Consider the following 71,263-nt stretch of genomic DNA (forward strand, 5'->3'; position numbering starts at 1 on the left):
GGCGTCCGCACGGGGTGCGCAGAACCCGCGAGACGGGGGCGGGCCGGGGGCGGCGCCGCACATCCTCACCGGGCCTCCAGCCCCGGGGGCCGCACCAGGCGCCAGCAGAAGGGTGCGCAGGCTCGAGGGGTATGTCACCGAAAACGAGCGCCTCGGACCCCGTCTCAACCCGCAAGCCTCCACATCTGTCCCACCGCTGTTAGTGCAGAATCAATGTTTTGTTTGGGTTTTACAACTGAACCACCCCACATTTTGTGCTTTCCTGGTGGCTCAGCGGTTAAAGCATCTGCCCGCAATGCGGGAGACCTGGGTTCGATCCCCGGATCAGGAAGATCCCCTGGAGAAGGAAATGGCAACCCACTCCAGTATTCTTGCCATGGACAGAGGAGCCTGGTGGGCTACAGTGAACGGGGTCACAAAGAGTCGGACACAACTGAGCGACTTCACTTTCACGTAGAGTTTGCAATCTACATTTTTTGTTTACCAAAATACTTGTTCATCTTTCTTATTAGCACGGATTGGTCTACTACATTCTTTTAACAATATGAACAGAAGTTTTTGTGTGGGATGTTGTTTTAATTTTTATTGGAAAATCAGAGAAAATTGTATTTATATTTTGTTCATCTTGTCTATTATCACCTGTCTGTAACTCATCTGTCATCGTAAAAATTCACTGATTTGTGTTTCTGGTAGGTATGCCTTAGGATTTTCCTGGAAGTGGGGGAAGAAAAAATTATTAGTGAAAAGAGTTGAATTCTTAGTGGGAAATCTCACATTTGGCTTCAAACTCTACAGAGAACACACTGGCATTAATTACAGACTTTTTATCTGCTTCCCATTTGCACAGTCCTTTTTGCATCATTCTGTTCACATCATGCTTGGTTCTGCCAACAAAATTGAGAGACTGTAATTATATAACAATTACATATTATATAATTATATAACAATTATATATATTATATAGTTATATAACATATATAGTTATATAACAATTATATATATAATTATATAGCAATTATATATATTTGGCTGCACAGCACAGCATGTGAGATCTTAATTCCCCCACCAGGGATTAAACCTGTGCCCCCAGCAGTAGAAGCACAGAGTCCTAATCACTGGATTGCCAAGGAAGTCCCTGTATAATAATTTTTAGGTCAAGAAACTGAGCTCTGATACTAGAAGGTGGACACATAGTGTCTTTCCCAGGTGCTCAGAAATGATAGACACACACACAGATACACTCAAGGACAAGGCAGGACTCTTCCAGAGGTCCATAAACCACGAGGGAGCCTGGAAGGGTATGCAGTGGCGTCTCTGTGGTTTTCATCTGTGTTTCCTTAGATGCTAAGCATCTTTTCCTGTGTTTGCAATTGATATATCTTCTTTGGTGAAATCTCTAACCTAGTTTTTTGTCCTATTTTTTGGTTGTTTTCCATGTTACTTTTGACTTCTCAGGGTAGAATTCCTTTATCTGACATATAATTTGTAAAGATTTTCTCCCAATCTGTAAGAGAAAGAAGTCTGCCTTATTTCTGATTTCAGAGTGAGAAACACTGTCTTCACCATTAAGTACCATGTCTGTGGGCTTTAGCTGCTCTTTATCCAGCTGAAGAAGTTTGCTTCTATTCCTAGTTTGCTGCGCGTTCTTAACATGAATGGATATTGAATTATGTCAGATATTGTTTCTGAATCTATTGAGATGAACTTGTGTTTTCTCTTTTTGCATTTGCTAAGATGGCGAATCACATCAACTGGTCTTGAATACTAAGCCAACTTTGCATTCCTGTGCTGAATTTCCTTGACCATAAGGTAATGTCCTCTTTATGTACCGCTAGATTTGACTTTCTAAACTTTTTAAAAAGATTTTAATGTTTATGAGGGAAATTGGTATTTTTTTTCTTTGTAATATCTGTTATTTTGTAGCCAGGTAATATTAGTCTTATTAATGCGATAGGAAGCATTCAACTCTTCTATTTTCATGAAAAGAATGAGCAAATTTGTATTATTTATTCCTTTGTCATTTTTTTCCTGTCGTTTTTTTAAATTATGGATTAAATTTCTTTACTGTAAATAAGTCTATTCAGGTATCTATTTCTTCTTAGTCATGGTTGTTTATATCTCTTACATAAATTTTCCATTCCATCTAAGTTTGATGCCAAATTTACTGGCATCAAATTCAAAATATTCCCTAATTCTTTAACATCTGTAGAATCCGTAGTGATTTTCTTGTTTTTTTAAAGTGGGTGAATTTACACAGTGACACGAACAGGTCCAATGTTCTATGAACGTTCTGATATAGGCCTACTCCTAATACTCAATCTGCATGAAATGGTTTCTTCAGATAATTCTCTCGATGCCTTCCAGCTTACCCCTGATCCCCACTGATATGAATTCAGTTATCATGATTGTTTTTGTCTGGTTTGAACTTCATATAAACGAAAACAGCAGCCTTTGTGTCAGCTTCGCCCAGCATGTTTTAGAGAATCAAACACATTGCTGTTCCTTTTCTTTTTTTTTTAACTGCTGTATAGAATTCCATTCTGCAGCTATATTATATCCATTCTCCAGCTGACGGGTGTTTCCAGCACAGGGCTATTACAGATAAAGATGCTACGGAGCTTCTCACGAGTCTCTGCGTAGACATATGTCTTGCTTTATCTTGGGGAAAAAGCTCAGTGTGGCATTGCGGAGTTGTAGGGTGGGTATGTGTCTAAAAGAACCTGACAGCTTGCCCAGTGGTTCTGCTGTTTTTATCCAGTTATGGACACTCCATCTGCTCCACATCCTCTTATTTGTTGTTGTGAATCTTTAACATTAGCCATTTTCAAGTGTACAAGTGTTATTTCACTGTGGTTTGACACTGCTGGTGACTCACGATTTTAAGCCTCTTTTCAAACTGGCCATTGATATACCTTCTTTAGTGAAGAATCTTTTGCCCATTTAAAAAATTTTCTTTTTATTGATCTGTAGGAGCACTTTATATATTTTGGATGCAAGTCTTTGTCAGACATAGTACTGTCAATATTTTCACCTCATCTGTGGTTTCTCTTTTCATTTAATGGCATATTTTGATGAAGTCTAATACATTAATTTCTTCTTTTGTATTTAGCACTTTTTGTATTGTTTCTAAAGAAATAATCTTTGTCTATACCAAGGTTGCAGATATTTTAATATTTTAAAAATTGAAGTACAGTTGGTTTATAATGTGTTAATTCCTGCTGTACAGCAAAGTGATTGAGTTACACGCATATATACTTTTTTAAAATATTTTCTATTATGGTTTATCATAGGATATGGACTATAGTTCTCTGTGCTATACAGCAGGACCTTGTATGTCCATTCTGTCCATGAAAGCTTACACCTGCTAACCCCAGCCTCCTACCCCATTCCTCCCAACCCCCTTACCTACCACCAGTCTGTTCTCTGTGTCCTTGAGTATGTTTGTCTCACGGATAGGTTCATTTGCCATATTTTAGAGTCCACAGATAAGGCTTAGCACATGGTGTTTATCTTTCTCTTTCTGACTTACTTCGCTCAGTACGATCCTGTGTAGCGGCACCCATGTTGCTGTAAACGGCGTCCTCTTGTTCTTTTTATGGCGGGGTAGCATTCCACCGTGCGTACCTGCCCCATCTTCATCCGCTCTGTTGATGGACATCCAGGTTGCCTCCGTGCTCGGCTTTTGTGTCTAGTGCCACTATGAGCAGGGGTGCATGTATCTTTTTTTTTTGAATATTTGGCTGTGTCGGGTCTCAGCTGTGGCATGTGGGATCTTAGTTCCCCGACCAGGGAATCAAACCCATATCCCCTGCATTGCAAAGTGGATTCTTAACCAGCAGACCACCAGGGAAGTCCTGCATGTATCTTTCTGAATTATAGTTTTCTCTGGACATATGCCCAGGAGAGGGATGGCTGGATCATATGGCGATTCTATGTTTAGCTGTTTAAGGAACCTTCATGCTGTTTTCCGTAGTGGCGGCACCAACTTATCCACCCACCAGCAGTGTGGGAGGGCTCCCCTTCCTCCTCACCCTCTCCAGCATTTGTTATTTGTAGACTTTTGCATGATGTCCATCCTGACTGCTGTAAGGTGCTACCTCATTGCCACTCTGATTTGAATTTCTCTGATAATTAATGATGTCGAGCAGTCCTGTACTATTTTAAAGAAGCCCCCCACAAGTTAACGTTGGCTAAAGTACAGAAACTGGAAGCAGTGTTAGTACATGAGAATTTATTCCTGAAGAGGTGAAAATACCTGGGTGCACGTGGATGGGAATTCAATAATTTATGTGGATTTCTGACGGGCTTTTACCCTAGTTTTTCATGTGTGTACAAAGCCAGAATTCCACCTTCTGCCCTCTGCTGCTGGTCTTGTCTTCCCTCTAGAAGTCAGGGGAACACACCTTCCCCAGAAGGACGGACTGGGAGGATTCAGCCGCCTGGCTCTTCTCTGCACCACAGTCTCAGAACATGATCAGACCTTCCAGAATGTTTGGGTTCTATAGACCCAGCCAGAGGCTGGGCCACAGCTCTCAACCGACAGTCACTGCAGATGCCTCGGAAGCCTGGCTGTGTCCTGGGGGCCTGACAGAGACCTCGCTCACAAGGTCTGGCAGGATGTCTAACCAGGTTCCCCAAACCCAGGGCAGAGGGTGTGGCAGCCAGCCTCCTGTGGCGGAGCGCACCGTGGGTCCACGGGGGACAGCCTGGGGCCCGGACGCAGCGCTCCCTCCGTGCCCAGCAGCCAAGCCGAAACAGGGACGAAAGCTCAATGTCACAGTAAAATTGTACAAAACGTCTTTTGCTAGGATGACTCTCTTCAGGCAAATAATAAGGCACTGTCTGCACATGCGTTGCACGCTGTGCGCCCAGGGCCCGGATGCAGCAGAAACGGGCGCGTGTGTCTGGTAAGGATCTGTTTGTACTGTTTTAGGTAGAATGCTGGTCTTTGGTGTAAAAGGGTCTCTTCATTATAAAGACACTGCATTTGTTAGAAGGAAAGAACACAGGGCCTGTCTCAGCCCCATGCAGACAGCCTCACCCCAGTGCTGTCCCTCCCTGGGCGGGCTCTGCCACCTGCTCTGACGGGCAACAGCAAGGGCAGGTGCAAACCTACTCAACCACAGTGCGGTCATTTAAATGCAGCCCTTCTCGTGAGCTTTGCTGGGAACAGGAGGTCAGCGTGCGGCCGCCGGGCTCCTGTAAGCCTGGCGCCTGGTGTCTGGTGAGTGAGTGCGGGAAGCGGGCGGGAAGGCACGGCCAGAGACCAGCGGTGCTTTGGCCCAACGGCTCCCTGCTGGCCTGGCGCTGGCCCAGGGCGTAGATTCTGGGACCATCCAGACATCACAGGAGGGCTTCTCGGCAGAGGCTGCCTGAGAAACCTCACCCCCAGCCAAAATGGTCCAGTTTCATCAGGCAGCATCCAGGAGGGAAAGTGTGCCAACAGCGGTCAGAGAGCCCAGCAGGCCCTGCAGTGGGCACCCCCCAACGCCGGGCGGACGGCCCCAGCCGGCTCAGACTGCCTCCCTTGGGGAAGCACCAGCAGCTGGCTGAAGGCACGTCCCTGGCTCACAGGGCACACACCCCCTCGTCACTCGACCTTCCAGATGGCGATCTTCCCCTCCTCACGGCCGGCACCACTCAGCACGTATCTGTCCTCCGCGGAGCATAGTGTCTTCACCGTGTCCGCGTGGGCCAACAGCTCCTTCTCCACCGTCCTCCTCTCCGCATCCATCACGTAGATCTTCCCCTTCAGTCGCCCCTGCGACAGCCCCGTGGCGCCTACCCAGATCTGCCAGGAGAAGCGGGCATCACATGTGTAGCCCAGCTGGGAGGCGTGTGGGGCCGCTGGGCAGGCAGCAAGGGGTACCCCCAGGCCCACACCCTCTCACCTGCTTCTTCACCTTGATCATGCAGTTGATCTCAGAGCAGTCCTCGAGGTGGATCCTCTGTGGGGGCTGGGCTAGGTCCTGCAGGCTCCAGACGTAGACGTCGGGGTACCCAGCACAGGCCGCCCAGAGCTGCTCCTGCTAAAGTGAAACGGGTCAGGGCGAGCACAGTGGCAGTCCCGCGGCTCGGGGGCACCAGCCCAGCCCAACGTGCCAGGGTACCTCAGGCATGAGCTGGAATCCCCGGAAGGAGGAGCCTGTCTCTTTAAATCTCCCGTTGATCTTCAGCTCTTGACAAGGATATCCATTCATGTTCACCACCAGGATGCTGTCTCCAGTGCCTGCAGGACCGAAGAGGAGGATGAGGGACGGGCACAGTGAACGTGAAGCGCAGGGACGAAAGGGCCATGAGGGCTTGGGGTGACTGGCAGGCCACGGCCCCTTCCCCACATCTGAGTGCGGCATGAGACACTCTTAACTGTAGCCTCCGTGTTACAGGCCTAGACAGCATATTAGAAAGCAGAGACATTACTTTGCTGACAAAGGTCCATCTAGTCAAAGCTATGGTTTTCCAGTAGTCATGTATGGATGTGAGAGTTGGACTATAAAGAAAGCTGAGCGCAGAAAAATTGATGCTTTTGAACTCTGGTGTTGGAGAAGACTCTTGAAAGTCCCTTGGACTGCAAGGAGAGCCAACCAGTCCATCCTAAAGGAAATCAGTCCTGAATATTCATTGGAAGGACTGATGCTGAAGCTGAAACTCCAATACTTAGGGCACCTGATGAGAAGAACTGACTCATTGGAAAAGATCCTGATGCTGGAAAAGATCAAAGGTGGGAGGAGAAGGGGACGGCAGAGGATGAGATGGTTGGATGGCATCACTGACTCAATGGACATGACTCTGAGTAAACTCCAGGAGTTGGTGATGGACAGGGAGGCCTGGTGGGCTGCAGTCCATGGGGTTGCAAAGAGTTGGACATGACTGAGTGACTGAACTGAACCTCCACGTGGTGCTTTCACTCTTCTCTCAGAGACCTTTGGGCGGTTAGCACTATTTTTACCGACGAGGAAGCGAGTGGAATTCTTCCTGCTATGGTTATTTGCAGCCACGCCATGTGCTATCCACGTGGGTAAAGATCAGAGCTCTAGGTGATGGTTCCCAGCCTTGTGGGACACATCTCTCTGTTGAAGCTCCTCTCTGCTTCTGTTAATCACTCAAGCAAACCAAGTCTCCACATCATGAGAGCTACAGGTCATCAAAATTATCCAGCAGCGAGGTCATCAGATCAAGACTCCAGGGGAGATGGAGTCAGGTTCAAGATAAGCTGAGGAGCTGCAGGGCTGTCCTCTCGGGGTTTTCACTGCCTGCTCCCTCTGCCTCCCACTCTCCATGAAGCCACAGGGACAGGAGGATGCAGCCCCGCCCGCGGGCAGCACCGCCTGGCTGCAGAAGGAGGAGGTGCAAGCCCCCATAAGGGCTCCAGCTTCCTGTCACAGTGGGTGGACTCCAAGCCCACCGAGAAGTGACCCTTGGCAGAGCTCAGGCCTCGGGAGCTCAGCTGGGCTCTCAGTCACAGGAGGCGAGAGCCTCTCCTTCCTGCCCGAGGCCTAATAGGAACCCCAGCATCCCTCCAGGAAGGCTTTCATCCCGAGATGCCATCATCCGCTTGGCCTAGTTAAGAAGGTCCTTTCAGATGCTTCTACTTGTTAGGAATACCGGGGCAGCAGGACATCCTGCCAAGAGGCGCTAATGCCCCCAGGGACCCCCCTCTTTAGTGCCGACCAGCACGCTCACTGCCCACCAACACTGCAGAGGGCGGCAGGCAGACTTCACAGCCACCCAGCCTGTGTGAGCACGCAAGGGCCTGCTGCACATGGAGCAGGGGGTGGGGCCACAGATGTGGGTGAACTGATCACTGGCCTCGAGGTGCCCAACCCACCAGGGCCGCCTTCTGGCGCAACTGTCAGTGACCTTCACAGTCACTGACACTCCGAGGCCCACGTTCTGCCTCTAGCATCTCCCAGCGGCCAGCCTGCTCTCCAGGGGAAAGATGATAGCACTTCCACCTCACTTTTGAGAGGAGCAGAGAGACTGAGGTGCCAGGGACCAGCCCAAAGTGACCAGTCGTCTGTGACGACCCCAGATCTGACACAATGCACACAGAGGCTGCAGCCTGGACCACACCTGCACCTCCCGGTGCCCACCTCCGACCACAGGGAGCAGGACCGGGTCGTTCCCTCCCAGTGACCGGAGCCGCGTCCTGTGAGGGGTGCTCAGGCCTGGGGGGCGGGGTGGTGCTGCAGCAGACGCAGACTTAGGAGAGGGCACAGAGGGTCCGGGACACTGGCCAGACTGGAGAGGGAAGGCAGGACCCCCAGGCTCGCCTCACCCGGGCCTGTGGGGGAGTCGGAGGCGTCACCCAGCCCCTCCACACTCACACCCTTTCGGGCTGTACCTCGGCGCCCACAGACCTCATCAGCTGAGTGGCCGAGGTTTTAGCTTGTTATCCTTGCTTATAGACTTGGAACAGCACTTCACAGGAAACGCCGTTCTTCACCCAAAGAAACGCTGCTTCCCCTTGTGCTTTTCTCGTTGTTAAGTAGGAAACTACCTACTGCGCTCATTACCTTGAAAACGATGGGGAATCCCACCCTGAAAACGAGGCTATCTGCCCTTATTCTCATCTGTTGTATCCCTCCCCGCATTTAACAGGGACCTTTCAGTCCCAAATGCATCCGTGAATGGACACACACACATCTGACAGTCACCGGAGACCAACCAAAGCTGAAGGATATAGTCTTGGGAAGCACAAAACTCGGTGAGCGGCACAGTTCCTGGGGTTCCCCTCTATTCCAGAAAGTAAACCACAAGCAAGATCAACACAAAGCCCTTCACACCCAAGCACACTATTCCAACTCCTGCAAACCAGAGGCAGGACCTTAAAAGCAGACACTTTCTGTTCAGCAGAACAGTGGGAATGACGGCCAACTGCTCATCAGGAACAAGAAGAGCTGCGAGACGATGGAACGACATTTCTAGTGCAGGGAAACTACACCTGTCAGCCTGGACTCCGTTTACAGCAGACACAGGTCATTGGAAATCCTAAGGCTAAGAGGCAGCGTGATCCAAGGCAGAAACCTGAATTTTCAGAAGGGATGAAGCGCACCAGAAATGATAAATATATGGAACAAAATAAAGTTTTTTCTTAATTTCTTTGCAAGACCATTGAGTACTTGGGCAAAATTTTCTAAAATATGAAGTTTATCACAATCATAGCAATAAAATAGGGCATTTAACAACAATGGGAAGGGGAAAGAAAGGTAAGTGGGATTGATTCTACTGCTGTGCCCTGTGTCCATTATACATGAAGTGGTGTAATAGTCACTGAAGGTATGTAGTGAGAAGTAAAGGCTGCATATTGAAATCCTTAGAGCTGTTGCTAAAAAGCAGAACAAAGCCCAAAGAACTAAAGAGACAACAAAGAAGATTAAATTGAATATTTAAAATAAAATTTTAAAAAAGCCCAAATGGAGGCAGGAAAGAAGTAACAAAAGAAGTACAGATGGGAAAACGGAGGTAAAAAAAAAGGTTTACACCCAGCCATGACACAACTGAGCGACTTCACTTTCACTTTTCACTTTCATGCATTGGAGAAGGAAATGGCAGCCCACTCCAGCATTCTTGCCTGGAGAATCCCAGGGATGGGGGAGCCTGGTGGGCTGCCGTCTATGGGGTCGCACAGAGTCGGACACGACTGAAGCGACTTAGCAGCAGCAGCAGCATGTCATTAATTGCCTTGAAAGTGAGAAGGCCTATGACCACAGGATCTGAATAGCCATGTCTCTGAAGAAAACACAGACATGGCAAACAGTCCGTGAGTCATCAGGGGAAATGCAACCAAAGTCTCAGTGAGATACCACTTCACGCCCACTGGGACGTTATAATAAAAATAGATGACAGGCTGGGTTAGCACGGGGAGGGACTGGAAGCCTCATATACCACTGGTGGGGGTATAAAACGATATGGCAGCTTCAGAAAAGATGACAGTTTCTCAGATGGTGAAACATTGCTAGCCCAGGTCCACCCCAGGGGAACCAGTAACATGTTGCCTGTCCTGAGCTGGATGAAAAGAGTGCACGCTGTAGAGCCCATCTACAGCAAGTTCGGGAACCAGGAAAACAAACCCAGAGAGAACTCAGAACAGGCGTTTCCCTGGAGAGGGGCACGGCCGGACCAGCTGCCCGGATGGAAACGTTCTGTGTCTCCCGCGTCAGCTGTTGTGTGGTGTGCACTTTCAACACACAGCGAACTACACACACATTGTGCGTCTCATCACAGGTAAAACAACCTTCGATTTAAAAAGGTATCCATGACCATCATGCGTGGGATCTGGCACACGCTAGCGAAGCCTTCAAAGCGCAGGCCACCTTTGTGGTGTGGTGTTCATAAATACAGAAGCCACGCCTCAGGCGTGTGCACCTCCCCATCACCACCTGGCCCCCTCGGCGAAGTGCCTGCTTAGGACCACACACGTCAGCACACAGAGGATGGGGCCAGGAGGGCTGCGGAGGAGCAGCCACAGCCCCAGGGGCGCAGCGAGAGCAGGAGGGGAGGGGCAGTGGGAGGGGGAGGGGCAGTGGGGGGAGGGGCAGTGAGAGGGGGAGGAGCACGGGGGAGGGGCACAGGGAGGGGAGGGGCAGCAAGAGAGGGAGGGGCACTGGGAGGGGAAGGAGGAATGGGAAGGGGGCACGGGAAGGGGTGGGGCAGAGGGCAGCCGCACACTCCGAAGGGATGTGGGGAGCAGGGGCGCAAAGAAGGAACCTGCATTCTGAAGCCCCATTCGAAGCGGAAGAAAAGGCGTGACCTCTTCCTGGCCTGGCGGGGCAGGGGCCTGGGCCGGGGCACTTACAGCACCAGAGGCGGCCGCCGTGCAGTCTGATAGCCGAGAGCCCTCCACCGTGCACCTGGAACCTGCCGGTCACCTGCAGGGAGCTTGCGTTCCACGCCAGGACCGTTCCGTCCGCGCTGCACGAGTACACGGTGCTGGGGGGGTGAACACACGCACACTTAACTGCGGCCCCGAGAAGACCACACGGTGGTGACGATGACGCTGATGATGGGAAGATGGCCCTTCCATCCAGAAAGAACTAGCTGCCACCCGGCACAGCACGTACGGCCCCGCCCGCGGGGACGCCAGGGTGGTGGGGGTAAGCTCAGCGCCCACGCCTGCCCCCAGCACCTCCCACCACGGTTCGCTGTCCCTCCATCAGGGACTGTGAGCAGAACCTCACTAAAATCTACCTCCCCCAACAAGGGGCCAGAAACCCAGTGCTCCCTGCACCCCTGCACAGGCGAGGTCAAGGGTCAGCAGGGCTCAGGCACTGGCAGCTGTAGGGGGCGGGCTCAGCTAGTGCTGTGTGTGCCCTTCACCTTCTGATGGTGTGTCACCTTCGACTGGGGACACACGGCACCCCCTGAAACTCGGGGGACAGGAGGGTGGGGGTGGCTCCAAGAGAGCCCCCAAAAGGAGCCATGCCATGGTCACTTGTGCCCACTTGCTCCCAGGCCACAGCGGGAAGCGGGCTCCGCCTGGTGCTCAGTGCCCCCCACCCCTCACCTGCTGCGTGCCAGGCCCTGATCCAGGCCCAGGCCACAGCGAGAGGACAGACAGGGGCTGCCCTCGGGGCCTGCCAATCTCAATGAAGTAAGGACAGTGAGGAATGAGGTGAGGTTCAGCAGCTGGCGGGCTGAACTGCAGTCCCGAAGAGAGATATGTTGATGCCCTTACTCTCCGGCACTTCAAATGCCACCTCAGTTCACAGCAGCGTCTTCACAGAAGTAGTTAAATGACGCTAACAGGGTGGACCCTCATCCAGCTACTGACCAGCGTCCTGATAAGAAGGGTACAGCTGGACACAGGCACACAGGGGTCCCATGCGAAGACGGAGGACTCCAGTGATGCGTCCACAGGCCAAGGACAGCAGGCCAACCCCAGAGCCAGGGAACGGGCGGGGAGGCGAGGGGCCCACTGCGTGCCCACCATGCTCACCCAGAGGGGGTCTCTAACCATGTCTTCGGACCACTTCTCTGTACCCACAACCAGAGCCACACAGGGATGCCCCCTGGCTCGCAAAGACCCGCTTTGCTCCCCCTGCCCGGCCCGGGCCCTGCCAGCCGTCACCCACGGCCACCAAGATCCTGCCCTCTGGGACCCCGACCCCCCCATGAGCCAGGCAGCGCCCCACCCAGTACAGCCCACCGCACCTGGGTGCCTGCAGCCCGTCCTGCACGGCCAGGCCCGTGACGCTGGCGCTGTGGTCGGTGAGCTGCTTGTTGCAGGACATGCTGTGGACGTTGATGATGTAAATGACTGAGTCCTCCGAGCCGACCCACACCTGGCTCTGCTCCGCCATCACCATGCAGTTCTGTCGGCCCAAGGAGACAGCAGCGTGGTCAGCGGCTCGTGTGTCCCGCGCCGAGCCGCCGCTCCTGGGGACCCACAGGCTCAGGTTCCTGCTGGCCTCAGGTCACACCACTGTCACGCGATCAACACGGCATCACTGACGTGCGCTTCTGTTTAAGGACACCTTTGATCCTTGAACAACACAGGTCCGAGCTGCGTCCATACCTTCTCCATAAGCCTCTTCAGCTCTACACTAGGGCACCATTTAAACAGCAAAATCACACACACACACACACACGCACACACAAAGCACAAAAATGTGAAAGACGTGGCGCTAAATAGGCCGTGAAAAGGCCACCTGTGCACAGTTTGAGCTGACCCCAGAGGCAGAGTCGCCTCACCCAACCTCAGATAAAATGTGCACTCAGCTCCCGGGCCCTGGACAACCACGAAAGCTCCATTAGCGTTTGTTTTGGGGCCACAAATCAGTGAGCGATGAGGCGAATCTGCAGACCATGATGACGGACTGCACACTAGCAAGAAACAAAACCACCAGTGCTCCCGCAGCTGGAGACAGCCCTCAGGGATTCCGGCGTGGCAAAAATGACAACAGCGGTTATCTGTAGAGTTTCCGAAATTAGAAATTAAGGGCTAAAACGCTGAAGAGTCATAAGAGCCACATAAACGTGTGAACTGTAAGTGTGTCTGCTGGTATATCTCAACCAACCCAACTGCATCCCTAAAAATGTCCTGAGCTGGTGGACTTCATCCATGACACTAGCAACTTTTTACTGAAACTGAACAGATGTCTCAGGTTTTCAAAGACAAGAATAACAGTTACATCATGTTGGAGGGGCTGAGGCTAGATCTAATATAGTAAATCACTATCAGTGGTGGTTACTGTTACTTTATCTGGTGGTTACCATTACTTATCTGGTGGTTACTTTTACTTATGGTTGCCACATGAAAGAGCTTATAAAAACTGATAATTTTACCAATACGTATTCTCGAAAGATGCTACTTTGCTAATTTCAGAATTAATTATTTTAAAAAGCCCTTTCTTTTGTGGCATACCAGAGAATTATTATAAATTTAGTAAAATGTCTTTCTTTAGTGGCCCAAGGATATCTCAGATAAACCACTCTGAACTTCAAATTTCAGAGGAGGCAGCATTTTCTAGAGATAATTGCCCAAGTTTCTGCCTTGTCAAATGATAAAAAATGTCCCTGTGAAACTAGTGGGAAGATATTTTCACATAATTTGTTAACTTTCTGCTTTAATTAAATGTTGCCTGGCCTAATTGGCGATCAATAGACATTGATACAAAATGCAGCCATTCGATTTCATTTTCAGGAGGATTTTATTCTATTATTAAACAGTCTTTGAAATGCTTGCAACTAAGAAGCAACAGGAAAAAATTAAATTTTAGAGTAAGAATGATGTCCTTAATTGTTCCTTCTTATTTTTTGTTTGATCTAAAGCATTATTAGGCTTCTATAAGTATTCTGCTCTAGTGTGCCTTGGATCCCGTTCCTTTATCATCCGAAGCTTGTTATTTGAGTGTGGAGGGGGATGGTGTTGAGCAGCTTTAAGAATGATCCCCATCCTTTGGCAATATGGACTTGAATCACAGTGTGTCTATCTCAGCCCAGTTCTGGAGGCATAGACCGTGCCATAGATTGTCCCCTTGTTTTTAGATTATGGAACATGATCATCAGAGTGGATATAAGCTGAACACTTAGGTATGCAAACTTCACTTCACCTTGCTTTTCACATTAAAAAAAAGAAAGCTGTTTCATGTTAAAGGAGTTGGCATGAAAATTTTCCTAGAAAGACCCCTTGGGACAGTGGCTTCTTTTGTACCCTCTGAGGGTCCTGTATGGATGTGAGAGTTGGACTGTGAAGAAGGCTGAGCGCCAAAGAATTGATGCTTTTGAACTGTGGTGCTGGAGAAGACTCTTGAGAGTGCCTTGGACTGCAAGGAGATCCAACCAGTCCATTCTGAAGGAGATCAACCCTGGGATTTCTTTGGAAGGAATGACGCGAAAGCTGAAACTCCAGTACTTTGGCCACCTCATGAGAAGAGTTGACTCATTGGAAAAGACTCTGATGCTGGGAGGGATTGGGGGCAGGAGGAGAAGGGGACGACCCAGGATGAGATGGCAGGATGGCATCATGGACTCGATGGACGTGAGTCTGAGTGAACTCCGGGAGATGGTGATGAACAGGGAGGCCTGGCGTGCTGTGATTCATGGGGTCGCAAAGAGTCGGACACGACTGAGCGACTGAACTGAACTGAACTAAACTGAGGGTCTTGACAGGATGAAGCCCTCCAGAGAGTAGGTGTGACAGCATTTTGAACAGCAGGGTAGTGTCGCCAAAGACGCTCGAACCCCACCAGAAAGAGCACCGATCACCCCTCTCCTGGAAATACCAGAATTCACAAGGCCCATTCCAGGTGTGGTTGTGTTAGGCCCTGGGTCATGTGGGTGACATCACACAGAAACAAATGATTTTCAAAGAGCTGTGAGGGGCCTTGAGAAACCTCCAAAAACCAGTGGGCTGATCCTGGTAGCACTAATGGCTAAAGACCTAACACTTGACCCTGGGTTTCTAGGGGCTCGGGTGAGGTGGTTTTTGCACGAAATTAAAAGACGCTTGCTCCTTGGAAGAAAAGCTATGATCAACCTAGACAGCATATTAAAAAGCAGAGATATTACTTTGCCAACAAAGGTCTGTCTAGTCAAAGCTATGGTTTTTCCAGTGGTCATGTATGGATGTGAGAGTTGGACTATAAAGAAAGCTGAGCGCTGAAGATGCTTTTGAACTGTGGTGTTGGAGAAGATTCATGAGAGTCCCTTGGACTGCAAGGAGTTCCAACCAGTCCATCCTAAAGGAAATCAGTCTTAAATATTCATTGGAAGGACTGATGCTGAAGCTCCAATACTTTGGCCACCTGATGCGAAGAACTGACTCATCTGAAAAGACCATGATGCTGGGAAAGATTGAAGGAAGGAGGAGAAAGGGACGACAGAGGATGAGATGGTTGGATGGCATCACCGACTCAATGGACATGAGTTTAAGTAAACTCTGGGAGTTGGCGATGGACGGGGAAGCCTGGCGTGCTGCAGTCCATGGGATCACAAAGAATCGGACTCGACTGAGTGACTGAACTGAACTTTCTTTTAATAAAGTAAAGTTGACTAAGTTATCAGTGTAAAAGCTCAAACAACTGAGGTTTCTCAACCACGTGATAACTATAATATCATGCCAATTTTATTTAAGTGGTTCTCAGTCTTGACCCCAAATATGTTAAAATAATTCCAGTGTCTGTTTTTGGTGACTGAAAATGTAAATGTGAGAAGACAGCCCTGCCCTTCACAGGACTGAAATCCAGTTTTATAATAGTTTTCAGAGTGCAGGGTGGCGGTGGGGTAAAGCCATTATCTGCTCACTTAAACAAGAATAATTAAATGAAAGACAGAGCAAGTTCACATTCAATTTAAAAGCTCGAGATAAAAATGAAAACCCCTCAGGCTTCCTTGGTGGCTCAGTGATAAAGACTGCCTGGAGACATGGGTTCGATCCCTGATCCGGAATATCCCACATGCTGTGGAGCGGCTAGGGCCGTGCGCCACAACTGCTGAGCCTGTGCACTGGTGCCCAGGAATCACAGCTACCGAAGCCTCAATGTTCAGGAACCCATGCTCCGCAACAAGAGAAGCCGCTGCAATGAGAAGCACTGCGGCTAGAGAGTGGCCCCTGCTCACCACACCTACAGGAAAGCCGCACAGCGACAAAGACCCAGCACAGCCCAAAGCAGAGAAACGGAAACATAGAGCTTTAAAAAATGAAAGCCCTAACCCCGACTCAACAGGACTCGGTGATGCCGTGGGCTTCAAGTATCCGCTGCCTATGCAGGTGGACATGTTCGCTTTCCAAAACCGCAACTTAACTCAGAAGTGGATGAAAACTGTCCACACTGACAGCACACTGTTTACTCACCAGCTTAGAAGTGCCCACTCTAAAGCAGTGCTGGTGAATCGTCCAGGAGGAAGCGTCGAATACGATCACCTTGCCCTCGTTCAGCGCGCACCATAATTTGGGGTGAGCGTCCTCCACTTTTTCCGCTGGGTCAAGATGCCCTGGAGAGGAAAGCAACCCGACATGTTGAAAGAAAACCCCCTGCCGCATCGGCATGGGATTTGTGATTTGTGCCAAGACGCAGGTCCTGCTCAGTGCCAGGTGCCACCCTGGGCGCCCAGGCTCCAAAGGTGAGCATAGCCTGAACCTCCAAGCCCCTTGGAGCTCAGTCGTGGACCGGCTGGTTCAGCCAGAGAAGCACAGACAGAGCCCGCCCCCAGGCAGGATGGCAGGAGGCCTGCGCATTCTCTGGGGCAGCGCTTCAGGCAGCGGGAAGGGGGCTCAGGGACAGAGGGCGGGTCTGTGGCTGCTGCACCCCCCCACCCCCCGCCGCTGCAACAAGTGCAGCCGGGCTCCTGCTGTACCCACGTGGCCACCCACACTGGGCACCATCGGTCTTTCCCACCGTGGCCGCTCTGACACTGTGAAGATTTTGATTTTTCACTTGTGGTTTGTTTGCATTTCCTGGGCGCTCATGAGGCTGATGGCTTTAGTTGGGTGTCTGGATCTCCTCCATGGGGAAGTGTTTAGGCCTCCTGCTCGCTTCTGAATCGGGCTCTCACTCTCCTTGACTTGTAGCCGCTCTTTAAACACCACCAACTTCGAACACCCCATGTCGAGTCTATTCTCTTACGAACATCCTTTCCAAGTCTGCGACCATCACTTTCACTCACTTGAAAGTTTCTTTTAAAAATCCTTTATATGGTCAAATTCACCAACCTGTTCCTTTATGGCCCGTAGTTTTTACATGCTTTGCAACTTGTTTCCTTATCTTGAGGTCACGATTATCATCTGTGTTATCATCTCCAAGCTTCATTTGCTTATGATTGCTTTTGCCTTTCACGTTCAGATCTCCATCCTTGGAGCCGATGGCCATGTGTGATCTGAGCTGTGCTTGAGCTCCATCTTCTCCACGTGGACCCACAGCGTCCCAGGGCCACCTACAATGGAGACAGTCTTTCCCCGACCCCTGCTCTGTAGCACCAACCTCAGCCCTAGTCCAGGAACTGTGGATCTGCCAGTCTTTCTGCGGTGTTCATGCCTTGGTCTCCTAGCTCCGTTGGGGTGATCTGCCCACTGAGATGCAGTCTGCAGTCCCCCAGAGCCTGAGATACTCCGAAGCCAGGCTCAGTGCCTGGGGCCTGGCTCCCTGGCTCCCAGCGTTCTCGGAGGTGTTGACTGGTGCTCCCCTGGTCCCTGACCGGGGGGAACGGCCAGCCGTGTCATCAGACGTGCACATCAGCCCAGGGCGGGCCGTCATCCCATCCCAGTGACACCAGGCTCGCCCTGACCAAAGATGTGCGTGCAGGGGCTTTATCCACTGGACGTGAGAATGGCAAGGCTGGATGGGGACTCAGCCGCGCACGGCCGCTTGTGGCCTCCGAGTCCACAGAGCAGCTGCACCTGGTCACCCAGGGTTCTGCCTCCAACGGCAGAAAACCACCTGTCCACCCTCATCCTGCCACTGCCCTTCCACTTCAGTGCTGGCCTTGAACACAAGTCTCAGCTCCCAGATTGTTGAAAAGAACAGCAGCGACACAGACAACATGGCCCTACTGGACAGCGCAGGGATCCGTAATCAATGTCCTGTGATAAACCACAGGGGAAGAGAATATGAAGAAGAATGGGTACACGTGCGTTAACTGGATCACCTTGCCGTACAGCAAAAATGAACACAACGCTGTAAATCACGTAGACGTCAATAAAGCTACGAAACCCAGCAGCGACGCAGCCAGGCTCGGGCCTCACCTGGGGTGTAGAGCAGCACGTCGATGGCTCGTGGGGTGGTCTCCCCCGCCGAGGGGTTAATCTTGTGTTTCAGGGTTTCCGAGGTTGTCTTCGGAACCGCCATGGGCACTGAAATGCAGACACATAGGGGTCAGGTCCCCAGACTCCAGGACAAACTCGCACACTCTGCTTCCCTTAGGATATTAGTCCTGGTATAAAGCCGGGATTTGCGAAGATGAAGCTCTCTTTAAACTGGACATAAGTAAAGCCAAGCATTTCCGGCCAGAGGGTGAGTGTGTGCCAAGGTCGCACACTGCTTGTCATCTAAACACAGCTGTTAAGCTAAATGACCTAACACTCAACTGGTAGGGACGCTCCAGCAGAGAGAAGATTTTGAATACTTCTCCATCAGTCTAAGCCACGAGCAGCTTCTCACCCCACCCCATGGCGTGGCTGCTGTCGGGGGAGTCCTGTGCACTGCAAAAGCTTTAGCAGCATTCCTGGCCTCACCTGGTCAGGGCCAGTAACAACGCCCGTCCCCTACCCTCCGACACACACACACCAGATATCTCCAGTGCTTGCCAAGCGCCTCCCTCCAGGAACGGGGTGCAAACTTCAGAAAGTTTCATTTTTAGACCTTCCATCACGAATGGACCACAGGCTATCACTGAAGCCCAGGATCACATATCGCTGCCTCATTACTCTTCACGCAGAGCAAACAGTCCTTGATTGGGAACGAGGGATCCGGGACACTGAGCTTGGGGGACCGCCCCTGCAGTATGGGGTCGAGAGTGAGTGTCATGTGCTGGGTCCCTCCGTGGAGACTGCGGACGCGGTGTCCAGAGTGAGAAGGCTTTTCTGCAAACTCTTGACAAAGATCAGGCTTGAGCATGGAGTGGTCTCCACAGCTCAAGTGTAGGGTGTATTTGATTTGGTTCCTAATTAAGGGGGAGAAAAAACCCTGCCATCAACATCTGGCTCCAGGACTGTTGATAAGAGCTCTTCCAAGTCCCTCCAGCAACTGGAGCATCCTGGCTGCTCCCCGAGAGTGGGGTCCTGGGATGTGGGGGCAGTGCGGGGTCGGGCGGGGTGTCCGGGGATACAGGAGAGGGGCTCCTGGCACCAGGAAGCGCTAGTGATGTCACAGTTAGTGACAGACACGGCAAAGAGCAAATCGCCCCGAGGGGAATGAACACAAAACCAGGTTTGTTTCCCCTTATTCTGTGATGACATTTTAAACAGACTCTTCCTGGCTATTGACTCAAGAGAAATAAAAACATGTCCAAACAACAACTCGTATGGGAGCTATTCATACACACAGTGTGTGCAACAGGCAAGGGGCGGAAACCTCAAACGGTCGGCGGAGGAAGGGATAAACTCCACTGTAACCACCCAGCGCAGTACATTCAGCCACAAAAGCGCTGAAGGAGTGGCCCCTGCCACACGGATGCACCTTGCAGCATGTCACCGTGTGAAGGACACCGGACACACAGGACACCTCTGCTGTGAGTTCACGTGTAGGAAGTGCTCACACTGGGCAAAAACGGGGCATTTCCCCAACGACAGAAAGTAGGTTAGGGGTTGCTCAGCAGCTGAGGGGCGGCTGCAAAACGTATGGGGCTTCTTACTGGGGTGAGGAAAATGTTTGAAACCCACTGTGCTCACGGCTGTAGAGCTCTGAATACACTCGAACCAGTAAGGTGTGCGCTGTGAAAGAGAATGGTGTGTGAATTATATCTCAATAAGACTGCTACGTTTTTTAAAGTGCATACAAGCAAAACTAGTTGTCATCTGAAAAACATCCCTACAGGACTTCCCTGGTGGTACAGAGGATAGGAATGCAGGGGTCACGGGTTCAATCCCTGGTCAGGACTATCGCACGTGTCCCAGAGCACCTAAGCCTGGGAGCCACAACTGCTGAGGCTGCGCACTGCAGCTACGGAAGCCCGCACGCCCCAGGGCCTGCGCTCCACAACCAGAGACGCCACCACTATGAGCGGCCCGCACGCCGCAGCAGAGAGTCATCCCTGCTCGCCACAGCTGGAGAAAGCCTGCACTGCAACAAAGACCCAGCACGGCCAAAATAATTTTTTTAAAATCCCTACAACGTGCTCGTCTGTGTTTCATGAATTCGCTTCACGTGGTGGGTTTAATCGCGCACATGTGACTTCCAGCACACAGCAAGGCTGATAGCGTTAGTGGTCCTCTATAGTCTCTGCTTCTTTATGCAAAGCGTAGGACAGCTGGTTTTAGGAGATCATTTAAAAGTGGACACAAAACAGAAGTAGCTAAAAATGTTGCGTAAACCTATTCTTATCTTCTATTTCCTGGACTTGAAAAATCTTCTAAAAATAAAAAACCGAGCTAACCGCCGACCACTATGGCTTCCAGAATGTGAGCGCCAGATCTAAACCTACAGGCAAGAGACCCGAGAATTCCTAGGGGCGGGGAGCTGACCGAATCAAGGGGGGAAAGTGAGACGGCCGTCGGGGGCCTCCCCACGCCCGAGCAGTGCAGTCCAGCAGCCAAGGACAACCACGCACAGGGGTCCCTGCAGCTCTGCAGCGGGCGTGTGTCTGACCACAGAGCTCCAGAGGCTGCGATGGCGATTCTGTGAGCCACTCAACGGAAACCCTGTTGTCGGGTCACTGGTAATTCAGATTCAGGACCAACACCATACAGGGTAAAGTGGGCTGTTACTCAGACAATGAAATGGTGAGGTGCCTCAGTGTGTGTCTTGAGGAGCACAGAGCTCCAGGGGATTGCTAAGTGAGAAAAGGAAAGACGCAGAGGGAGATGGGGTGTTCAAAAGGGAAAAGTGCAGGAGAAAGAAGTTCGAGACATTTGGGTTGGTTCCAGCTGACAAGACAAAAGGCAACCAGATAAAAACCTTACTTTCATTCTTCATCCTATCAAAGTAGGACAACTTGGAGGCCGCATAGATGGCTCCCGGCGACTGCAGCGTGCCGACGACCGCGTCCATCAAGAGAATGTGGGTCAGCGCCTGCTGTACGTACTGGGGGTCCTGTGGGAGGCACAGTCATCTCCAGCACAGCGTCTCTGAAATCACGTCCCGCTAAGACTCTGTCCCATTACACACAGCAATACTTTAAAAAACGTGTGGTTTTCAAAGCCACCTGCAGAGTTTAAGTCTGGATTTCATGTCATGTACTTATGTTCTCTTAGTTGAGACAAATACTGGTTGTCTCCACCCCTTCCCCAAAATAGTTGGAATAATCCTCCCACTCACTAGCCTATAAAATTACCCAGCCAATAAAAGCTAACAACCGAAGAACCGATGCTCTTAAACTGTGGTGTTGGAGAAGACTCTTGAGAGTCCCTTGGACTGCAAGGAGATCAAACCAGTCAATCCTCAAAGAAATCAATCCTGAATATTCATTGGAAGGACTAATGCTGAAGCTAAAGTGCCAATACTTTGGTCACCTGATGTGAAGAGCCAGCTCACTGGAAAAGACCCTGATGCTGGGAAAGGTTGAAGGTGGGAGGAGAAGGGGGTAACAGAGGATGAGGTGATTGGATGGCATCATTCGACTCAGTGCACATGAGTTTGAGCAAACTCCAGGAGATGGTGATGGACAGGGAAGCCTGGCTTGCTGCAGTCCATGGGGCTGCAAAGAGTCAGACACAACTTAGCAAATGAACAACAACAGCAACTTACTACCAACAAAGCTAGTGGAGGTGATGGAATTCCAGTGGAGCTCTTTCAAATCCTGAAAGATGATGCTGTGAAAGTGCTGCACTCCATATGCCAGCAGATATGGAAAACTCAGCAATGGCCACAGGACTGGAAAAGGTCAGTTTTCATTCTAATCCCAAAGAAAAGCAATGCCAAACAATGCTCAAACTACCGCAAAATTGCACTCATTTCACATGCTAGCAAAGTAATGCTCAAAATTCTCCAAGCCAGGCTTCAACAGTACGTGAACCGTGAACTTCCAGATGCTCAAGCTGGATTTAGAAAAGCCAGAGGAACCGAAGATCAAATTGCCAACATCCGCTGGATCATGGAAAAAGCAAGAGAGTTCCAGAAAAACATCTATTTCTGCTTTATTGACTATGCCAAAGCCTTTGACTGTGTGGATCACAACAAACTGTGGAAAATTCTTAAAGAGATGGGAATACCAGACTACCTAACCTGCCTCTTGAGAAATGTGTATGCAGGTCAGGAAGCAACAGTTAGAACTGGACATGGAACAACAGACTGGTTCCAAATCGGGAAAGGAGTACATCAAGGTTGTATACTGTCACCCTGCTTATTTAACTTATATGCAGAGTACATCATGAGAAATGCTGGGCTGGATGAAGTACAAGCTGGAATCAAGATTGCCAGTAGAAATATCAATAACCTCATATATGCAGATGACACCATCCTTATGGCAGAAAGCAAAGAACTAAAAAGCCTCTTGATGAAAGTGAAAGAGGAGAGTGAAAAAGTTGGCTTAAAACTCAACATTCAGAAAACTAAGATCATGGCATCTGGTCCCATCACTTCATAGCAAATAGATGGGAAAACAATGGAAACAGTGACAGACTTTTATTTTGGGGGGCTCCAAAATCACTGTAGATGGTGAGTGCAGCCATGAAATTGAGAGATGCTTGCTCCTTGGTAGAAAAGTTATGACCCACCTAGACAGCATATTAAGAAGCAGAGACATTACTTTGCCAACAAAGGTCCATCTAGTTAAGGCTATGGTTTTTCCAGGGGTCATATATGGATGTGAGAGTTGGACCATAAAGAAGGCTGAGCACCAAACAATTGATAAAAAGCATCACTACGAACAAAGCTAGTGGAGGTGATGGAATTCCAGTGGAGCTCTTTCAAATCCTGAAAGATGATGCTGTGAAAGTGTTGCACTCAATATGCCAGCACATTTGGAAAACTCAGCAGTGGCCACAGGACTGGAAAAGGTCAGTTTTCATTCCAATCCCAAACAAAGGCAATGCCAAAGAATGCTCAAACTATCACACAATTTCACTCATCTCACACACTAGTAAAGTAATGCTCAAAATTCTCCAAGCCAGGCTTCAGCAGTACGTGAACCATGAACTTCCAAATGTTCAAGCTGGATATAGAAAAGGCAGAGGAACCAGAGATCAAGTTGCCAACATCTGCTGGATCATGGAAAAAGCAAGAGAGTTCCAGAAAAACATCTATTTCTGCTTTATTGACTATGCCAAAGCCTTTGACTGTGTGGATCACAACAAACTGTGGAAAATTCTTCAAGAGATGGGAATACCAGACCACCTGACCTGCCTCTTGAGAAATGTGTATGCAGGTCAGGAAGCAACAGTTAGAATTGGACATGGAACAACAGACTGGTTCCAAATAGGAAAAGGAGTACGTCAAGGCTGTATATTGTCACCCTGCTTATTTAACTTCTATGCAGAGTGCATCATGAAAAATGCTGGGCTGGAAGAAGCACAAGCTGGAATCAAGCCGGGAGAAATATCAATAACCTCATATATGCAAATGACACCACCCTTATGGCAGAAAGTGAAGAGGAACTAAAAAGCCTCTTGATGAAAGTGAAAGAGGAGAGTGAAAAAGTTGGCTTAAAGCTCAACATTCAGAAAACGAAGATCATGACATCTGGTCCCATCACTCCATGGGAAATAGATGGGGAAACAGTGGAAACAGTGTCAGACTTTATTTTTTGGTGCTCCAAAAAATGGTGGCTGCAGATGGTGACTGCAGCCATGAAATTAAAAGACGCTTATTCCTTGGAAGAAAAGTTATGACCAACCTAGATGGTATGTTGAAAAGCAGAGACATTACTTTGCCAACAGAGGTCCATCTAGTCAAGGCTATGGTTTTTCCAGTGGTCATGTATGGATGTGAGAGTTGGACTGTGAAGAAAGTTGAGTGCCAAAGAATTGATGCTTTTGAACTGTAGTGTTGGAGAAGACTCTTGAGAGTCCCTTGGACTGCAAGGAGATCCAACTAGTCCATTCTGAAGGAGATCAACCCTGGGTGTTCTTTGGAAGGAATGACACTAAAGCTGAAACTCCAGTACTTTGGCCACCTCATGCGAAGACTTGACTCATTGGAAAAGACTGATGCTGGGAGGGATTGGGGGCAGGAGAAGGGGACGACAGAGGATGAGATGGCTGGATGGCATCACGGACTCGATGGACGTGAGTCTGAGTGAACTCCGGGAGTTGGTGATGGACAGGGAGGCCTGGCGTGCTGCGATTCATGGGATCGCAAAGAGTCGGACACGACTGAGCGACTGAACTGAACTGAAACAATAGATGCTTTTGAACTGTGGTGTTGGAGAAGACTCTTGAGAGTCCCTTGGACAACAAGGAGATCCAACCAGTCCATCCTAAAGGAAATCAGTCCTGAATATTCATTGGAAGGACTGATGCTGAAGCTAAAGCTCCAATACTTTGGCCACCTGATGCGAAGAACTGACTTGTTGGGAAAGACCCTGGTACTGGGAAAGACTGAAGGTGGGAGGAGAAGGGGACGACAGAAGATGAGATGGCTGGATGGCATCACTGACTCAATGGACATGAGTTTGAGTGAACTCCGGGAGCTGGTGATGGACAGGGAGGCCTGGCGTGCTGCAGCCCCTGTGCGGGTGGGCAGGGTGCGAGCCTGTGCGGCCGTCCCGGGTGCCTGCCGGCCACCAGCTGTGATGCGCTTCCTTGTTGTTGTTCAGTCGCTCAGTCGTGTCTGACTCTTCTCAACCCCATGGGCTGAAGCCCACCAGGCTCCTCTGTCCATGGAATTTTCCAGGCAAGAATACTGAAGTGGGTTACCATTCCCTTCTCCAAGGGATCTTCCCGGCCCAGGGATCGAACCCACATCTCCTGCGCTGGCAGGCAGAGTTTTTACCAGGGAGCCACCTGGGTTGTGCTAAATAACCAAGTGGACGTAAAATCAGAGAGTCCAAAAGTCACAGAACATTGGAATCTTAGGACCCAGTCCTCCCTTTCTTATTTTAAACAGAAGCCTCCTTCCATTTCCTTGACCTCAGGCTCCTCCAGGGACGGAACGTCCATCACAGAGGGCAGCTCTTCCACCCCTGGACATCCGTTCCTCCTAAAGTTTGCCACTGGGTGGCTGCCGCCCCCACCTGCGTCTCCCCAGTGACCAGTGAACTGCAGGTCTCGAGAACCTTAGGAACCGCTCCCCGTGTGAGTTCCCAGTTTGGACCCTTTGCTCACTCTGTTGTGGGTTTCCTGTCTCATCTTGCCATTCAGACAAGGCAAACATCGCCCCTCGTGTCTTACCTCCATCCAGGGTACCCTCCACGACTAGGAAGTCTTAACTTGCTGTAATCAAAGCCATCAATCTGGCCCAAAGTAAGTGAAGCTACAAAATTCCCTAGGATTTTGACCGTAGCCCTGTGGAAGGAACCTAACACACCCCTGCCCAGAACCCTAATCCCGTGAAGGGAAAGAGTTGAGAGCTGAGCTCACATCTGCCAGAGTCCAGCCCCGACGCTGCCCTCCCCGGGCATCACCTGGAGCCGAGGAGGCGGAATGCAGAGGCCAAGCCCAGGTCCGCGCATACCGCCCTGAGGGCTGGCCTCCGTGTTTGCCCCCAAGGCCTCCCCCAGCACCCCAGGGCCTCGCACCGAGTCACGTGGAGCACAGCCTCCTCAGTGCCTCTGACGAGATGCTGCGCCCGGGCGCTATGCTAAGCATCGCTGAGAGACCGGAGCCGCGGGTGGGGACAGACCTTGTGGTCGTCGGCCAGCTTCCTGCCGGCCCACATCTCCTTCACCATCAGGTGCCAGAGGTCACACTCCGTCTTCAGGTTAGCTTCAAAGACTTCCTTCTTGGACGCCGTTTTGATTTTTAACGTGGGAATTCTCAGGAGCAGAAAAGTGGCCATGGTGCTTCTGACGTCCTGCAGAGGCAGCAAGAGAGGCGGGAGAGTGAATGTCGGCCTGGGCGGGGGCCCGGGGTGAACGGCAGCTGCGAGTAGGGGCGGGCCCATGGCAGGCGGCCCCAGGCCTGGCCTCACCTCTATGTTCCTGAAGGTGGAGATCTCCACGTAGCCCGGCCGCCCCTCCGTGAGGAGGAACAGGCGCTTCTGGGTCATGGCGATCTTGCCCACCCCGCGATTTGTCTTGACGGAGCGCGACAGCTTGTACACACACTCGTTTTTGTCCAGCTGCTCCATCACCGACAAAGGCAGGCTGACCTCCTGCGCCTCTGCTTCTGCCTCCTTCCAGCAGTTGTAGAAATCTTTGAACGTTTCTGGGTCAATCTGTTTCTGGTGTCCTTAGTTTTATAAAGATAAAAAGAGGTTCTTAAAGCCACGGACACCTGGACGCTGCGCATTCCCCACAGGAGGCAGCAGGTGGCGCCAGCACCTAAGTCTACCTGGACGGGAAGCACGGAGGAAAGAGTCCCCTTCTCACCCAGTTTCCGCAGGCGGGCGCTTGGTCTGGGCTGAGTCCTAGGCAGGCAGTCTCAGTGCCTCCCAGGGCGCCAGCTGGGGACCCTGGGACAAGGATAGAGGAACTGGTGGGCAGCCATCCTGGAGCCAGTCCGAGGGTGTAGCTAGCACTAAGAGATCCTCAGACACTCCCTCAGTGCTGGATCAAGCCTGGCCTGACAGCTTGATCTTTATCTCCATACTCTGGTTACGTGAACAAATGCATCATTATTTGTAAGCAAGTTGATCTTAACTGATTCAGTAACCTTCCCAAATGTCCGATATTCAGGGGCTCTAGAGCTGGAGAAAGACCCAAGTCCAAAATCCAGCGTCACTGCTGCTCAGCCGTGTGATCACAGGCAAGACACGGAGCGAACCTGGCTCCCTATCTGTAACACGGAGCTGGGACCACCCCCAACTCCCACTCAGCTGCTTCGAGAAGTGGCTCGTCTTAACCCTGACGCTCCCCCGTGTCTGGCTCCTGTGGCTCCATTCCACGTCGTGGATCCATCTGCCCTCCATCCTCAGCGGGCCCCTCACCCTGCACAGGGAGTGTCCCCCAGCAGGCCTGTTTCACTTCACGCCCAGGCTGAGGCTCCCCCTGCTCATGAGGCCGACTCCTCCAAGGTCAGGCCCCTCCTCCGGTCATCCTCTAGCCTCCCAGCACAGTGACAACATGTGGTAACATGCCTCTGTACACACTGGTCTGCAGTGCCCAGACCAGAAAACTCCTACGCATCCTTCAAAACCCAGATAGAGAGTCCATGGGCAGCCTTCCTGGACAAGGTGGTCTTCCTGGCTGGACACCCCCTGAGCTGGCATGCTCTTTTCTCATGGCATCTAATGACACTTCCTGTGCTCTACCCTCCACACAGGCCCAACCACTGTGGCACTCTGTCACAGGGAGACTGAGGCCTGGAAGGAAAAGCCCTGCTGGCTGGTGGGCAGGTGCCAGGCAGACGGCCCCACCCATGCTGTGCTGCTCTGTGTGTTCCTGGGTCTGTATGATCCGCTGGGCTCCTGCTCCAAACGCAGGAACCTTCCCATCCCAGCCGTGGGTCCCCATGTCAGCGGGAGGGATCATCACACCGTGAGCAGGTCCCCCAGGACCGATATCGCCAAGCTTCCCCAGACCCCTCCGCCTTTCTCGGCTAGCTGCTGGGTCCGTCAGCAGGTAAAGCCCCCACCCATGAGGCTTTCTGGAAGGCAAAAGTGGCTCAGACAGTAAAGAATCCACCTGTAGTGTAGGAGACCCAGCTTTGATCCCTGGGTCAGGAAGATCCCCTGGAGGAGGGCATGGCAACCCATGCCAGCATTCTGGCCTGGAGAATCCCATAGACAGAGGAGCCTAGTAGGCTCCACAACTGAGTGACCCACACACACACGAGGCTCTCCCTGGCTGGGCCAACCTGCCGTCCAGGGCGGCCCCGGCCGCGGGTGTCCTCCTACCTACAGTCAGCGCCTCAAACAGCCGGTGTATGACACTGGTGTCCTTCACGATGCCCGACTCCTGCACCCTCTTCACGAAGTCGTCCAGCTGCATGTGCTTCTTGGGCAGCTCAAAGTTCTTGACGCGGTCGTCGGCCTTGGGGGCGTCCGCGGGCCTGTCCATGACCTCGCTGATGAGCCGGAGCAGCTCGGGCGTGCGCTCGGCCTGCGTGCGCTCGGGTGCCGACAGGGACTCCACGGTCATCTGGACGAGGTCGGCGGGGAAGACGCACACGTCGGTCTTGTACAGGCTCTGGAAGTCCAGCAGAGCGCCCAGCAGCTGGCCCTGCATCAGCCGCACCAGCCCCCGCAGGTAGAAGTACCTGGCCAGCAGCACCGAGTTCTCGGGGGTCAGCGAGCCTATGGCCTTGCTCAGCTGGGCCACACAGTCCGCGTAGAACGCCTGCACGCACTGGGCCACCAGCGGGAAGTGGATTTCCGGGATCTTGAAGGTGTGCGTCGACCTGGGGGGCATGTCCAGAACTGGGGGTGAAGGGGAAGTGAGCGGTAAGCACAGACCTTAGAGGCAGACGTGCATTCCCACCCCAGCACTCTGTTGTTTCTGGGCCCCGGGTACAGCATGGAGCAGGAACCAGGTACATCTTCCAGGAAGTCCCACGAACCCCACGCTGAAGGGGGCCCCCAGCGGCCTCCTGTGGCACCCTGAGAGTATGGCATTATTTTATTTGCTAAAACTGCTGATGGCTAAATTGAAACATGTGATGCTGAGTCTTTGCTGGAGGATTAAGCTAATAACCTAGGCTGAGAGGTACCTGCCAGGCAAGCAAGCCCTGTTAAACAGCCGTTTCTTTTACCTTAGCAGCAGCTCTGTGCACGGGTACTGTTGCCACACTCATCTCACAGGTGTGGGGTGGAGGTCTCCACTGGCCCCCAGCACACAGCTGCCGCATGTCACACCTAACCAGCCGTGTGTCACGCCAGTGCCTTCCACAGCCTCACCCCCATGGCTCCTGGGCAGCGCCAGTGGACGAGGCCAGGCCGCAGGAAGCAGCTCACCCCAAGGAGGTGGGGTCTCAGTAACAAAGCCTGGAGGATGGCGGAGGAGCCTGGGGGAGGGGCAGAGGGCAGAGGGAGTGGAACATCGTCCTCCAGCGAGTGGGCCCAGTGCAGAGCACAGAGCCCCACGATGCTCTACAAGAGAGGGCGTGCAGGCCCAGAGACGCAGAGCGGCCTGCCCAGGGTCACAGAGCTGGCAGGCAGCTGCGCAGGGGACTCAGACCCACCAGGGGCCTCCAGAAGGTTGCTCATTTGGACACACAGCCCCTCCCGGCAGCGAGGACATGGTCCTCCCTCAGCCTCTGGCTCTCGGGCCAATGCACAGGAGACACCGGCTGGTACCCGGTGCCTCCACCCACAGCACCGTCTCCCCCCTACTTCTCCGTCCACTGAGGATGGGTGGAGACCCCTCCCTGGGGCTTCGAGGAGAAGCCCCAAGCACCCACAAGTGGCATCACACGTGACCGGCTTCGCTGCGGCTCATGTTGGAAGGACACAAGGGCTCACACAGGTCCAAACGGGTTTTACAGCAACTCATCAGCAAGGGGACCCGAAGCAGATGCTCTGCATGTGGGTGGACATGCAGCCGCTGCCTCCCACGGCACGCCCCTCCCCTGGCGTCCACCTCCTGAGACCACGGCACGGCCCTGCCCGTCACCACCCTGACCGTGTCACGATACTGAAGACCTCAACTAACCCCCCACCAGTGTTATGCATTTCTGTCATCTGCCTTCCTCCCCATCCATGGGGGCAGGGCACTGGCCTGGCAATCACTGGAGGCTTAATAGTCGCTGCACCTCATTAGACAGTGATACACGTAAACAGGTGTCTCCTAGGTAAATATGCATATACACGCATATACCCACACATGTATGACAGACATGAAAACCGTGAATAGCTGTGGTCTTCAGCAGTTGGGAACCAGGTGATTGATGGAAAATACAGACAAGAAATCATTTTCTATAATGAACATAGTTTGCGAAATAAATATTCTAAGAATATTTCAAATAATCAAACTATTAGAACCCGGCCCCCCCACCACCCCCCCCCCCAAAAAAGGCCCATTCCCTTCTCCTGGAATGAGCTCTGACTTCTTTCAGCAACTGGCAGGGTTAGAATCACGTGACTGGGAAAGGTCACGGAAGGGGTGTGGCTGGCCCACCTGCGCCGCTGCTCCCACACTCCGTGGTCTGTATCTTCCGAAGCGACGAGTTCCGGGGCGGCAGCTCCGGCACTGTGATGTCCTGCAGGTTGGGCATGCTGACCACCATGCGCCGGTGGGCCGCGTGTGGGGTTGAGGACTTCCGGCTGGCCATCTTCTCGATCGTGGGTCTCCTCGGACTCAGGAGCATCCCATTTATCCTGGGTGGAAAGTCCCAACATCTTACATGTACAATAATGATCAAAGAACGGGCTCAACTGGGCATTTTCCAAATGTCCAGTATCCCCGTGCCGAGGGAGAAATGGCGGGAGCTTGCCTGGCTCTCCCACGTGTAGTGAAGGCTGAGTGCAGGCCATGCCCCCCAGGAGAGGTCTCACACACAGGATAAACGAGGGCATTGCTGACAGTGATGCATGTTTCAGGAGTTCAGGAAAAGCAACACAGAGGAGGCAGGAAACGGCGAAGATGTCGGGAGAGCGTGAGAAGGAAGACGGGGAGAGAACGGCCCGAACGCAGAGCCGGAGCTGCTCTGGGGGCATGTCAGTGTCCCCCGCCCCACAGGAGACAGAGCTGCCGGGAGGAGCCAGGCCCGCCAGCCAGCTCCCACACATCAAAATGTCAGACTCCTCCGATTTATCGTTCTTCCGTCCAGAGACAGCTGCTGCTTGAGCGTCCCGACCCCCAGAGAGCGGCGCATCCTTCAGAACCTAACGTGCATACCTGTCCTCCTCAGACTGCGTGTGGAGGTCCATCTGGGCAAAGGCATCCATCCTTCTGCTGAGCCGGGCCTTGAGGAAGGCGTGAAACATGTATGTATCCAGGACCTGGAAGAGACGCCGAGGGGCGGTCACTGCGCCTGTTCCACTGCCCTTCTGAGCCACCAGGGGCCCTGCAGCCACTGCACGAGTGGCCCTTCCCCAACCCACCGAGGCCTCTGGCCAGCACCTCTAGACCCAAGTTCCCAACACAGGCAGCTTCCTTAGTTCATCAGAATCTAAACTAAGATCCTCCTCAGTCCCTCACCAGCCAACCTCAAAGAATAAGACACTCTTTACGTTTGAAAAAAAAAAACAAAAAATTCGAAAGCCCAAACCACTCTGCCCCCTAGGACAACAGCAGCTGAGTCATCAATTCTGGGATCTCCTGGGGATGGTGGCCTCCCCGACATGCCCACCTCACAGCCAGTCCACCCACCCACAGACTCACGCAGAACAACCTCCCAGGCAGCTCCAAGGGAGAGCGGACATGGCCCAGCCCAGGCGAGGAGGCGGTGATGGGAAGGGCATGGAATTGTGCGGGCTGATAGGATGCGCCCAGATCCAGGCTCAGGGCTGGTAGGATGCACCCAGATCCAGGCTGAGGAAGGGGCTACCAGGCATGGGCCTTGGCCACAACTCAGCACTCCACACTTAAAACAGGTGCACTGAGTTACATGTATATCACTCTAAAAAGCCGATCAAGAAAATAAGAGCTGGGCAAAGGATCGGCAGGACCCACGCTCAAACAAACTTCTAGAAAAGCTAAAACACAGCATCAAGTATTAACAGATGCTGGAAACCCTGGATGTGAAAAGTATTTTAAGCACAGAAAAGTGCGAAGGATGGAATATAGACACGCACACAAACCGCATACGCCTCTCACCTGTTTATAAAACTGCTGGTCCCCTAGAGCTCTTGTTTTGAGAAACTCTTCACTATTGAACACTCTGTGTTCATAATTCAAGTGATTCTTCACTTCCCTGATGAAGAAAGACAGTCTAAGTGTTGAAATGTTTTCAAACACATGAAAAGCATATTGTGTTAGCAGAAAAATGATGGCAAGAAACATACAGTTTGAAAAGCCCTGTCTGCACAAGGATTATTGAGCTCCGAGGGTTTGAGTGTAACCCGTGGTCAGGCTGGCCTGTCACTTCAATATAGCTTTCCTCCAGCTGGAATGAAGCTCTGGGGGGCGGGCAGGGGGACGTGGGTCTGTCTTGAGCCTCTTAGCTCCTTATTCAGATGAAGAAGATGTGATCGTCCGTGATTGTTCATGCTAATAAGACTGAGTTCAGGGTGGTGACACAGGAAGGGCAGACAGACCCTGGGCATTAGCCCAGCTTGGCTGCCAGCCAGGCCCCTACTGGCCACTTCCAAATCTGCATTACACAGGGACTGGGCCACATGACGCCCCAGATCTCATGAGATAGCTACCAACAGAATCAATAACCGTACAGAGCATATCCAGGACATGGATGTTCAATGTTTTCCCTCTCCTGTGAGGAGAGGCGTGACTTCATCTAGGGGAAGCCAGCTTTTAGAATCATACTGTCTGCTTTTTAATGACCTAAACTCATCAAGCTTGCATGTTCATGCTCAGTCGTGTCCAACTCTTTGTGACCCCATGAACTGTAGCCCACCAGGCTCCTCTGTCCATGGGATTCTTCGGGCAAGAACACTGGAGTGGGTTGCCGTTTCCTACTCCAGGGGAGCTTCCCGACCCAGGGATCGAACCCTTATGTGTCTCTTATGTCTCCTGCATTGGCAAGCAGGTTCTTTACCACTAGCGCTACCTGGGAAATCACTCATAAAAGATTCCATATTAAAAGAACAAAAGGAAAACAACACTTCTATGACCACACAAATTATAGTGCCTTAAGCAGAGAGCTAACACAACCCACCTATAATGTAACATCCCATTTTTCTTCTAATAGATTATTTGCTTTATGTAAGGAAAGACAGCTAAAAAACACAACCATTAAAATGTTGAATCACACAGTGTTGTCAAGCGGGCCAGCTCTGGTCTAAACCATTCCCAGGCTGGGTCCGTCAGATCAGAAGAGGACCTGGACTTGCCGCTTTCCCTGCCACACATGACCCGAGGGTGGGAGGAGAAGCAGAGGGGTGAGGCAGGGGAGAGAGAGGCTGCAAGACAAAGCAGAGAAAAGAGAACTGGAAGGGAAAAAAAGGCTTTCCTACCGATAACTTTGCCACAAAGTTAACATGAATGTCGGCATAGACCTATCGGACATCCCTTAAAGGACTGCACATTTAGGCCAGAACAACCACTGGACCCTGCACTACATCTCCGTACAGCAAACACACTGCGCCGTCCACTCGACCGACTGGGCTCAAGAGCTGGCTCCCAACAACACACGACAGACTCCGATGCTGAAGGTGACGGCAATGGGGAGAAAGAAGAAAAGCTTCTAATGGGGGCCAATCCTGGGTGCTAACCAGCCTGGGCTCTCCTTCGGGTGGGCTGCAAGCCCAAAACAGTCCATTTGTCCCTCGACCCGGGGCTGACCGCCCACAGTGGCCCTTCGCAGGAGAGAGGAGGGGGTGGGAAGGCCCTGGGCAGGGCTGACACATTCCCAGGGATCCTCCTGGGTACAGGGGCCTCTGCCATGTCAGTCCTGGATTTCAGGCCCTGAGCTCTGGGGCCGCGGCCAGTGTGGAACTGGGAGCGGGCTGGGGACCAGGTGACAACCCTGGAGGGGCTTTAAATACCTGAAGATGCTGACGAGCAGCTGCAGGGTCATCTGCTGGATCTGGCAGTTGAGCCGCTGCTGCCAGGCCCGCCTGGCGGCCCGGCCCTTGTTCACGTCTGTGCTGGTGCAGAGGTGAGCCAGCTCCAGCTCGTGGTGCAGCTGAAGGCTCTGGACCCTGGAAAGGAACAGAGGGATAGTGACCACAGCTCAGCCCACAGCACGTGACCACTGCTCACGGGCAGGAGAGAATCCTCCAGGGAGAGCTAAACTGACCTTCTTAGGATGCTCAGAACACCTATCAATACCGGGGTGGGGGTTGGAGAGGGGATGTCATTAAAAACACATTCCGGCTGGGAGTCTACTCAAGTCCCAACACAAACAGCTCACTAGTGAGGAACCCACAAAGGCCTTGTCTTTGGACCACAGGTGTTTTTGTCCAAGCTGAGTCATCCCGTCCCTCTTTTCAACACTCCCTCTTCCACAACGGCCAAAGGGTTCCCAGAGGGCCTGGGCATGAAGGCCCTGCCCCGGCAGGTGCCGGTGCTCGAGGCGTGGCCACCCGTTCGGGGGCGGTTCTCGGGGACGGGGGCTCCCAGGGGTCTTCATCACACAGGACCCCCGCCTCCCCAGCACCAGCCATGGCTGCACCTTTAGATGTGACTTTGGACACCAAGGAGAGAGTCGGAGGCTTTAAATATGCAAATAAACCCACATGACACGTGTCTAGAGATCCGGCGGGGCAGGGGGACACAGCAAACACACGCTCCGCTCAAGGCGAGGAAGACAGCACGGCACAGAGCGCCCAGGCGCAGGGGCGTCTTCCCACCAAAGACGCTGGGTGGGTGCTCAGGCACCTGGTCCCCAAGAGGAGGCCCACGGCCATGGCTTGGATGACGGTCCCAGGGCCCTTCACAGACATGCCACCAACCACGCACAGGTTAGTTCACGTTTATAAACAGCCCCTCGTGGTGAGCCTGAGACACCACCTCCCACCCCTGGGGCTCTGACCAAGCGAGAACCCTGGGAAGGTTCTAGAATTCTCACAGTAACACGTGGGCAGAGGCGAGATCTCATCTCATTGGATGTGCTCCACCCGAGCAAACACTTGAGAAGCTTCGTCAGACGCTGGCCAAGATCAGTCCTCAAAAATCGGGGAATGCGGACTTTGCTTATCAGAAACCCAGACGGTGAGGAATGTGGGTTTCGCCTTCTGAGTTCACACAGGGAGACACTCCACCAGGCCACCTGGCCGGGCCCCATGAGCACGACCCACCAGCCAGGCGGGCCTCCACACCCGCAGCCCAGGCTCTGGGTGCTGTAAGATTGTTTACGATGGGAGGACCACTGATACAGGTGGCGCTCCCACCGACTGTAGAAACCATCCAGGGAGAGGGAGTAATCAACGCCAAGATGTGACAGGATGAACTGTCTGTTCCCCAAATTCCCACGTCAGAGCCCTGACCCCCAGTACCTCACAGCATCTATGTTTGGAGTTGGGGCCTTCAAAGAGGCAATTAAGTTAAAATGAGGTCATGAGGCTGGACCTACTCCAATACGATGGGTGTTCTTATAAGAGGAGATTAAAACACGACACCCCCAGGGGCACGACCACGTGAGGACACAGGGAGGAACCAGCCCTACTGGCACCTTGACCTTGAACTTCCAGCCTCCAGGACTGGGAGGCAGTAGATGTCGCTCGCTTAGGAGGTGTTTGTTACAGCAGCCCCCGCTGACTGATACACAATAAGAGGCACAGATGAGAATAGCCAAGTTATGGAGCCAGAGGAGGACCACCTGCTCCCTCCCCTGCTCTCAGGCCTTGGCTCAGCCTGTGTCTGACCTCCTAACAGCAGACAAGATAAAGGGGGACAGTGAGCACAGATGGGAGACAGCCAGTAGCAGCTGCTACGCTCACCCCCGCCCCTCGCCCTGCAAGGGTCTGCCCACGAGTTCCACACCCGGCCTGCCTGCGGGCCACACAAGGGCTGGAATACTAAAAGCAGGATCTCTCCCACTACCACCTTATTAGGTTCCAAAGAGGGGAACGTCCCTCTGCAGGACCCCCTGAGGGGGCCCGGCTCTGTCCTCGCCCACCCTGGATCCACCTTCATCCTGGCATAAGTAGTGACCACACCTCCCCTCACTCGCCCCTGAAGACACTCATGGGGCGGCCCCTCACTGCCACGCCTCTCCCACCGCGACAGAAGCCGTGGGACCTGCGGAGCCTCACCAGTTATCACCTGCCCTCTTTGGGAAAAGCGCGTCAGGCCTGAGCTCGGCCAGTAAAGTGTAGTCATAGAGACGGCCACGACACAGTTACAGAAAAATAGCAGCACTGAGAGAGAGCTCTGTGTGGGGAGAGGGGCGGGGGCAAAAGGGGAAGACAGCCGCCCGTGCAGGGAAGGGCAGGGGGCATGGCCGTCAGGGTCCCCCAGCTGACAGTGCCGTGAGGCGGGGGCCACGTCGGCTTGCTCATTATACAATACTCTGCCCGCTGCACTGGACACATATCTGGTGAGTGAATGGGTGAAGAAATGAATGAAGGAGAAGGGACTTCAGAGATCATGAGTCCAGAAGGGGGCTGGGAGGTGCCCCAGGGGTGTGACTCCTCTGGTTCAGGGGCCACTTAGTATTTAGACAGGATCAGAATAAAGACAACCAACTTTTATATTTAAGCATTCACAAGTAATTTCCAAACTATTAAATGCATTTTTTTTTAAAAGTAAAAGTGCTAGTCGCTCAGTCAGGTCCGACTCTTTGCAACGCCTTGGACGGTAGCCTGCCAGGTTCCTCTGTCCATGGAATTCTCCAGGCAAGAATACTGGAGTAGGAAGTCATTCCCTTCTCCAGGGGATCTTTCCAACCTAGGGATGGAACCCAGCACTGCAGGCAGACTCTTTTTTTTTTTTTCCTGCATGCAGATTCTTTACTGTCTGAGATACCAGGGAAACCCCATTAAATACATAAACCATCTGTTAATATAAGAATGGAAAAGATACTCAGATGTGGCAGGTACAAACCTGAGCAAGACTTTCCCAAATATACACGATCTCTCCCCTTACCTCTGAATAAACGTCTGTGCGGCCAGGAGAGGGATGTCGGGAACATCAACCTCCTCATCGTTAGAGTAGGTGATGTTCCCATTGTCGATGTTTATCAGAATTAAACCATCGGCTTCCTATAAAATAAGTGTGTAAAGATCAAAGTAAGAATCTGAATTTGTATACATCTTTGAAAACACAAAGCTACATTTTGCATTCACTAAAATCAAGTCATCATTAATTAAATTATTATATATTTAATATGCACACAAAGCCTTATATTGTCTGCTCCAAAATGCAACGCATACCATGAGTCAGGTTAATAAGCTAAGGTGATTAAACATGCCTTGAGTCAAGATTCCAACACAGGAGGTCAGGCCTCCCCCCTTCCCTGGTACAAACACTCCATGGACCACTTCAGGGAGCCTGGAGAGGACATTCCAGAGCTCCAGCCAGAACACCCCAACATTCAACACTCAGGGTGCCTGCTGGGCTGCACGGCTAGCTCCCCACCCCCAAGGACCAGAGCACAGGTGGGCCCTGGGCTCAGGGAGCCCACACACTCAAGCATTCTTGAGACGTGTGTGTGGCTTACTTGTGAAGTCTTATCTGTGATGGAACACACAAATACTGAGTCACACCCCTAAGTTCTGCACTTCAACTGTCCCGGGAACACAACGCCAAACTCTCCCTGGCTTTCCTGCCGGGCCGGCCTCTCAGTGCGTGTTCCGCACTGCAGTATGGAGTATGCGTGCTCACATGGAGTATGCAAACACGTGCCCCAGAGCAGAGGACTGCACTGGAGGGGACAGGCATCCTCGGCGCGTGAATGCCCAGCTTTTACAAGGACCCCGTCCACATGCCCAGCACCATCAAGGAAACATCCAAACTGCAAACGCGTTCAGTCAAGACATGCTGCCTTGCCCTGACGCCTCCCGGAGCAGGAGGCTAGGAGGACTTCCTTCACGGACTTCCTCTGCGGAGCGGAGTAAAGTCCCTGTGCCTCCTGATGGGCCCAAACGAAGGCGGTTTTTCCCCTGATGACTGAACAAAGAAACCCAGTTTTAACTCCAGAGCATGGCTATTTTTGCCTCATTTCCAAGAGTGACGTTTTTCCGTTCCTTCCAGGAGGTCTGCATGGCCTTTTCCCAAAGCGTGTTTGTCCCCGGTGAGTGAGTCACCGAGTCTGCCAAGAACACAGACATGCCAGCTCCACCCCCAGGAGGGGCACCGGGCTCAGCCATGCTGTGCTGCAAACACCAGGAAAAACCTGGACGACCTCCGAGGACAGAGCGGGCCGCGCAGCAACCCACTCCTCTCGGGTTCTGCGCACACGGAGACATTTTTGAAATAGCAAACACAACACTGTAAATCAACTACATGTTAATTAAAAGTAAAATGAAAAAGTTACATGAGAACCCACCTTGGACCAACTACCAATAAGCACCAGAAAAAGACCTCCACGATGCCAGTCATCCAAACCGGCCAGCAAGAGGCTGAAAACAGAAAGACCGGTGACACGCACTGAGGGGAGGCAGGAAGCCGGAGCCCTCCCCGTGCTGGAGGGACGGTGAGCCAGGTAGCTGCAGCCTGGACATCTCTCCAGGTTAAACACAGTACTAGCACTGGCCCCAGCAATTTCTCCCCCAGGTGTGTTCCAAGGTGTGTACCGAGGTAAATAAATGAACGCATGTCCACACAAAGACCTGTACGTGAGTGTTCACAGCCTCACCGTTCACTACAGTCAAAACATAGAAACAACCGCAAATGTCCTCAACTCATGAATGGATAAACAACTGTGGCCTCTTCATTCAGGGCAACCCTACTGGGCAATAAAAATAAAGGGCTGCTGCATGGATGAACCTCAAAAACACACCACTAAGTGAAAGCCAGTTATAAAAGACCATGCACTGAACGATTCCACCTATGTAAAATTCACGTATACAGAACAGGCAGGTCCACAGAGCAGGCAGTGGTGGCCAGGGTCTGGGGGGGCGTGGTGGTGGTGGGGTGACTGCTAACACAGGCAGGGTTTCTCTGTGGGCTGCCCAAAAAGTCTAAAATTAGTCACCACAGCTCCACCAAGTTACTAAAAGCCACTGAGTTGTACATTTTAGTCCAGGAAACTCTGTGGTATGTAAATAGTATCTGAAAAAAAAGCCATTTTAAGAAAACCCAATCTGCTCTTACTGCTGGCGATGTCTACGGCCTGAGCTCCCCTTTGAAATGCACCCCGTCGGCACAGCAGCAAAAACAGCTGCCCTTATGAAGCACCCACTGTTTGCCCCAACGCTGCCTAATGCTGCAGCCAGCAGCGTCCCGTCAGGACCCAGGTCTGCCCCCAAGCGAGTAAACGCCACTGGATTTAGCAAGGCCCACAGACCCCTCGGACACCAAGCACACACCTGCGTTCATCTAGGAAGTAGGTTCACAGTACTAATGAACAGCAGAGGCTTAATCAATAACAGTGAAAATGGAAAATACGGACAGTATCATGGTGGCTCCCATCCACCAAGCCCAGTACCCTGCCAGGAGGGACAGGGGACATTCCTGAGCCAGAACCCTGCCAGGAGGAATGGGGGACATTCCTGAGCCAGAACCCTGGCCAGGATGGAGCGGGGACATTCCTGAGCCAGAACCCTGCCAGGAGGCCGCGGCCATGCCCACTTCACAGATGAGGAGACTGAGGCTTAGCAAGGGCCAATAAGCCATTCAGGGTCGCAAAACTAGTACGCAGCAGAGGCGACACTCGAAATCAGTTCCCTCGACTCCGACGCCTGCCCTCGCCTCCCTGAAAACCTGAGAAGTGGTGTCAGATGTGATGCTCGGAGCGCGGGCCCTGAGTACACCCCGAGGGCAAGGAGGGCGCGCCGGTGCCCTGCGTTGGAGCCGCCCCAGTCCTCTGCGCCCCCCTCGCTGCCCAGCAGCTCCCCATGCATCCTCCCAAGGTCGCGTGACTCAGCGCCCTGAATCCAGCAGGGAGTGCTCACCTTGCTGACCTCCTCAAAGTGGTCGAGGTGGCAGCCCATAAGGAAGGAGGTCGGCGCCATGAGGAAGTCCAGCATCTGCCCGGACAGGATGGGCACGAAGGTGTGCTGCCACTGCAGGGGGTGCAGGTAGGCCATGAAGCACTCGGCCACGAGCGTCAGCAGAGCCCAGCTGGACGAGAAGAAGACGATGCGCTGCTCCGTCAGGAGGCAGGTGAGGATCTGGGGGGCAGGCGGGGGACAGCACAAGCCTGAAGCATCGTGAGGGTGCCGCCCGGGAGGCCGGACGTGGGGCAGCTCCCTCCCAGCTCCCCCAGTCTGTTTGCCAGAACCCAGACCACCCTGACCGCAACAGGTGCTCTGCGGTGAAGGTTGGTTTTAAGCAAAAAAGGAAGAACCTCTCTTTGATGTCCCGTTAAGTCAGTTAGCATGAGGTGCTCACAGGTGTGGAGGGACGCATACCTGCAGCACCTTCTCAGGTCTGAAGCACAGCAAGGGCAGGTGAAGGTCCAAGTCGATGAGGGGGCTTTCGGGGTCCGCTCTCGAGGGAAACACGATCTGTAGTGGTTTCATGTTAAATATCTGCAACAACCAGTTTCCATCATTGGCTCAGGGAGCTGCTTCCAGCAGAGGCTGAAACGCACTGAAATTCACCATTTGGGCTCAGAAAGCATCTGAGTTAGAAGACACTTTCGAAGACTCATGCTGTCACCTCCAATGTCACAGAAATAAAACCGTCTAGAGATAAACAGGACTCCCAGGAACATTTCATGACAAACTGAGGACCTAATGTCTTTTGGGAATACCAGACCACCTGACCTGCCTCCTGAGAAATCTGTATGCAGGTCAAGAAGCAACAGTTAGAACTGGACATGGAACAACAGACTGCTTCCAAATAGGAAAAGGAGTACGTCAAGGCTGCATACTGTCACCCTGCTTATTTAACTTATATGCAGAGTACATCTTGAGAAATGCTGGACTGGATGAAACACAAGCTGGAATCAAGATTTCCGGGAGAAATATCAATAACCTCAGATATGCAGATGACACCACCCTTATGACAGAAAGTGAAGAACTAAAGTGTTGGGACCAGCCCAACAACGAACCTACCTCAGGGAGCGGTACCGCAGAAGAATCAGGAAAAATAAGACTCAGAAATAAGGTGGGGATCAGGGGGCTGATGCCACTCGCAGGCAAAAGCCCAGATCCTAATACTGGCATGCTTTTTATTGCTAACATCTACTTCCTTGTAGGTGCTCTAGAGATTTCTGTTTTTTAAAATCTCAGATGGGGATAAAGATATGCAATGCACAGTCCTCAATATCAAACCTTCAGGCCTTTCACGACTCTGTTTAGCCCCTCAGCTAGTGACAAACTTTCTCAGCAACTCCCTCGAGGCTCTGGTCAGGAGAAGAGTCACTGATGGTTTTCCATCAGTCACATCAGTAATTCAACATCTTGTTTTCAAGATGGTTTTCTACGATGTACTTTTCATTGCTCCCAGCCCTTTGCCTGGGGGCTATGAGGAAGTAGTTCTTATTCTTCAAAGAAGCTCTGTTAATTACAGTACAGGCCTATGCATAGCATATTCGCTACACTAAATAGCCTCTTGATGAAAGTGAAAGAGGAGAGTGAAAAAGTTGACTTAAAACTCAACATTCAGAAAACTAAGATCATGGCATCTGGTCCCATCACTTCATGGCAAATAGATGGGGAAACAGTGGAAACAGTGACAAACTATATTTTTGGGGGGCTCCAAATTCACTGCAGATGGTGACTGCAGCCATGAAATTGAGAGACATTTGCTTCTTGGAAGAAAATCTATGACCAACCTAGACAGCATATTACAAAGCAGAGACATTACTTTGCCAACAAAGGTCCATCTAGTCAAAGCTGTGGTTTTTCCAATAGTCACGTATGGGTGTGAAAGTTGGACTATAAAGAAAGCTGAGCGTAGAAGAATTGATGCTTTTGAACTGTGGTGCTGAAGAAGACTCTTGAGAGTCCCTTGTACTACAGGCAGATCCAACCAGTCCATCCTAAAGGAAATCAGTCTTGAATATTCACTGGAAGGACTGATGCCAAAGCTGAAACTCCAACACTTTGGCCACCTGATGTGAAGAACTGACTCATTTGAAAAGACCCTGTTGCTGGGAAAGATTGAAGGTGGGAGGCGAAGGGGATGACAGAGGATGAGATGGTTGGATGGCACCACCAACTCAATGGACATGAGTTTGAGGAAGCTCTGGAGTTGGTGATGGACAGGGAGCTCTGGCTGCAGTCCATGGGGTCCAAAGAGTTTGACATGACTGAGCGACTGAACTGAAACGAATGTCTTTTTTCACCCAGACTCCCTTAAATTCTTTAATTAAACAGCAAATTGTTCATTGACAAAACAAAAATAAACTGCCTCCCAAATATCCAGTTTGATTAGCACAAATTCTTGATCAAGCATGTTCAAACCAATCTTAACCAGTATACATTATTTGTGGTTACTACTTATTATGTATTTGCTTATAGTTTCAATTTAACAAAGTTCCTTGAGAGCGTGCTAAGTCGCTTCAGTCACGTCCGACTCTTTGTGACCCCATGGACTATAGCCCACGAGGCTCCTCTGTTCATGGGATTTCCCAGGTAAGAATACTGGAGTGGGTTGCCAAGCTCTCCTCCAGGGAGTCTTTCCAACCCAGGGATTCAACCTGAGTCTCCTGTGGCTCCTGCACCGCAGGTGAGTTCTTTACCCCTGAGCCACCGGGGACGCCCCAGAGCTCCTTAAAGATACGGAATTCAAAACAATTTTAAGGACACTTTATCTTTCTAAATGATATTATTTTAAAATGACGCTTCAAATTCAAATCCCACATTCACAAGATGCTTATTATGTGTTAAAGGTTGAAGCAGAAGGCAGATGTGAAGGAGGAAGACAGGGTCCCTCTGAAGAGGTGGAGAGCTGGGGACAGCACTGTTAAGCCTGCCCTGGCCTCAGGCACACAGGAGCACTCAGCAAGGGCTCTCACACGGGCAGATGCGGTGTCTGACGCTGGTTTGCAGCGGGTTCTGGAAAACACTGCTTAATCAGCTCCCGCATCAGATGAAACTGACGTCTTAGGTTTCTTCACAACAGTCAACAGCCACAATTCTACAACACGCATTACGACAGACGAAGGCCACCATACCAACTGGGACCCCACAGCTAATTAGATTTGTTAGTGGAGGAGCCTAGGGACGTCTAATCCAAACGTAGCCCACGACAAACCATAAGCCCCAGCACTCAGGCCCTGACTCAGCGCTGCTGGTGATGCTGGAACATCCTTTCGTTCACTCACTGAACAGTGCTCTGCGGGGCAGAGGCCAAGTGCTGGAAATACAGCTCTGAGCACAGCCTCTGAGCTCCTGTGGCCCAGCATCCGATGGGGGAACTGGACGTTTAACAGAAAATAGGCACACTCAAGCCCACACTGCCGCTGTGCTGAGCTCTGCAGGAGAGCAAGAGGCCGTGCTGGACAGTGTGAGAGGGGCTGCTCTGAGACCTGGCACCTGAGCCAGGCCTGAGAGAGTGGCAGGAGCTGGAGGGGCACCAGCACGTGCAAAGGTCCTGTGCAAGGGACGACAGGGGCCCAGTGCGGCCGAACGACAGTGAGCCAGGACTGCCTGGTGCAGACGGAGCCGGATGGTAACACGGGGCAGGCAGGTCTGGGTGGAGGGGCCAGGGAGACACCAGTGGGGAGTCTTAAGTCCAAAAGGAAAGAATAGAGTTTAAGGCTCTCTTTATTCACTGTGCAAAGGACAGACTGAATGCAAGGTCAAGACTGGAAGTGGAGGGCTTTGCCGGTGGTTCAGTGGTTAAGAATCCACCATCAATGGGACATGGGTTCAGTCCCTGGTCTGGGAAGATTCCATATGCCACGGGGCAACTAAAACCCATGCATCACAACTACCAAGCCTGTGCTCTGGAGCCCAGGAGCCACAAGTACCGAGCCTGAGCGCCGTGAGCCCACACTCCACAACAACAGAAGGCCGTGCGTTGCAACTCTGCTGACCACAACTAAAGCCCGCTTGCAGCAACGGAGACCCAGCACAACCAAAGATAGACACATACATAAATAAAAACTTTAAAAAACAAATGGAAGTGGACAGCCCAGTGGTTCCCTAAGTCATGCAGGTGGGAGAAGCTGGTGGCCCAGAACCGCGGGGGCAGTGGAAGCAGGGGAACTGGAAAGAGCTGCTGGAGGTGGACCCAGGTGTGACTGAGAGGGTGGATGTGGGGCAAGGAGGCATCCAGAAGATGCCCGTGAACCTGCCCCAAAACAATTTCCCCAGTAAGCTTTCCCACTCCAAGTGGTAGAAATGTAGGAACAAAGTATTAGTTACTCCAAGAGTCTAAGATACAGAAAACTGGTTTTAAGTACTATTTACACATGACCTATGCTCAGAGGCAGACTACTACAAATTATAGGCAACCCCAACACTGTTCTGAACTCAGGGAGTTTGGTTCACTGCTGTAGCAGGGCCTCAGTGAGCAGGGGTTGAGTTTCTAGAATAAGAACATAAACTATGATTTCACTGCAAGAAAGTACCAGTTATCCACATAGTAATGATGACTGCCTGAAACGGAAATCCAACAAACATTCCCTACAAAGCGTTCTGAGACTGGAAACCAGACAGACAGACATCGTGCCCTGCCTTGAGCCGGGAATGTACTTGGTGGGATGTCCCTCCCAAGCAGACTGCTGGCTTTAGGGTAATACAAAAATGTACATACTTTAATAATTAATAATAATCACCAATATCCTAATAATTTCTCAACTGTCCATAATAATCAAAACATAGAAAAAACAAGATGTATAGGTAAAATCTTCCAGAAGGAACTACCAGAGTGAAATTAACATTTACTATGTACTTCAGGACATTTATTTAACACGTTTGTTTTCAAAAAAAAGGAAGCATACCGCAGTTAAATTAGTTTGGAAATTGTTGACTCAAACAGGTTTCATCACACAACTTAGCAGTCTGGCATGTTACCCAGCAAAAGGGGAATAAGTCTGTCTTTCTTCAGCTTTCCTTAACCTGGAAACCTCCCACCTCAAGAGAGCCAATAACATGTCAACCAGTGTTTCGCAGAACCCGGTTTGGGAACCCTTGTCTATCAATTAAATAACACAAGGGCACTATGAATAACAAAAAAACCAAACCACTTGCTTTTTACTAACTACACTGGACAAGAAAAAACGTCAATAAGTTAAATATAAACCTCATATTTAAGACCAAAAAAAAGGGGGGGCGGATTTGTAATATAAGTAAATTTGATGTGTTTTCTGAATAGCCAGTAATGAATTAACATGTTAACCACCAAAGGGGCCTATTACTAGCTCAATATCTGTTCATCATGAGCCACTCAGCAAAACTCAGGCCTAAATATTTGACTTTAGACTGAAATTTTATTTTTAAGGTTTTAGAAGACAAATGTTCTAATTTACCTCTAGTTTCCTAACCTTTGGACACAAGGCATAAAATGCTTCTGAAAGGAACTTGAGAAGCAAAATTTAAACAAAGCTAGAACTGAAAATCATTTAAAAGAGTTAAGCCATCTCCACTGATGTGGGACCTATATACGATGGACTGCTACTCAGCCATACGAAAGAAGGAAATCATGCGATCTGCAGCAACATGAATGCAACTGGAGACCATCAGAGCCAGCCAGAAACAGAGGGACGAGCACCACACGGCACCAGCTACCCGTGAAACCTAAAATATGACACTAACGAAGCTGTCCGTGACAGACACAGACTCATGGATGCAAGAACAGACTGGTGGATGCGAGAGGGGAGTGACTGGGGAGGGCTGCGGTGGGAGTTTGGGACTATCAGATGCTAACTATCACACACAGAACGGATAAGCAGCATCCAACAGTATAGCACAGAGAACTATATTCAACATCCTATGATAAATCAGAATGGAAAAGAATATACAGAATGTATACGTATATGTCAAACGGAGTCACTTTGCTATATAGCATAAATTAACACGTTGTAAGTCAACTACATGTCAATTAAAAATGAATAAACCATCTTCATCATATTACTTTTACTATTTGCAAAGAAAAAAAAAACAACAAGATAATTCGGATTTCATTACCAAATGGAGTGGTCCAGGGGGCGGGCTGGGTATTAAAGATAGTTTTGCAGCAAAGTCTTTTATGTGATTGTCAACTTCGAAATCTTTACAGAACTTCAGATGAGTCAATAAACTGAAATTGAAAGAAAAATCACATCACAAAATAAATATGAGCATCCAATCATCGTCTTCTGAACTGCTAATCAGAGCTGAAGTCTCTGCTCCAGGAGTTCCAGGACTTCTCACCGCCAGGGGAGTACTCTGGGTGTGGGAGCCCAGAAGTCCGGCTGCCCAGGGTGCAGGCAGGCTTTCTGGGGGGCTGGGTGCAGACTCACCAGGAGAGACAGTCCTTGAGGGCGTTGTAATAGGGGAACCTGGAGACCACGCACACCGCGAAGGGCACGAAGCAGCCGGCCGCGCCCCCGCCTGGCCCCAGCGCCTCCCAGTGCGTCTTGCCATTGTAGAAGCAGTACTCATCCTGGAGAAAAGCAACAGCACCGTCACTTCCCGTCAAATCCCGGCAAGGTCCGGTCTCCAGTTTCAATGGTGCTGGTATCTCCAGACGGAGAGAAGCCTGGACGGGGGCTGGACAGCCGTCTTGCACACATCTGGCCGGTCCCGCCTGCGTCATCGCCTCACAAGAGAGAGCACCAACCTTTCCACCAGCACTGACGGAGCCCGTGGGGAGCTCGCTCTGAGTGAGGCGCTGGGGTTACAGAGACAGTAAGACTGGCCCCTGCCCGGGAGAAGCTGGCTGCCTTCAGTGAAAGGGGTGCACAGTCAGAATACAGTGAGACACAAGAAGGGGGCCCCACTTAGGCAAAAGGCCATATTCAAGAGGGCTGGGAGCCAAGAGGGCATCGTGGACTGAGGAAGGGGCAGGAAAGGCCTCGGCCCATGATGGGGGGATATCCACCAGAAAAGAACACAGCAGAGGGATTCCTAAAGGCATAGCTCTCTGCACAGCTCACAAAGGGCACAATATTGGAGGGCCCACCATGTGTGTGGAGAAAACATAATTCCAAAAGATCCACGCCCTGCAAGGTCCACAGCAGCACTGCTTACAGTAGCCAAGACATGGAAACAAGCTGCGTCCCTCCACAGATGAAAGGATGAAGAAGAGGCGGTGAGTGCACACGGTGGAATATTACTCAGCCATAAGAAAGAATGAAATAATAGCATTCGCAGTAACGTGGATGGACGTAGAGATTATTGCACTAAGCGAAGTAAGCCAGAGAAAGACAAATAGCAAACGACACTGCTTATATGTAGAATCTAAAACGATGCGACAGTGAACTCATTTACAAAACAGAAATAAATTCACAGAAAACAAATTTATGATGACCAAAAGGGTAAAGGGGGAGGGATAAATTGGGATTTGGAGATTAAAATATGTATACTTCTACATGTAAAATAAACAGCAAGGACCTACTGTATAGCACAGGGAACTATATTCCATATCTTATAATAACCTGTAAAGGAAAAGATCTTTAAAAGGTTATGTGTGTGTGTATATATATATATATATATATATATGTATAACTGAATCACTTTGCCACACACTGAAACTAACACAATATTGTAAATCAACTATATTTCAATAAAAAAAATTTTTTTTAACTATGCAAAAAATATCAGGGACCCCTCATCTGGGCCCTAGGGGAGTCTTCTTCAGGGTTGGAAGTAGGCAGCTGATTACCCTGTACTTTACGGTCCGTCATGGTCCCTACAAACTCCCCAAGGCCAGCTGGGTCACACACACCTGCCCTGCCCAGAAAGCACTCCCCAACTGCTTGATGACTGAGTCATCTTCTCAAAACCTAAGCCCAGGCACTGACACACAGGAAAACAGCCCCAGTTCCCTCAGCTGAGGAACGGAGAAGCAGGATGTGTTTTACATACACCATGGAATATCACAGCAGCCGTGAAAAGGAGGGAAGCCCTGGCACCTGCTCCAACACGGGTGAGCTCTGAAGACATCACACTAAGTGGGAAAAAGCCAGATACACAAGGACACGTGTCATACGATTCCACTGACACGAACTGTCCAAGACAGGCAAAGCCACAGAGGTAGAGAGCAGACGAGCAGTGGCCCAGGGCTGGGGGCAGCGGGGACTGGGGAGTGCTGCTAATGAGACCCCACGGCCTTCTGGGGTGATAAACACGTCCTGGAACTAGACGGCGGGGATGGTGGCTCAGCACCACGAACGTACTTAACGCCATTGAACTACACATTTTTTAACGGTTAAAATGGTGATGGCCACGTAGTGTGTATTTCACTGCAAAATAACCCCACTACCTAGACGCAGTTTCAAAAGGAAGTTGTGCAAACCACGTACGTGCAGGGGTCGGTAGTACTGTGCCACCACGCCGTAGGTTCTGTTGCCGCAGACGTCGGTCAGCACCAGAAAGTGGACACAGTCCTCTCTGGGCTCAGAGGCCACACACAAGCCCCCTGTAGGCAGAGAAAAGAAAGAAGGAGCTTCAGTCCAGCCATGTGGGGTCTGCCCTGAGGCCTGGGCTAACCATAAGCGACAGGACACGTCCCCCCAACCCCGTGGTCACATGTGGCTCTTTGACGGCCAGTCATGCTAACTCCTCCGGCCATGCAGCACCTTCCTCGGTGACCGCCCACCAGCAGCAGTGTCTCTGCGGGTGCTCTGTGCTCTGAAGCCTTTGTGAAGGGTCAGGGGGACAGGCCCCCAGGCAGAACCTTCAGGCTGCACCTGGAGTAGAGACTGGGTCCCAAGCCCAGCGGGGAAGGGGTGTCCCTGCCTCTGCAGGTTTTAATCCCGAAGACCAGGAAACCCCATCAATTTCTTGGCAGAGTCTCCAGACAGGCCCTTCTGTCAAGTCCTCTGACCCAAGTTCTCTACAACCAGGGAGAAAGGGAAGCCAGAACAGAAGCCCGCTCATCAGCAGGCACTGGCTCGTGGAGGAAAAGGCCAGCCCATGCATACCTGGGAAGCAGAGCTGCGGCAGAGCGAGCAGGTCCACGCCGTTGGGGATGTTCACGTCCTCAGGGTCCGGGCCTCTAGGGCCGCCAGGGACGCCCTTCCCCAGCTCCACTCTGGGCCTCTCTCTCTTCTTCCGGAAGGAGCGCTTCCTGTTCTTACCCAGCGTCATGGAGTTCACGGCGGTGGGCTGACTGTCCTCCTTCATGACAAAAGGAGGCACGAAGACCGACAGCACCTCCGGATCTAGAGAAGACGGGCCCTTGACTCCCTTCCTCTGGGCAACCTGGGGCAGGCGGAAATGAGAGTCAGCACCGAGGCCCTGCGCTGTCCAGCCCTCATGGGAGCATCCACGGCCTGTCTTCTGGCCTCTCCAGCCCCCAAACCCCAGGCGAGTTCAGCAGCGTGTGCCTGGCTTGTTCCACCAGCAGCTCGAGATGATAAGACCTGCTTTTAGGGATTCTCAGGCCCTCTCTCCGCGAGCGACAGACCCTCTCAGAGCCTGGTTGTTCAGCCGCTGACACAGACACCAAACTGGCCCCTTGGCTCCAAGGCTCCGGCTCCAAGGCTCCAGCACCGCGATAAGAGACCAGAGTTCAGATCCCAGCGCCACGAGAACCACAGCAGATAACTTGGCCCCTCTGAGCTTCCCTTTCAAGAGGTGAGTTCAGGGACTAAGAGAAGGGACCCAGTTCAAGTCTCCTGAGCCCCCTCAGAGACTGGTGCGGAGGGTGAGCCCCGAGAAGGGCTCTGCATCTTATCAGATCCACACAGACACATTTGCTGACACGTGCCTAATGCCTGCTCCTTGGAAGAAAAGCTATGACATAGACAGCATATTAAAAGCAGATATACCATTTTGCTGACAAAGGTCCATACAGTTAAAGCTATGCTTTTTTCCAGTAGTATCCAGGTATGGATGTGGGAGTTAGGCTATAAAGAAGGCTGAGTGCCAAAGAATTGATGCTTTCAAACTGTGGTGCTGGAGAAGACTCTTGAGAGTCCCGTGGACAGCAGGGAAATCAAACCAGTCAATCCTAAAGGAAATAAACCCTGAATGTTCATTGATGCTGAAGCTGAAGCTCTAATACTTTGGCCACCTGATGCGAAGAACTGACTCATTAGAAAAGACCCTGAAGCTGGGAAAGATTGAGGGCAGGAAGAGGGGTCGACAGAGGATGAGATGGTTGGATGGCATCACTGACTCAATGGTCATGAGTTTGGGCAAACTCCAGGAGATAGTGAAGGACAGGGTAGCCTGGCGTGCTGCAGTCCATGGGCTCACAAAGAGTCAGACACGACTTGGCAACTGAACAACAGGACTGCCATGCCAGCCGGGCCACCACGCACGTTGCTTGTGTCACCTCTGACGTAGAGGGACACAAAGGGGAGTGAGGGAGGCCCTGCTGGACACAGAGAGGAGCTGCCTCCTCCCCCGCGTCCACACGGCCACACCAGCATCCACAAAAGGGGCTCTTTTAGCCTCAATTCTTTTCAGCTCTAACTTGGTCCAAGATTTTTTTAAGTTTTATCTTTTCGCTCTTCCCCCAAATAACATAAGGCATCTTCTAACACCTTCCTATCAAACTAAATACCTAATGGAGTTCTTTCTGGTGAGTTATGACTAAACAAACATAGGCGCCAGGTTGATGTCAGATTTTCCAAGGAAGGTATATGAACCTCAGTCTGTGAGTGAGAAGGAGGGGTGCCAAGCCAGCTAAAGACAGACAAGTTTAAAACAGGACTCTCTGGGTATAAAAGGTAGGGAAGGAAAGAGGCAGCCTGGGGCACGGTGGGGAGTGGGTATCCTAAGGCCTTTGAGGAACCCTAGACATGACGTGAGGAAGAACACCACTGTCACCAGGAAAATGTGACCTTGCCTGGCAACCAAGGAACAGCCAGCAACAACATTTCAATAAGAATCAGAGGTGTAACAGGGGACGCCTAGACTTCCAAGGACTTCTATAATGACAGCATTTTCAGTCACTAAATACACTCTAAGCTCAACAAGCTCATTTTCATGAGATGTAATCTGAATTCAGATAAGTTTGTTTATTCTTAGGGGGAAAAGTTAATGACCAGCAGGTCCTTCGTGAGTAGGAACCAAGATCAAACATGGGAAATCCTTATTGTATAATTTAAAATCTTCATGTATGAAAGGAAACCTTGTCTTCACACATTTAAAACCTTCCCTAAAACCTTCCTATCAAACTCCAGCAGTTTGGACCAATCCACTATGAACACGTGCTGGTCTACTGCCTCCTCGTGTGAGATGTTGCATCCACAGAGACTGGGCAGCGCCTCCCCTCAAGGTGCAACAGCTCCTAGCGCAGATCACAGTCCACAGCCAGAGAACAAACAAGCCCTCTCCACACGGCATGAGACAGCTTTTGTTGTCGTTGCTAGAAAAGTGAAAGTGAAAGTCGCTCAGTCGTGTCTGACTCTTTGCAACCCCAGGGACTATACAGTCCATGGAATTTTCCAGGCCAGAATACGGGAGTGGGTTGCCATGCCCCTCTCCAGGGCATCATCCCGACCCAGGGACCGAACCTGCATCCTTACGTCTTGTGCATTGGCAAGCTGGCTCTTTACCGTTAGCACCACCTGGGAAGCCAGACCTAAAAAAAGGTCTTTGTTTCTATTCATTACCACCCTCACTAAGTACTCCACGCAGGGATCCCACAGCGTGTCCCGGGTCAGACAGGCCCCTGCACTGCTTGTGCACCCAGGCAGCAGCCGGCCCACTTCCAAAGCCAGGGAGCCCAAGCTGCTGGTGCCCGAAGTCCTCGGTCACCTCGATACACGCGCCTGTCACAATGCTGTGCTTCTTCCTGCTCTTTGCTCTGCGGGACAGTGCCCAGCTCGTGCCTCAGCCCCCTCCTCACCAGCAACCGCTCCTCTCTCACACTCACTGGAGGGGGCCTCTCCTCACCCTGCAGCCAGGGCCACACGCCCCCTGCAGCCTCACACCTGGCTCATCACCTGCTGGAATGTCACCATTCAGAGTCCACCTCCCCTCTCACAGCACCGCCAGAACATCGCCGCCGACACAGTGGCCCTGTGTCACCCTCAGAAGGGTGGGGCAGGGATGTGCTGCCCTCCTCTTTCTGGGCCCACGGTCAGCACACAGGATGGCCCTGTGGGGGCGCTGCTCATCCAGTCCCTCCCTGGCACTCGTGATCTCTGGAGGCGTGTTCAGTCTGCACGGAAAATTATGCTAAAGCCCATGAACTCTATAACTCCCACTACTTACCTTCAGTCACTGAAAGTGATGTGGCCACAGTGCAGCCAACCTGGTACTTCGCAGTTCATCACCCATCTGTCTGTGTTTTCCCCAAAATGGAAATCCCTATTGTCTCCTCTGATTAGATAAGCAATACAGTCTCATTTTTACAAAATAATAACAATAATATAGAAATAATACTAGGAAGGGAATACCTCCCCCATAATCTCATGACTGTAAAGCAATGTTCTGCATCGCATGGGACACAGGCTGATCATTTCCTAAATGTATAGATGATTTTTTCATAAACGCAATCATCATACTTAAATGACTTCATTGGCCTTTCCCCATGGAACCATACAGTGTGCTGACTCCCCTGTTGACACTTTGCGTTAAGTCTCTCCAGTCCTGTCTGACTCTTTGTGACCCCAAGGCCTGTAGCCTACCAAGCTCCTCTGTCCATGCGCGTCTCCAGGCGAGAACACTGGAGTGGGTTGCCATGCCCTCCTCCAGGGAATCTGCTTGACCCAGGGATCAAACCCACCCCTGTTACGTCTCCTGCACTGGCAGGGGGGGCTCTTTACCACTAGCGCCACCAGGGAAGCTCATGTGGACACTTTAGGGTGTCCCACTGTGGACAGTTTAGCAGTACTTTTGCCCAATCCCCTTCTGACAGACAGCTGGGTTGTTCTCTAGTCTTCATCACGCTAAACAACGGGCAGCTACCTGTACGTGCTTGGGCATCTCTGACTCTATAATTAGACTAAACTCCTGAAAGTGCAACCCTTGACCCCAAAGGGTTCATATTACTCTCTGATACATATTGCAACTGCCCCTCACCCGCCCCACCCCCAGGAGGAAGACTGAGGTCCTTTTTCACAAACTCCACCCAGGGTAGTTTCCTGCTCTGGTCTCCCAGACAAGAACTTACTAAAAAGTAAAAACCACAACACTCTAAATTCGTTAGATGATATAACGGCATTGATTTTCACTATGGGACTGGCTGTCATTTGTGAAATAAAACAGAAATAGATTTTTTTTTTTAATGCTCTAGCAAAGTCCAACACAGTCACCAGTAGCCACATCGGACTACTTAAATTAATTAAAATTAAATGAAATATAAATTTAGTTCCTCAGTGGCACTAGCCACACTTCAAGCAGCCAGTAGCCTCCTGCGGCCAGCTGCCACCACACTGTGTGGTGAAGGTGACCAACACTGATTGCCATCATCCGGAAAGTTCTGTTGGATGGTGCTGCTCTAGAAATTGAAAGCCAGAGGCCTTCCGCTAAAAAAAAAAACCATAAAAATGTGCTTCCATACACAAGATTTATGCCAGCAACCTACACTATGAAAGGGGCTCTGAGCACTTTTCCATCATCCTGTGACGGATTTATGATGGATGCCTTCGCATCTCTGTGTCTAGTCTCCATAGCAACCAAGGAGTGGAGGGAAATGTAACTGACCACAGTAACTCACTAGGGATTGAACTGTATGCTTGCATTCTTTGTCACTAACCTCAATAAAACAAACACCACCCCATCTAAGGAATAAATAAAACCAAAAGTTAGGACACTACACTATCCTAACATCAAGCTGGTTATGTCTCATATCTCTGGGCTTCTGTTTTCATGTGTCACCAAATAGGAATGACTGAATCAGAGACAAATGATGATTTTTAAGAAGTAAAAGCTGAACCTCATTTAAAAGACTTGGAAAACAGTGGAAACAGTGGCAGACTTTATTTTTGGGGGGCTCCAAAATCACTGCAGATGTTGACTGCAGCCATGATATTAAAAGACGCTTACTCCTTGGAAGGAAAGTTATGACCAACCTAGATGGCATATTAAAAAGCAGAGACATTACTTTCCCAGCAAAGGTCCATCTAGTCAAAGCTGTGGTTTTCCAGTAGCCACGTATGGATGTGAGAGTTCGACTATAAGAAAGCTGAGTGCTGAAGAATTGATGCTTTTGAACTGTGGTTTTGGAGAAGACTCTTGAGAGTCCCTTGGACTGCAAGGAGATCCAACCAGTCCATCCTAAAGGAAATCAGTCCTGAATATTCATTGGAAGGACTGATGTTGAAGCTGAAACTCCAATACTCTGGCCACCTGATGTGAAGAGCTGACTCATTTGAAAAGACCCTGATCCTGGGATAAATTGAGGGCAAGAGGAGAAGGGGACGACAGAGGATGAGATGGTTGGATGGAATCACCAACTCAGCGGACATAGGTTGGAGTAAGCTCTCGGAGTTGCTGATGAACAGGGAGGCCTGGCGTGCTGCAGTCCATGGGGTTGCAAAGAGTCAGACATGACTGAGTGACTGAACTGAACTGAAAAGACTTGGACATTCAAAATAATATAACAGCTGAAAATAGAACTGAATGAATGATATGCTATGTTTGGTTACCTGTAACATTAACGTTGGTCTTAGAAGGAGGATGTTACTCCACCCCACAACACTGCTTTTCCTCCTGCTCCTTCAACCACTGTTCCTTCCATCCTCTGCCCAAGCCCTAACAGAAGCAAAGTATAGAAAAGAGGATGAAGACTCAAATGCAGAATGGCCGACTGCCCACTTGCCTTGGGAAATGCTGTAGTCTGTTTAGCTCAGGAAAGTACCACTGTAAATATTCCAGTTGATTCATCCCTTCACATCACAGCAACTAAGAGACAGTGTTGTAATCGCTAGAGACACAAGACAGCCTAACTGCAGAGAAGATCACAACCGAAACCAGGTCATTTCCCGTCAGAAGAAAAAGGGGGGAACACCACTTGGCACTGAGAGGCAGGGAGATGGCTCGACTCAATCCACAAGGGTCAGAGGACACGAGAGACCAAAGAGGGACCCAGACTGAGAGGAGTGGCTGAGAGAGGAGGGAAATGCAGAAATCGTGGAAATTGGCCTTATACTAAAGCCAAGGAGTAGAGACCACTAAGCCATTACCAGACATGCATCAGGATCATTTTACAACATTTAGCGCCTCTGGATAATGTCCATTCAACCCGGCAGCCTTAAATACTCAAATGCCTTTCTCTGCCTTCCCTTAATGTCATCTGGAACCAGAGGAAAGGACCTGCCAGGGTAAGGGCAGCAGGGTCAGGGACTCTGAACACACCGGGCATCACCACTAACAAGAGAGAAATGACAGCGTCACAGGCATCTGGGGCAAGGGAGAGGGTCGCAGACCCACTCCAGAGAGAGCCAGGGCTCCGGAACTAAGAAAAAGTGAAAGCACAGGGAAGAAACAAGGAGAATGTCTCAAGCTGCCGTCCCAGAGAGAGGGATAGGAGCTTGCCACTTCGGCTACCAGGGTGCAGAGCGGAGAACAGGGAGAGGCAGACTGTAAGTGTTTTACAGCGAAAAACAGCTCCTTTCATCGCTTACCACCTAAATGCAAAATACATTAAGGCGGTCCTTAAATCTACCAAAAACATCCTTATGACCTGCCTAGAACAGCCCCGGCACCTAGGAGACACAGAATCTGTGGAATGACTGAAATCACTCAACAGAGGACAAAGATTTGGTCCTGGAGGGCTCGGAAGTGCAGGCGGCCCGGCCGCGTCTCCACCTGGCCCAGATGGGCGTCCTGAGACGGAGAAGCCGAGCGGCCGAAGCGCTTAAGAAGCAGGCCGACGGACGCGCGCGGTCTCCAGCCCGCTCTCCGCGGTGCGCCTGCACCGGGTCCCGCCAGAGCGGTCTTCCGGAAAGAGGGGAGCGGGCGGGAGCCCCTAGCCCGCAGCCGCTCGCGACTCCACCGCGGCTGGGGGGCCGGCCGGCAGCTGCTCCCACACCCGCGGCTGGAGGCGGTCGCCGCGCCGGACCTGGACGCAGCGCCCCTGCCCCGCGGACGCCTGGGGCTCCGTGCGCACAGGCCTGTCGCCGCTGCCCCGCCCCGCCCGCGCCGTGACCGCGCCGCGCCCTCACCTGCTCCTGGCCGCGAAGGCTGTCCCGGGGGGCCCCCAGCAGCGCGCACAGCTCCAGCAGCCCCGAGGGCAGCGCCGGGTGATGCGGCGCGGCCTCCGCCATGGCTGCCCCGCGGCCGCGGCCGACTGGGCACACCGGGCTCGCGCGCCTCGGGCCACCCGGCCCGGACTTCGGGCCGCAACCCCGCCCGCCGCTTTGGCCAGCACCCGCGCGCGCGGCAGCCGGCCGGTCCTCCGACAGCGCTGCCCGCTGGGCGGGGCTCGGGGCGGGGCCAGGTGTGGGGGCGGGGCCCTGAGAGGCGGGGCGGGGAGGTCGGGGCCCATCCGAGAGGGGCGGGGCCTGGAGAGGCGAAGCGAGGAGGCGGGGCCTGTCGGAGAGGGGCGAGGCCTGCGGGGCTGGCCCAGGGCCTGGCGCGCGAGCTCTTCGTTTCCTAAACGGCTCCGCGGGCTCCGGCGCGTGCGCGGCGTCTGCGAGCCCGGCGCCCCAGTCCGTCAGCCTATCCTCTCTCCCAGCGGCCGCCTCCGCTCCCGGGAAACCCGGAAGAGGTGGGCAGGGTCGCCAGGTGGGCTCGGACCAGCTCACGAGCGCCGTGGGTGCGGGAGTCTCCTGCAAGTCCCTGAGCCCAACCCTGGAAGGAGTAAGAGGCCAAGGCCACCTCGTGCCGCCGCCGACTCCAGGAAGCCCTCCTGCAAGCAGGGCCGTGGAGTTGGCCTGCCCGGGCGTTGGATGGCAGGAAAGGCCGGCGAGCCAAGGGCGCCCGGTTAATAACTTTGCCTGCTTAACCTAAGACTGCCCAAATCCGCTATGAGATTGAGTAAAATTCAGCAGGAAAGGGGGCGGGGTGGGCGGTGCTAGAATAGAACCCGGGGAGCGCGGGACTGAGGAGGGTCGGGGGATGGACAGAGTTCTTCCCCTACAAGCAGGCCTGGCTTGTTCCCAGTGGACCGTGAGCCTCCCCAGCCACAGGCTGGGGCCAAGAGGCTGGTTTCGGTGCCTGGCCACTGACACAGAATTGGACACAGGCCCCAGTCCTATTTTTGCCTCCCAGCAGACCTTGGACAGCATCTGTAAAACCGGGTGGGAAATGATGGCAAAGGAACTCTTCTAGTTCTAATTATATATGATTCTTTAAAAAAAAAACAAACCTGAAATGCTTAATAATAATGTCAAACAGTAACGACAAAGCAAGGTCAAAATCAAAATAGGGTTGGGGTGGGGTGGATCTGGAGGCCAAAGGATTCCTTCAACATTTCCAGCCTGGTGAGGCCCCACCAGCTGCAGCCTGACTCACGCGGGATTTGTGTTTCACTGTTAAGTCATCAAAGATCATGAGTCAAATCTGGCGGCTGCCGGACATCCCTGGCCTTCATTGGTAAGCCCTGACCGGTAGTGGCAGCCACTGACTTTAAAAGAAAGACAGATTTTGCTCACACTGGTCTGGCTCTCTCCACTGTGTTGGGGTTGTTGGCGGTCTCGGTGGAGGGCAGAGTGGAGTCTGTCACCTGAGAACTTGCAGTCCTCAGGAGGCTCACAGACGCCGCTGGAGGTGTGCACAGCAGAGTCGCGGGCTTGCAGGGACCTGGGCTGGCGTCTGCCCCAAGTGAGCTGCGTGACAGTCGCTTTCCTCGCCGCCCCAGCCTTGGCTTCCTGTCTGTTCACACGCTGCCCGGTGTGGCCAGGACTCAGGAGGTAAACACGAGGCAGCGACCTTGGTGGGGACCTGGTGAGGCTCACACAGGCACAGGTGTCCCTTTTCCTCCTGCAGGTAGAAGGGTTTAAGGAGGGGAGCTTAAGAAAGTCCCGCCAGGCTGTGGACGGGGCTATACAATTCCGCCTTTTCTAGGGCCTTCCTTTCCTCATCCTTAGCATTGGAGAAGCGACCAGGTGACCTTGAAGGGGCTCCTGACACCTCACTCTTGCTTTTTGATGAGCCCCTGTTGCTCATTCCTTAGGGACTTCCTAGTGCCTGCAGTAAGATTTGCCCCATTCTTGAGAGTGCTGATGGACTGGAGATAGAAGTGGACGTAGCCAGCAATCAAAATCGCCAGTGCCTCTAGCTGACATGCAGATGAGCGAGGAAGGGAACCACTGAGCCTAGCTGACAAGCCCACTGCCAGGGTGGGTATCGTCAGAGTCAAGGTGAGAACTTGAGTTCTTTAACTTGATGAGTTAAAGAACATGCTGGCACAGTACCTGCCTGGCAACAGTCTTTCACAAATAGTTTCCCCTCCCTCCCCTCCAGCCTGTGTAATTTGTTTACTGTTCGGTCCGACTCTCAGGATTACTGTGCAGATCAAGTGGGAAAATAGGTATGAAAATGTTTCTGAACCATAAAGTACTGATGCAGAAATAGGGGACACGCACACCATTGTGAATTTATTAAATGACACTAAATTGTTTACCTTATTTTCTGGAATGGAATTTGGCTTCCATAAGTTATTTTTTTAATAGTATTTATAAGGACTGCAGTCTATCAACACTTCTTTGGGCATTTTAGCAAGGATTAGGTGTTAACTACAAGTCTTTTGAAAAAATATAGGGAATGATGGGGGAGCTTCATAGCATTGGATTTAGCAGTGATTTGCATCTGACATCAAAAACACAGGCAATGAAAGGAAAGTAGATGATTTCATCAAAACTAAACAGTTTTGGTGCAACAGAGGGCAATGTGGAAAAAGCAAAAAGGCAGTCCACAGAATAAGAGAAAATGTTTGCAAATCATATATCTGATAAGGGATTAATAGTCCATAGCTCAACAGCAAAAACAACCCAATTTTTAAAAATGTATAAAGGATTAATAGATGTTTCACCAAAGAAGATATACAAAAAGTACAGAAATATGTGTTCACTAAGCACCAGAGAAATGCAAATCAAACCCCACCCCACCTCACACACACTAGGATAACTACTATTAAAAAATAAAAGAGGACTACTGTTTGCCACAGTGTGGATAAACTGGAACCCTTGTACACTGTTGGTAGGAATGTAAAATAGTGCAGTCACCGCAGAAAATGGTGTGGCTGTTTCTCAAAAAATTAAGCATAGAATTGCCATTTGATCCAGCAGTTCAACTCCTGGATAGCTGTGCAAAATAACTGAAAGCAGGGACTCAAGTATTTGTGCTCCCATGTTTTTAACAGCATTTTTAGAATAGCCAGAAGGTAATAACCCAGACATCCATCAGTGGATGGATGGATAAACAGATATTCTGTTACTTTCAATAAAAAAGCTGTGACCTCACTCTATTTCACATGTCTCCCCAGCTGGTTTAGTGCCGAGATGCATAGCTTTCTCTACTGTTTGCTTTGCTGCTTCAGAGCCATATGTGATAGGATGTAATATCTTCATATGTAGATATAAATATGCAAATGCAACCAGTTTATCGAGGACTTGGTGGTTGATATGAAAGTGAAATGGTCTCCAATGAAAAAACCTTGCCGTAACAACCACACACATAGGGGACAAACACGTCTGGTCTGGCAAACTCTCGTAGACATTCTCAAAGCAACATCCCTCTGTCCCTTGAAGAAGGGAGAAAGTAGGTGATCAGTGATCAGTAGGAGGGGTCTTGTCCACATGACAGCACGTGGGCACTGTAACTGTTCGGGCAGGCCAGCCATCACTCACCCCTGGATTAAACGTCCGCCCTGGGGGCCCGCTCCACCCCGCCTCTGCCTGTGCCCCTCCCATGCTCCCCAGATTCACCGGCATTCCCCCAGATGCGTGGTACTTTCAGGCTTCCCTGCAGGCTACCTGACCTGCCCCTGCCCTACCCCACCTCCTCCCACTCGTGCAGGAAGACCGCACGAGGAACAGGCAGGCGGCGGGCAGAGGAGCCTCCGGGACAGAAGACTTTGGCAGGCCTGTGGACATTGGATGGGACACCCTGCAGGCTGCTTGTGTGTGTCTGTGGTTGGGGGGTCTGGGCCCTTTCTCCTGTGGCAGAAAGGGTGGGAGAATGTAAGACAGCCAGAGAGGGCAGTTACGATAGACGGCATGTAGGCTCTGGGCAGAGGGTGTCACGTGATGCCCACATCATGGAGAGACGCGAGGTGATGGGGTCACAGCAGACAGGGCAGGCGCTGCTGGTCGTCAGGGGAACCACAGTGCAGGAAGGGCCCCCTCGCCCAGTGACCCTGCCCTGCCCAAGCAGCGCGCTCCTGCCCCAACCAGCCATACCCCCTCATTAAACTTTGCTTCCTCTTTAAAAAACTGATGAATAAGAGGAAGCCGTGTGTTGGGAATGCAAACCGCCCGGGCCCACATGGAGACTGCCCAGTCTGCCCTCAGCATCTCGGGGAATTTTGCAGAGTGCACACAGTCTCTTCATGTTGGCTGCAGGAAAGGAGTCCGTGGAACGCTTCAACAAACTCTTCTGCCAGGCCCTTCCCTGAGCTGTGGAGGACCGGGCGTTGGCTGAACCCAGGCAGCTGTGGTCCTATAGGCACCCTGAGCAACCTAAGCCAGGCTTCAAAATCACTGAGCTGATGCTACATTTTGTCAGTTGCAAAATGGAAATAATAGACTTCCCTCCTACAAATAAAAACCTTTAGCTCTGCTCAACAAACATTTATGCCAACCATATGCTGATCGCAGTCATGCGTAACAACTTTGGCTAGTAGCAGAGCTGAAGAGTCCCTTGGACTGCAAGGAGATCAAACCAGTCAGTCTTACAGGAAATCAACCCTGAATATTCATTGGAAGGACTGATGCTGAAGCTCCAATACTTTGGCCATCTGATGCAAAGAGCTGACTCATTGAAAGACTCTGATGCTGGGAAGGATTGAGGGTCAGAGGAAAAGGGGGCAACAAAGAATGAGATGGTTGGATGGCATCACCGACTCAAAGGATATGAATCTGAGCAAACTCTGGGAGATAACGGAGGACAGAGGAGCCTGGCGTGCTGCAGTTCATGGGGTCACACAGAGTCGAATGCGACTGAGGGACTGAACAACAACCAAGTGCTGAATTGGAATCTGCCCTGACACGGATCCCGCCCGGTGCTCATGGCCGGATGGCCCCCGGCACGCTGTTCTCACCCTGTCATCTCGGTTCCCAGTGCCCAGCTCTGTGTCTGGCACAAAGTACTAGGTGCACAAGGAGTAGCTGACAAATAAAAGCATAAAGTTCCGCTGACCATTGATCAGGGTCCACCTGTACAGTGGGGTGACGATTAGCAGTGATTCACTGACCCGATAGTGAGTAAAAAGAACAGTCACAGGAAAATAGACACTATGATGTCACTTAATAAGCGTGGACAAAACACACACACATATAAGGAAGCCCTGGAGAGCCGAGTGTGGTGACAGCAACTTCAGCGCAGGGACAGGCTGGGTCTGTGCTCCTTCAGTGAGTGCAGCTGGGGGTATCTATATGAGGATGGATGGACGTGTCCTTTGTAAACACCTTATCAGGAAAAAAAAGAGAAAGTGGATGGTTTCATCTATTTCTGGAACTCTATTGTGTTTAACATAATACAATTACAGTAAAGATACTTCCCTAAATTCAATCACCAAGAAACTACCTCAGCCCCCTGGTCCCTGAGGAGGTGGCCTGGAGCTAGGGAAAGGCTGAGATAGGACAGATGCAAGATGAAACGAGTGACCTCTAAAAGAAGCAGGGAAGACAGTCCGCTGCCTCCGGGGCTGTCTCAGGGACCCAGCGGGCTGGCAGCCCAGGTGATGTCCACTCTGAAACTAGACCACACCCCAAGAAGGGTCTCCCTTAAAGAAAATTCTAGGCAGGAAAGGATGATAGAAGGAAGACCCGGGAACCTGTGGCCCCGGTGCCAGGAGCCTGCATAGACGCCTGCTGCTGCAGAGTCAGAGCTGCCCGGGAGGCGCGGGCTCGGGGCGTGCACAGCTGGGTAATGGCACTCCTCCTCCTCTGCGCAAAGGCAGACAGGAAGCTGCGGTCCGGCTGCCTCTGTGTGCTTGGGCGAGAGGAAGGTGACAGATGTGAGAGCTGTCTTAATTCATCCGGACTAGGAATCAAGACAAATAAAAATAGATAGCTGACAGTAAACGGGTGGGAAAAGAGAAGTCAGGTACCAGCCCACTCAGGGGCCCCAGAGGGAAGCCCAAGGTGACTCAAGGTTGTCTCCCACTGCACCTGCTATTCCCACTGCCCTGGAATGCATGCCCCCCTCCTTTCTCTCCGACAGCTCTGACTTACCTTTCATTGGCTCAGATACCCCCTCTTCCAGGAAGCCCTCCCTCCCTGCTTTCTGCACCCAGGCTGGGGCGACGGCCCTCCCCACCTCGTTGCTTCTCTTGAAATCTCATCAGGTCCCTCTGACCATGAGGCTCATATGCCCTGTGCCTGCCCTTGGGCTCCAACCTTGGAACCAGCCTGAACTCTTGGTTGATTCTGGCTCCAGAGCCTCAGGTCAGCCCCCCATCACGAGGGAACTTCTCCTGAGACAGGGTCCTGCCCAGCACCCATCAGATTGACAGGGTACCTGCACTGGATGCAGAAAGACCCATGACCAGCCTCAGCTTCCATCCTTCGAGGGTGATGGCCATGCCAACCCAAGAGGCTGGGGTGAGGGCAAAGGGGACCCTTGGGAAATGCTGATGCCCCGCTCCACTCTGCCCCAGATTCTCCCCTCCTTGGGACCCCCAGCACGCTGCAGAGCCTGGCCGGATTAGAGGGAGGCGAGAGACCACCCACAGCAATGGTGTGCCAATGGCCGCCGATTACACACCTAATTGGTGCTTTATGTGCACAGGCGTGTTTTCTTATCCATCACCCCTACCGCCCAAGACCAGGTGTCACTTCATATGGCAGACAGGACCCATGGCCCAGCAAGGTAAGCCCCTTACCCCCAAGCACACAGCAGTCCTCGTGGCGAGGCAGATGTCTCTGCGTGGGTCACCTGTGAGAGCCCAGGCCCCCGCCAGGGGCGGACCTGCCCTACACAGGCCCCTCTGCAAGTGGTGCTTGCTTGGCAGTCATTAGGGCCCCACACGCTGGAGCGTTATCATTAGACAAGGTTTTCAGGCCGTTTGGCCAAACCCACTCAACTCTTACTTCCCAGGGCAGTGAGAGTTCAAACCTGGAAGCACCCACTTCCCGTCATGAGGACAGATTCCCGAGAGAGGACTTAGTCCATGGAGGCTCTTGAGGAGTCTGTGGAGGCCAGTCCTATGCAGGGACGTGGTCTCCCACTGGCCCGGAGGTGGTCCGGCGCCCACTAGAGGGAAGGACGCCTTCTCCAAGGGTGCCCGGCTTGCCCAGCCTCATGAGGCAGTTTCAGCCTCATTACAGAAGCCTCCCTCTCCCCAGGGAATCTCGGGTCAGCTCCGAGCTCAGTCCCACTTCACCTCGAAACCCCAAGCCAGGCTGAGCCCACGGGCGGGAGGGGCAGTGGCCTGAGGCCCAGCTGCTGCCCCGTCCCCTCCGTCTCAGCTGGCCACCCACGGAGCCACCAGCACCCATTTCCTGGTGTGCACGTGTGCGTGTGTGTCTGTGTGTGTGTGTGTGAGCTTGGGGGTGTTGACAGCCACCCTGGTGGAGGGTGGCCAGGGCGAGGGAGGACCCTGGACCTGAGTCTCCCTGGCCCCGGCCCCCGCCCACCAGGGTGGCCCGCTGAGACATCCTTTCCAAGCACCTGGAGTCCTTCCAGGAACCACGCACAGGTCTTCCCGGAAGGAAGGAGCCGCTCCCACGTCTAGGAGTGCCCCTACTGGAGAGTTGGGGGGCGGCCGGGTGTGACATCAGGCTCAGATGAAGGCCTGGGGAGAGAGGGTGGGTTCGTTTAAAATGTCACTGCCTAAGACACGGCCCTTGCCCCATGGCGGGTTCCGTTTGGGGAGCTCCTTCCCATGCCAAGCCCTGGAGAGGGAGGGAGGCGCGACCGCCGTGCTCACCCGCCTCTGGCCCCAGAAGGGTCCCTCAAGTGGGTCCTGCTGTTCTTGCTGCAAAAATTCCTCCGCAGCTGCTGCCCACCCCAGGCCAGGCCCCCAGAGAGGAGCAGAGGCCTCCAGGCCAGGGCGTGGAGCTCCGGGGGGTCAGGAGAGGGCCCCGCCTGGCAGGTCTGCCTCCTGCTGCTCCGTTCCGATGCGGTGCCCACACACGGCCCTGCCCTTGTCCCTCCACCCACGCTCGCTGGTACTTGGCACTGGGTTTTTCTAGTTCTGCACTGCCCAGCTTAAAGGACACCAGCCACACATGGGCCAGCACTATCTCGGGCAGGGGTGAAGGGTGTTGCTCCCAAGTTCAAAGTCAGCACGGGAGGAGAATATCAAGCACCTCCTTACTAATCTGTACATTGATCCCAGCTGAAATGGTAATACCTTAGATGAGTTGAGTTAAATAAACGAACTATTAAAATGAATGTCATCTGTGTCTTTTCACTGTGGTTAACGCGGCTGTAGGATTATGTCTGTGGCTGGCCTTCTGTTTCCCTTGCACAGCCCTAATCTGTAATGATCCTTGAAAATGAAGTTCGGAAGACGAATTCATCCGTGCACATAACATTGATGCTAATTGACATCTACTGTGTGTCAGGAACGCAGACACAGCCAGCTGGGTTCCTACCCTCCAGAACCTCCCTAGAGGGCCAGGTACCTAACTGAGGCGACGCTCCAAGGCAGTGGGGGCCCAGGACTCAGACTCACATCTCGGGGGCTGCTCCACACGCTTGCCCCCAAGCGCCCTGAAGTCTTGCTCAGTGTGGGTGTCTGCTTTTCCTTCTTGGAGACGGGCCGGCACGGGGCAAGTTCCCTCTATGCCTCTCCCTTCCTGAGTGGCTGTCTTGTGCCTCTGTGTTTCTCTTTAAGTCCAACAGGGTGGTCATCTCAGCAGCTGACAGGGACCCTGAGCTGGGGTAGGTGATGTACGTTTCCAGGGCCAGCCCCCAGCAGCATCTTGGGCCATGGACTGGAACCTCATCCCACCAAACATAAAAGCTGGAAGAGGGATTCTAAAGATGGTGCCTATAGTTTAGTGTGCGCTGTGGCGGATTTCTTACAATCATTTCGAACCTATTTTTACTGAGCGCTTTATAAAGACATGTAAATGAAGGTGCCGAGTCAACATGCAATTCTGCTCTTTCTCTTAAGGTGAAATCTTTATTTAGACTAAAATTCGTTTATGAAAAATAAGCTCTTCTTGAATAAACCAAGTTCTTCTCATGCCATGATGTCTCCCCAAGTCTGTTTAATCCCCAAGCCAGTCAGAAAAGGCATCTTGTCGCGTCACCATGCTGGCTGCCATTGGCAAGAGATCCCGAGTCCTGGGGGATGGTTTTTCGGAAAGGAAAGCGTCTCAGTTCCACTCTGATTTTTGCCACCTTACCAATAACCTCAGATATGCAGATGACACCACCCTTATGGCAGAAAGTGAAGAGAAGCTAAAAAGCCTCTTGATGAAAGTGAAAGAGGAGAGCGAAAAAGTTGGCTTAAAGCTCAACATTCAGAAAACGAAGATCATGGCATCTTGTCCCATCACTTCATGGGAAATAGATGGGGAAACAGTGGAAACAGTATCAGACTTTATTTTTGGGGGCTCCAAAATCACTGCAGATGGTGACTGCAGCCATGAAATTAAAAGACGCTTACTCCTTGGACGAAAAGTTATGACCAACCTAGATAGCATATTCAAAAGCAGAGACATTACTTTGCCGACTAAGGTCTGTCTAGTCAAGGCTATGGCTTTTCCTGTGGTCATGTATGGATGTGAGAGTTGGACTGTGAAGAAGGCTGAGCGCCGAAGAATTGATGCTTTTGAACTGTGGTGTTGGAGAAGACTCTTGAGAGTCCCTTGGACTGCAAGGAGATCCAACCAGTCCATTCTGAAGGAGATCAGCCCTGGGATTTCTTTGGAAGGAATGATGCTAACGCTGAAGCTCCAGTACTTTGGCCACCTCATGAGAAGAGTTGACTCATTGGAGAAGACTGATGCTGGGAGGGATTGGGGGCAGGAGGAGAAGGGGACGACAGAGGATGAGATGGCTGGATGGCATCACTGACTAGAGGGACGCGAGTCTGAGTGAACTCTGGGAGTTGGTGATGGACAGGGAGGCCTGGCGTGCTGCGATTCATGGGGTCGCAAAGAGTCGGACACGACTGAGCGGCTGAACTGAACTGAACTGAAAGAGTTGGACGCGACTGAGCGACTGAACTGACTGACTGACTGACTGATCATGAAACAGCATCCATGCCCTGGTTACACTTCCTGGCTCGTTCAGACCTGACGGATGCTCAACTGTACTCTAATTGGGAAAAATTAGAGAGAAACATGTAAATGATACATATATAGGCTTCCCAGGTGGCTCAGTGGTAAAGAATCTACCAGATTCAAGAGACGTGGGTTTGATCCCTGGGTGGGGAAGATCCCCTGGAGGAGGAAATGGCAACCCACTCTAGTATTCTCGCCTGGGGAATCCCATGGACAGAGAGGCGCCTGGTGGGCTATAGTTCATAGGGTCGTAAAGAGTTGGACAGACATGGCTGAGCGACTGAGGCTGCATTTATTAATAGATATACACGTAAGTAATATATTTATCATATATATGAGATATACAAGGTATCACAACTTGCAAAACAGCAGAGCTCCTATTTTTGTTTATTTTAATTGAAGTAAAACAAAATTTTAATTTTGTTTAACTTAAAGTTGATAAGTGACTGAGTTACGTATATATACATTCTTTTTCATATTCTTTTCCACTACGGCTTATCAGTCTGTTGAATATAGCTCCCCGCCCTGTGCAGTAGGACCTTGTTGCCCATCCATTCTCTGTGTAATGGTCTGCATCTGCTAACCCCAGGCTCTGAGTCTACCCGTCTCCCTCCCTCCCACTTGGCAACCACAAGCTGCTCACAGAGCTCCTTTTAAAACACTGAAGTGATATCTGCCGATCGATAACCGTACCCCTTGTCATTTTAGAATTATCTACGTCCTTTATCGCTGAATCCACACCACACTCCGCCGGATAAGACTGAATGTCCCTTTTGTTGTTGGGTTTTTTTTTTTTTTGGCCATGCCCCGTGGCATGTGGGTTCTTAGTTCACCTCCTCCTGTAGAACCCACTCGGTGCTCTGGGCCAAGATCTTCACCAGGCCTACTTGATAAAACTCAGGCAGAGAGGAGACCCATGGCAGCGGAGTTGGGAGTCCACCGGAGGCCCAGGGAGTTACTGGTGACCACCCCCAGGCTGCCCTCCTTGCTCAGCCTGGCCAGGTGGAGCCCCCTGAGGACAGGACCCAGCTTGGGGGCCTTGGCCTGACCTCACCTGCCGTCCTAAGCCGACACTGTAGCCCCAGGGAGCCGGGCGGGCCCCTCGTGGCTGTTTCCCCACACACAGGCATGCACTGGCAGACGGACCAGCCCCACCGCCTCCTGTGGGAAGAGTCCTCAGGGCCAACCCGGCAGACCAAGATGGGGGTGGGGGTAGGGGGTGGGGGTAGCACTCCAGCCCCTTGGTCTGTCTGGGCCCCTCCTCTGCCCCGGCCCCTAGGTTGCTCTCCCTGGGGCAGCACATGACAGGGTCATCATTCACCTCCCTGCTCAGGGGGATTTGCTGGTGCAGCCCCCTTAGCACGGCACTCCAGCCCCCGCAGGCGCTCCAGCCCCCGCAGGCCGGCTTGTTCAGTCTCAGTTCCTGCCCACTCCCACCTCCCACTGAACTAGACTGGCTTCAGTAGCACTTCAGTAGCAGCGAACTCTCCAGGTCCTTCTAAGCCATCGTTCCCTCCCTCCTCTGCCACCCAGGGCTCAGAGGTGTGGCTCCTGGGGGCACTTCTGCAGAGAGGTTTGGGCTGCGAAGGCGGGTGTCCTCCAGACCTTTCTTCTCTTGGTGGCCAAGCAGCCCTGCTGGTCTGTGCCTTGGGCCTTCCAAGCCCTTGCTGTGGTTTTAGGGCAGTGAGGCACTTCCTTCTTCGCTTTCAGAGCTATCTTCATGAGAAAGGGGTCATTTTAAAAACCTATTTTAATTTTTTCCTGATATTCAGATAACTGTTCCTTATATTTGACTCATGATTACAGGTAATAAAGCGCCATTTTGACAATGATGTCTATTTTATAAAACCACTCAGTAAGGAGGATGCATAAGACACAGCTGATCGCTCTAATATTCCTTTTCCCTTCCTCCTTACTAACAGAACCTTTACAAGTGTACACTATAATGAGTCACAATTACTGGGGATGGCAAAGTGCCCAGCCAGAAAAAGGAAACTTCCCAGCCTTCTTTGAAGGGTACAGCTTCCAGGAAGGTTCTTATGCACTACCCTGTTTCTTTCTGTTCCCCCAGAGCTGGGATGTGGTGGCTGGATCTCTAGCAGACACTGCATCACAGGTGATAAAATGGCAGAGCAGAAAGCTAGAAGGCACCTGGGTATCTGATAACTGCGGCCTTCTACACCAACCCTGGACTGTGTAGTTTCAGATTTTTCTAACATGAGAGAGCTTTTATCTTGCTTAAACCGTTGTTATTTGAGATTTTCTGACATGTGTTGCCTAATCTATTCCTGGCGGCTATGGAAGCTATCACTCTTACCTTTATTTTATAGAAAACAGTGCTGAGGACCTACTATGGGCTAGTCTCCAAGCTGGGATGTGTGTGAAAAATTGAAGTGCTCGTCACTTAGTCGTGTCCAGCTCTTGGCGACCCCATAGACTATAGCCTGTCAGGTCTGTCCGTGGAATTCTTCAGGCAAGAATACTGGAGTAGGTAGCCGGGATCGTGACATCTATTGCCTCATTCGTGCTTACAGTCATTCTACGAGGCAGGTGCCACTACCCCAGGGGACTGCGCTCAGGGAAGGAAAAGGACCGGCAGCAGAGAGCGGGGCAGAGCGGAACTCTCCAGCCCTGGTCCCTTCCTGCTCCGGCCCAGATCCCACTTGGGATGACTAGTTTTCTGACCCCTCTCCTGCAAAGCCACAGTGTTGAGGGCTTGTCTGTTCACCACAGTCATGAATCCTCTTTCTGGATTCACTTGAACCCTTTGGCACTCAGCTTCTCCACCTGTAAAGTGGGGTTGGGGGGTGAGGCCGGTGTCAGACCCCCTCCTGGCTTCCACCTCTGGGATTCCAGCACAACCCATTCTGGGACTTCCCGCTGGTTTGGTTTGGTTTGAACCCTCCCCTTTCCACAAAGGGACAACTCTAGAAATGCTAACTGACACCCTGTCCAGATGGGGAGGAAAATTTTTCTGTAGTTTGAGAACCTTCTGGGTCAGACAGGAGCCCGTGGAAGTGAAAGAGGAAGTGCCCGTCTGTTTACCTCCCTCTGGTGACATCATGCTTCCTCGCTTTGTTGCAGAACCTGCAGGCCACAGACCCGCCCATCCCCTGGGAGCACCTCACTCAGCTGCTGCTCCGAAAGGGCTCACGTAGGGCGCTGGCCTGTGCTCCAGAAACAGGAAATGCTAGTGTGGAGCTGGAGGTCCTCTCGTGGAGGTCTTTTCTCTTTAAAGCAGTTCGGGCTGCTTTTAGGGACAATTCCTGGAGTTCAAGCCCGGGTTAACCGGGCCTCTCGCAGGCTGGCTCATAGTGCAGTCAGGGGGAGCGAGTCTGGAGGGAAGGGTCTGGGAGGCGTTGGAGGAACACAGAAGGGACAGGTCCTGGCCCCAGCTTTGCAGTTACAACCCAAGGGACCCCACTCAGGTCACTGGCTTCTTAGAACTGCACTTCCCACCAGGATGTGGAAACAGGATAAAGTGGTGAAGTGGGTGGACCTGAGGACCCCCAGGGGGCTCCAGTGATGGTCTTGGGGCCACTGATGGCCAGCTACATAGCCTTGGGCAAGTCACAGCCTCAGTTTCTCCATCTGTCTAATGAACAGGTTGGAGCAGCTTGGGTCATGGTGAAAACTGGACACAATGAACTTGAAACTCTAAAACTGTACATGCTCTATCTAAAATAGTATCTAAAATAGATCAAAATCAGTAGTCTGCAGAGACACGTGGACACATAGTGAATGGAGGCAGGTGGGCAAATGCAGAATTCCACAGTGGATGCGAGGCTGGGCGCTGAGTCAGACGCTCACTCATCTCTACCTACTGGGTGCCCACTCCGTGCCAGGCGTGTACTGTGTGCCAGGCCTGCCTAGTCGCTGGAGAGAATGGCAACAAATGAGAAGGACACAGTTGCCTCTCTCACGGATCTTTTTTCCTAGTGGCTGGAGGCCAACAATAATACAAATACAGCAATGAAATAGTCTCAGTTTGTATCAAGGGCTGGGATGCAGTGGAAAGTGGGAGGGGACCCCTGAGCAGGGGACCCTTGAGCTGAAATACAGAAGATGAGAAGGGGGCAGCCAGGAGAAGACCTAAGAAGGGGGCTATTGGAGGAGGAAACTGCTGGGCAAAGATACTGATGGGGCTGGGGGGGTGGGGTGGGGGTTGCTGGGTTCTGCATGGCTGACCAGGGCAGTGAGCCTGGACAATGGGACCAGCTGATGCAAAGCCTTTCCAGGCAGGGTGGGAGGCTATGTTTAATCTGAGTGCAGTCGAAAAAATGGGTGGTTTTCAGCCAGCAGAGCAACATGGGTCTGGTCACGGCCTCTTCCAGCTGCTGGTCCTGGGCTGGGCTCTCCTTAACCTCTCTGTGCCTCCGTTTCCTCTTTTGTAAGAGGAGACTGAGCCTCATCACTGCTTCACAAGCCTTTAGCAGTAGTTCCTGGGAGGAACGTGTGGACAACTGTGTAAGCTCGTGCGTGTACACAAGGCCTCCCACAGAATAAGGGCTCGATAAGTGTCAGCGTGGCTATTTATTTAAATGACTGAAAAACCTTTGAGAATCCTCCCATTGAGAGGTCTGCACCCCCTCTTGAATCTGTTTGGCAAGTACTCTGACCAATGCAGCAGAGGTCACAGTGTATGACCCCTGAGGCCGGGTCATGAGGGGCCCCGCGGCTTCTGTCCGATTCCTGAGTACCGGAGCCCATCACCCACTTCCCCTCAGGGCGCTCCCCCTTGGAACCCAGCCACCACACTGGGAGGAAGCCCAAGCTCCACGGGGAGCCACAGGAGAGGACAGACCCAGCTGAGTCCGGTCTCTGGGTCACCTGAGCCGGCACGGACCAGCCTGCAGCCACCTGGGTCACCCCCGGTCACTGGCGTCGTCCCGGCCAAGGCCCCAGCTGAGGCCCTGGGCTTCATGGAGCAGAGGCAAGCCGTCCCCCTGAGCTCTGTCCAAAGTCTCAACCCCTAGGCTCCAAGAGGACCAGAGCGTGGCGGGGGGTTGGCGTGGCTTTCTGCACACACAGCCATGTACTGTGGTTGCATCAGCTGCCCCCCACCCCCTCATCTCCGGGCCTCCCCGGCCCACTCTGTCTTCCTGTGAGCACCCACAGGAG

The 71,263-nt window shown here is 51.9% G+C and overlaps 1 protein-coding gene across 2 annotated transcripts; it reads right to left on the bottom strand.

Moving 5' to 3' along the window:
* Window positions 1–4,250: 4,250 nt before the first annotated feature.
* Window positions 4,251–56,062, bottom strand: DENND3 (DENN domain containing 3). Of its 2 annotated transcripts, none has more exons than XM_052651603.1 (23): window positions 55,961–56,062; window positions 48,818–49,097; window positions 48,197–48,312; window positions 46,193–46,335; window positions 45,879–45,990; window positions 40,206–40,325; window positions 39,747–39,965; window positions 36,778–36,893; window positions 33,735–33,890; window positions 31,888–31,984; window positions 30,967–31,070; window positions 30,247–30,446; window positions 28,029–28,550; window positions 26,163–26,422; window positions 25,875–26,045; window positions 21,059–21,188; window positions 18,185–18,292; window positions 16,298–16,437; window positions 12,154–12,314; window positions 10,799–10,932; window positions 6,111–6,229; window positions 5,892–6,026; window positions 4,251–5,791 (listed from the first exon to the last, which is right to left on the bottom strand). In XM_052651603.1, exons 1-23 carry the CDS (start codon window positions 56,060–56,062, stop codon window positions 5,591–5,593), a joined length of 3,846 nt encoding a protein of 1,281 aa, XP_052507563.1. In that variant the 3' UTR covers window positions 4,251–5,590. The 2 variants fall into 2 exon arrangements, with proteins under 2 accessions (XP_052507563.1, XP_052507562.1); XM_052651602.1 differs by having other exon boundaries at window positions 5,892–6,029.
* Between the last annotated feature and the right edge of the window lie 15,201 nt (window positions 56,063–71,263).

Source organism: Budorcas taxicolor, chromosome 14 (genome assembly GCF_023091745.1).
Source record: "Budorcas taxicolor isolate Tak-1 chromosome 14, Takin1.1, whole genome shotgun sequence".
Taxonomy (NCBI): domain Eukaryota; kingdom Metazoa; phylum Chordata; class Mammalia; order Artiodactyla; family Bovidae; genus Budorcas; species Budorcas taxicolor.

What these genes read in the sequence shown, in the direction of transcription:
- DENND3 (XM_052651602.1), bottom strand. Translation starts at nt 56,062, where the DNA reads ATGGCGGAGGCCGCGCCGCATCACCCGGCGCTGCCCTCGGGGCTGCTG. An exon ending in GTTTGAGGCGCTGACTGTAG is followed by an intron (nt 26,423 to 28,028) that starts GTAGGAGGACAC and finishes TATAAAACTAAG; the next exon opens with GACACCAGAAACAGATTGAC. An exon ending in CGGCGGCCGCCTCTGGTGCT is followed by an intron (nt 6,230 to 10,798) that starts GTAAGTGCCCCG and finishes TCGGTCCTGCAG; the next exon opens with GCACTGGAGACAGCATCCTG.